This window comes from Loxodonta africana, chromosome 11 (genome assembly GCF_030014295.1).
Source record: "Loxodonta africana isolate mLoxAfr1 chromosome 11, mLoxAfr1.hap2, whole genome shotgun sequence".
In the NCBI taxonomy this organism is placed as follows: Eukaryota; Metazoa; Chordata; class Mammalia; order Proboscidea; family Elephantidae; genus Loxodonta; species Loxodonta africana.
Window position 1 is genome coordinate 26,023,630 of NC_087352.1, and position 72,089 is coordinate 26,095,718.

Genomic DNA, 72,089 nt, shown 5'->3' on the forward strand with positions numbered 1-72,089 from the left:
CCCCAGGCAGCTTCATTAATATCCGAATAGCCTGAGCCAGAGGGAGAACTCTGACAGGGGTCTGACTGCATTTTTTTTTAGCGGATTTTCTGGAAAAACTAGTTTCCCAGTGATGGCTCGGAGACAACAATCCATATCAAACCACTTAAAGAAGCAGACCATGACAGCTTCTCCAACCCCCCCAAACAAAAGAATCCAAATCTTTCCCAAATGAAGATACAATCCTGGAATTATCAGATACAGAATATAAAAAACGAATTTACAGAATGCTTAAAGATATCACAAATGAAATTAGGATAACTGCAGAAAAAGCCAAGGAACACACTGATAAAACTGTTGGAGAACTCAAAACGATTATTCAAGAACATAGTGGAAAAATTAATAAGTTGCAAGAATCCATAGAGAGACAACATGTAGAAATCCAAAAGATTAACAATAAAATTACAGAATTAGACAACGCAATAGGAAGTCAGAGGAGCAGACTCGAGCAATTAGAATGCAGACGGGGACATCTGGAGGACCAGGGAATCAACACGAACATAGCTGAAAAAAAAATCAGATAAAAGAATTTAAAAAAGTGAAGAAACCCTAAGAATTATGTGGGACTCTATCAAGAAGGATAACCTGCGGATGATTGGAGTCCCAGAACAGGGAGGGGGGACAGAAAACACAGAGAAAATAGTTGAAGAACTCCTGACAGAAAACTTCCCTGACATCATGAAAGACGAAAGGATATCTATCCAAGATGCTCATCGAACCCCATTTAAGATTGATCCAAAAAGAAAAACTCCAAGACATATTATCATCAAACTCACCAAAACCAAAGATAAACAGAAAATTTTAAAAGCAGCCAGGGAGAAAAGAAAGGTTTCCTTCAAGGGAGAATCAATAAGTTCAGACTACTCAGCAGAAACCATGCAGGCAAGAAGGGAATGGGACGACATATACAGAACACTGAAGGAGAAGAACTGCCAGCCAAGAATCATATATCCAGCAAAACTCTCTCTGAAATATGAAGGTGAAATTAAGATATTTACAGACAAACACAAGTTTAGAGAATTTGCAAAAACCAAACCAAAGCTACAAGAAATACTAAAGGATATTGTTTGGTCAGAGAACCAATAATATCAGATATCAGCACAACACAAGGTCACAAAACAGAACGTCCTGATATCAACTCAAATAGGGAAATCACAAAAACAAATTAAGATTAAATAAAAAAAAAATACACATAACAGGGAATCATGGAAGTCAATAGGTAAAAGATCACAATAATCAAAAAGAGGGAGTAAATACAGGAGGCATTGAACTGCCATATGGAGAGTGATACAAGGCGATATAGAACAATACAAGTCAGGTTTTTACTTACAAAAATAGGGGTAAATAATAAGGTAACCACAAAAAGGTATAACAACTCTATAACTCAAGATAAAAGCCAAGAAAAACGTAACGACTCAACTAACATAAAGTCAAACACTATGAAAATGAGGATCTCACAATTTACTAAGAAACACGCCTCAGCACAAAAAAGTATGCGGAAAAATGAAATTGTCAACAACACACATAAAAAGGCATCAAAATGACAGCACTAAAAACTTATTTATCTATAGTTACCCTGAATGTAAATGGACTAAATGCACCAATAAAGAGACAGAGAGTCACAGACTGGATAAAGAAACACAATCCGTCTATATGCTGCCTACAAGAGACACACCTCAGACTTAGAGACACAAACAAACTAAAACTCAAAGGATGGAAAAAAATATATCAAGCAAACAATAAGCAAAAAAGAAGAGGAGTAGCAATATGAATTTCTGACAAAATAGACTTTAGACTTAAATCCACCACAAAGGATAAAGAAGGACACTATATAATGATAAAAGGGACAATTGATCAGGAAGACATAACCATATTAAATATATATGCACCCAATGACAGGGCTGGAAGATACATAAATCAAATTTTAACAGAATTGAAAAGTGAGATAGATACCTCCACAATTATAGTAGGAGACTTCAACACACCACTTTCGGAGAAGGACAGGACATCCAGTAAGAAGCTCAATAGAGACAAGGAAGATCTAATTACAACAATCAACCAACTTGACCTCATTGACTTATACAGAACTCTCCACCCAACTGCTGCAAAATATACTTTTTTTTCTAGCGCACATGGAACATTCTCTAGAATAGACCACATATTAGGTCATAAAACAAACCTTTGCAGAGTCCAAAACATCAAAATATTACAAAGCATCTTCTCAGACCACAAGGCAATAAAACTAGAGATCAATAACAGAAAAACTAGGGAAAAGAAATCAAATACTTGGAAAATAAACAATACCCTCCTGAAAAAAGACTGGGTTATAGAAGACATCAAGGAGGGAATAAGGAAATTCTTAGAAAGCAACGAGAATGAAAATACTTCCTATCAAAACCTCTGGGACACAGCAAAACCAGTGCTCAGAGGCCAATTTATATCAATAAATGCACACATACAAAATGAAGAAAGAGCCAAAATCAGAGAACTGTCCCTACAACTTGAACAAATAGAAAGTGAGCAACAAAAGAATCCATCGGGCACCAGAAGAAAACAAATAATAAAAATGAGAGCTGAACTAAATGAATTAGAGAACAGAAAAACAATTGAAAGAATTAACAAAGCCAAAAGCTGGTTCTTTGAAAAAATTAACAAAATTGATAAACCATTGGCTAGACTGACTAAAGAAATACAGGAAAGGAAACAAATAACCCAAATAAGAAACGAGAAGGACCACATCACAACAGAACCAAATGAAATTAAAAGAATCATTTCAGATTATTATGAAAAATTGTACTCTAACAAATTTGAAAACCTAGAAGAAATGGATGAATTCCTGGAAAAACCTAAACTAACACATTCAGAAGTAGAACAACTAAATAGACCCATAACAAAAAAAGAGATTGAAACAGTAATCAAAAAACTCCCAACAAAAAAAAGCCCTGGCCCGGACGGCTTCACTGCAGAGTTCTACCAAACTTTCAGAGAAGAGTTAACACCACTACTTCTGAAGGTATTCCAAAGCATAGAAAATGACGGAATACTACCCAACTCATTCTATGAAGCCACCATCTCCCTGATACCAAAACCAGGTAAAGACATTACAAAAAAAGAAAATTATAGACCTATATCCCTTATGAACATAGATGCAAAAATCCTCAACAAAATTCTAGCCAATAGAATCCAACAACACATCAAAAAAATAATTCACCATGATCAAGTGGGATTTATACCAGGTATGCAAGGCTGGTTTAATATCAGAAAAACCATTAATGTAATCCATCACATAACTAAAACAAAAGACAAAAACCACATGATCTTATCAATTGATGCAGAAAAGGCATTTGACAAAGTCCAACACCCATTTATGATAAAAACTCTTACCAAAATAGGAATTGAAGGAAAATTCCTCAACATAATAAAGGGCATCTATGCAAAGCCAACAGCCAATATCACTCTAAATGGAGAGAACCTGAAAGCATTTCCCTTGAGAACGGGAACCAGACAAGGATGCCCTTTATCACCGCTCTTATTCAACATCGTGCTAGAAGTCCTAGCCAGGGCAATTAGGCTAGACAAAGAAATAAAAGGTATCCGGATTGGCAAGGAAGAAGTAAAGTTATCACTATTTGCAGATGACATGATCTTATACACAGAAAACCCTAAGGAATCCTCCAGAAAACTACTGAAACTAATAGAAGAGTTTTGCAGAGTCTCAGGTTATAAAATAAACGTACAAAAATCACTTGGATTCCTCTACATCAACAAAAAGAACACCGAAGAGGAAATAACCAAATCAATACCATTCACAGTAGCCCCCAAGAAGATAAGATACTTAGGAATAAATCTTACCAAGGATGTAAAAGACCTATACAAAGAAAACTACAAAGCTCTACTACAAGAAATTCAAAAGGACATACTTAAGTGGAAAAACATACCTTGCTCATGGATAGGAAGACTTAACATAGTAAAAATGTCTATTCTACCAAAAGCCATCTATACATTTAACGCACTTCCGATCCAAATTCCAATGTCATATTTTAAGGGGATAGAGAAACAAATCACCAATTTCATATGGAAGGGAAAGAAGCCCCGGATAAGCAAAGCACTACTGAAAAAGAATAAGAAAGTGGGAGCCTCACTTTACCTGATTTCAGAACCTATTATACAGCCACAGTAGTCAAAACAGCCTGGTACTGGTACAACAACAGGCACATAGACCCATGGAACAGAATTGAGAACCCAGACATAGATCCATCCACGTATGAGCAGCTGATATTTGACAAAGGACCAGTGTCAATTAATTGGGGAAAAGATAGCCTTTTTAACAAATGGTGCTGGCATAACTGGATATCCATTTGCAAAAAAATGAAACAGGACCCATACCTCACACCATGCACAAAAACTAACTCCAAGTGGATCAAAGACCTAAACATAAAGACTAAAACGATAAAGATCATGGAAGAAAAAATTGGGACAACCCTAGGAGCCCTAATACAAGGTATAAACAGAATACAAAACATTACCAAAAATGATGAAGAGAAACCCGATAACTGGGAGCTCCTAAAAATCAAACACCTATGCTCATCTAAAGACTTCTCCAAAAGAGTAAAAAGACCACCTACAGATTGGGAAAGAATTTTCAGCTATGACATCTCCGACCAGCGCCTGATCTCTAAAATCTACATGATTCTGTCAAAACTCAACCACAAAAAGACAAACAACCCAATCAAGAAGTGGGCAAAGGATATAAACACACATTTCACTAAAGAAGATATTCAGGCAGCCAACAGATACATGAGAAAATGCTCTCGATCATTAGCCATTAGAGAAATGCAAATTAAAACTACGATGAGATTCCATCTCACACCAGCAAGGCTGGCATTAATCCAAAAAACACAAAATAATAAATGTTGGAGAGGCTGCGGAGAGATTGGAACTCTCATACACTGCTGGTGGGAATGTAAAATGGTACAACCACTTTGGAAATCTATCTGGCGTTATCTTAAACAGTTAGAAATAGAACTACCATACAACCCAGAAACCCCACTCCTCGGAATATACCCTAGAGATACAAGAGCCTTCATACAAACAGATATATGCACACCCATGTTTATTGCAGCTCTGTTTACAATAGCAAAAAGTTGGAAGCAACCAAGGTGTCCATCAACGGATGAATGGGTAAATAAATTGTGGTATGTTCACACAATGGAATACTACGCATCGATAAAGAACAGTGACGAATCTGTGAAATATTTCATAACATGGAGGAACCTGGAAGGCATTATGCTGAGCGAAATTAGTCAGAGGCAAAAGGACAAATATTGTATAAGACCACTATTATAAGATCTTGAGAAATAGTAAACCTGAGAAGAACACATACTTTTGTGGTTACGAGGGGGGGAGGGAGGGAGGGTGGGAGAGGGTTTTTTTATTGATTAATCAGTAGATAAGAAATGCTTTAGGTGAAGGGAAAGACAACACTCAATACATGGAAGGTCAGCTCAATTGGACTGGACCAAAAGCAAAGAAGTTTCCGGGATAAAATGAATGCTTCAAAGGGCAGCGGAGCAAGCGCGGGTGTCTGGGGAACATGGTTTGCGGGGACTTCTAAGTCAATTGGCAAAATAATTCTATTATGAAAACATTCTGCATCCCACTTTGAAATGTGGCGTCTGGGGTCTTAAATGCTAATAAGCGGCCATCTAAGATGCATCAATTGGTCTCAACCCACCTGGAGCAAAGGAAAATGAAGAACACCAAGGCCACACGACAACTAAGAGCCCAAGAGACAGAAAGGGCCACATGAACCAGAGACCTACATCATCCTGAGACCAGAAGAACTAGTTGGTGCCCGGCCACAATCGATGACTGCCCTGACAGGGAGCACAGCAGAGGACCCCTGAGGGAGCAGGAGATCAGTGGGATACAGACCCCAAATTCTCATAAAAAGACCAAACTTAATGGTCTGACTGAGACTGGAGGAATCCCGGCGGCCATGCTCCCCAGACCTTCTGTTGGCACAGGACAGGAACCATCCCCGAAGACAACTCATCAGACATGAAAGGGACTGGTCAGCGGGTGGGAGAGAGACGCTGATGAAGAGTGAGCTAATTATGTCAGGTGGACACTTGAGATTGTGTTGGCAACTCTTGTCTGGAGAGGGGATGGGAGGATAGAGAGAGAGGGAAGCTGGCAAAATTGTGAAGAAAGGAGAGACTGAAAGGGCTGGCTCAAGACGGGGAGAGCAAGTGGGAGTAGGGAGTGAGATGTATGTAAACTTATATGTGACAGACTGATTGGATTTGTAAACGTTCACTTGAAGCTTAATAAAAGTTATTAAAAAAAATAGTATTTGACACAAATTCAAAAAGGATGAAGGGGTATATGATGAAAAGCAAGTGTCTCCTACATCTTCCAACACCTAGTTCTCTTCCCCCTGGCAGCCACTAGTATCAGTTTCTCTTGAAGCTTTCAAGGGGTGTTTTATCCATTTTACACACACACACACACACACACACACACACACACACCCCTCATCTGACCCTAAGAGAGCCAGCAAGCAAAGAAATCAAATGGCAGGGCCTGTCTTTCCTATCGTAGGTGGTCTGGATCCGCCCCGTGTGTTTCCATAGCAACTAACCCCCTCTCCCTCTCTTTTTTTCTCAGATAGAAAGAAAAAGCGTTGGCCATTCAAAAGGATGGCTATTCTCTCCTGGAAGAGGGTTACTGCAGAGACCCAGGGCAAAGGACTTTGACACTGACATCCCCCAGCTCCCCTCCCTGGGGAATGTACAAGCCGGTAGGGAGCAGAGGTGGTGAGGCTAGGGAGAGAAGGGGTGTCTCTCCTGGTGTTGGAAAAGCCTTCAGAAGAAGGCTGCCCCGTAGGAGCACAGGTTTGAAGCTCAACTCTGCTATTTCCTGGCCTCATGAGCTAGGGAAGCTGGTTTAATAAATATTAGAAGGATGCGTGCCCTCTGCCAGACATTGGAAATCAGGCGTGAGCAGGACCATTCCCATCCCCAGTGCTCAGAGAGGGAATTTCCTTCTCTGAATCCTTTTAAAAAATTTATTATTCTTTTATTTTACTTCCTGACAATTTGTCAGTAAACATGTTTTCTTTGTCAAAGGTCAAAAAATATTAGTAAAGCAGGAGCTCCCACTGACAACGCTTCCTCCACCACAGGCTCTGGTTCAGAGGCGAGTGATCGCTGCCGTGGGTTGTTGCTGTTGTTATGTGCTGTCAAGTCGGTTCCAACTCATAGTGACCCTATTGCCCCATAGGGTTTCCAAGGAGCGCCTGATGGATTCAAACTGCTGACCTTTTTGTTAGTAGCCAAGCTCTTAACCATTTCCTTTACATTTGTATATATGTCTGTTTCTGTACAAATATATGTAATTTATGTATCTGTATATGGTAGTGCATTAATTCTGAGTGTCACTTTCCTTACAGGATAGGGCTGCCTAATTTTTTGTTGTTGTTGTGTGCCATCAAATTGGTTCAGACTCATAGTGATCCTACAGGACAGAGTAGAACTGCCCCATAGGGTTGTAATCTCTACGGCAGCAGCCAGCCACATCTTTCTCCTGCGGAATAGCTGGTGGGTTCGAACTGCTGACCCTTCGGTTAATAGCTGAACGCTGAACCATTGCACTACAAGGGCTCCTTTGGGAAATACTACCCAACCCATAATATATAATCACAGCTTACTCAATGACCATAGCACCTATCTCAGAGTAAGCAGTTGATACCCATTTCAGCATTGCTAATATACTCCCCAACTGTCTTAGTCATCTAGTGCCGCTGTAACAGAAATACCACAAGTGGATGGCTTTAACAAAGAGAAATTTGTTCTCTCACAGTCTAAGAAGCTGGAAGTCCAAATTCAGGATAGCGGCTCCAGGCTTTCTCTCTCTTTTGGCTCTGGAGGAAGTCCTTGTCATCAATCTGCCCCTGCTCTAGGAGCTTCTCAGTGCAGGGACCTTGGGTCCAAAGGACGCATGCTCCTGGCTCTACTTTCTTGGTGATATGAGGTCCCCCTGTCTCTCTGCTCGCTTCTGTCTTTTATATCAAAACAGATTGCCTTACGATACAACATAATCTTGTAGATTGAGTCCTGCCTCATTAACATAACTGCCTCCAATTCTGCCTCATTAACATCATAGTGGTAGGATTTACAACATGTAGGATAATCACATCAGATGACAAAATTGTGGACCATCACACAATACTGAGAATCAAGGCCTGCAAAAGTTGACACCCATTTTGAGGGGACACAATTCAATCCATAACACCAACCCATAATAATGCTGAAGTGTATCAACTGTGCACCCTGAGACAGGCAATATGGTCATTGAATAAGTTGTCATAATTAAATTTATATATCACATTTCAGTGGTGCTAAGGTACACCTTTTTTTTCCTTCGGCTCTTTAGCATTTCTGACATGGAGATGTCTTAAAATTGCCAATATCTTTGATTTGATGAAATACAGTAAAATTGAACCCTTTGCATTTTTTCTGCTTTTTTCTTTTTAAGCACTTGAACTTTAGTTTTATAAGCAATATGTGTAGAAGCCAAATTGTCAAGTTTGTGGCTCTCCATAGTCAGGAAGAAAAATTATGTTACATCCTGAGATGAACCAAAAGTGTCAGTGTCAGGGCCACCCTGCCTAGTCATGTGGTTAGACTGGAGCAAAATAATAAAATATTGTGCATTTCCTGTAAGCCCAGGCTTCTTTGCTAAAACCACTTTACCCCCGAGTTTTGTCATGCTGATATTTGAAGATATGTCACAAACTTTCTGGATGTAAAAGGAGTCCTGGGTGATGCAAACGGTTAATGCGTTCCGCTGCTAACCGAGTAAAATTACAGTTTTTTTTTTCATCATGAATGAGCAAATGCAAACTTGATAATTTTGGCAAACTTCTGAGCGTTTTTTCCTTTAAATAACTGCTGTGCTTTTAATTTGGCAAGCCTTGACATACATATCTATACACCCGTATAAAATGTCTGGCTGGTTTTATGCATTGTTAGGTTTTCATATAAGTGAGGTCAGACTATATTTGTAGTCTTGGAATCTGTTTCTTTTCCAAGCAACAGTGTGTCCTGGAAATCTTTCCATATCCATTCACAAAGATCTATTTCATTCTGCAAAATGAGGATAATAATATTATTCAACTGAAAGGGGCATTGTGAGTACACAACACACTATCAGTAAACGTTACTCAATTTTTAATGATTCCGTATTTAAAATATTGATCCCATTCTAGTCCTGGGAGCTGGAGTAGGGAGGAGAGCACTTATTTTTTTAAGCAGATTTGACAACTCACTGCCCCCAATGATTGGATGCTTGAAGATTTTAAACAATCAGTTAGTGTTCCTACTTCAGTCATCCTTCTTTATCTCTTTCCTAGTAAATGGAAGAGTTTTCAGTGGTAGTGAAACAAGAAAGTCTTTGGGGACAGACTACTCTGGGTTTAAATCTTGGCTGTGTTATTTACAAGTTGAGTTTGGGTCCTGTCTTAGTTATCTAGTGCTTCTATAACAGAAATACCACAAGTGTATGACTTTAACAAAGAGAAATTAATTCTCTTATAGTCTAGGAGGCTGGGAGTTCAAATTCAGGGTGCCAGCTCCAGAGGAAGACTTTCTGTCTCTGTTAGCTCTGTGGAAAAGTCCTTGTCATCAATCTTCCCCTGGTCTAGGAGCTTCTCAACATAGGGACCCCCAGGTCCAAAGGACGTGCTCTCCTCCTGGTTCTTCATTCTTTGTGGCATGAAGTCCCCTGTCTCTCTGCTCACTTCTCTCTTTTATATCTCAGAAGAGATTGACTCAAGATACAACATAATCTTGTAGATTGAGTCCTACCTCATTGACATAGCTGCCTCTAATCCTGCCTCATTGACATCATAGAGGTAGGATGTATGACACATAGGAAAATCACATCAGATGACAAAATGGTGGACAGTCACACAGCACTGGGAATCATGGCCTTGCGAAGTTGACACACATTTTTTGGGGACACAATTCAATCCATAACAGGTTGCTTCCAAGCTGTCTGATGCTCCCAAACAATCACTGTTTGGAAATAACATTTAGTTTCCCTTTGGGGAATGGCCACATAAATGATATGCATCAACGCAGTGTGATGGATTCATTGCAGCTGCTAATAAGAATGATGTAGATAATCCTTACCAACCTGGACCCTGCTTGGTGCCATGGAACCCTTCCTTATGGGCCACAGCTGATGAACCAGAGGAGGGCACAGCCTATCACCTGCCCATGAAGTGGTCTGATAGTGCAATGCTGCCCAACAGGGGTCCCATGACTTAGGATGTCCCAAGTGGGCTACACCCAGCCAACAAACGTGTTTGATTCAATTCACTCACTTTCTTTTTAACTTAATGAGTTGCCAGCACTAAGAAATTGGAATAGTTTACAATTTAAAAAAATCACCATTCATTCATTCATTCACTCATTTCTCAAAAAAAAAAAAGTATTCATAGAACATCTCTGATATGTGGCAAGAAGTGTTCCAGGTACAGGCACCACAGGAATGAATTAGATACACATAGTCCCGACTATTGGGAGTCCCTGGGTGATGCAAACAGTTAAGCACTCAGCTGCTAATGGAAAGGTTGGAGGTTCAAATCCACCTAAAGGCATCTCAGAAAAAAGGCTTGGTGACATACTTCTGAAAAAATCAGCCATTGAAAACCCTATGGAGCACAGTTCTACTCTGACACACATGGGCCACCAAGAGTCAGAATTGACTCAAAGTCAACTGGGTTTTTTTGTTTGTTGTTAGTTGCCATTGCGTCAATTTGGACTCATGGTGCTCCATGTGTGGAGAACAGAGCAGCTCCATAACGTTTCCAAGGCTGTGACCTTTTGAAAGTAGAGATTGCCAGACCTGTCTTCTGAGCTGCCTCTGGGTGGGTTCAAACTGCCAGCATTTTGGCTAGTAGTCTAGTGCTTAACTGTTTGTGCCACCTACCATTATGGAGCCTAAATTTTAGTAGGCAAGAGAGACAACAAACGGAAAAAATATGTAAGTAAGTAATGACCTCCAGTAATATTAAGACCCACTGGGCCAGCAGCCTCATGAAAGGATGCAAAAGTAAATAGGGGCCAGATCACAGTGACTGTAGCTGGGTAGAGAACTCAAAGTTAAAGACTCAGAGCTTCACGTCCCTTGAAGTGGTGTGGATGTCATCACCTTAAGGGCAGAAGACGTCTCAGCCATCATAGATGTTCTTGTAATGTCCAGCGTATAATAGGTGTTCTATGAATGTTTATCCTTTGGGTGATGAAAGTAACTGTGACTTTGCTGTTGACCAAATGTTTGAGCAGAATAAATTTGTTCTTTTGTTTATTCATTCATTCCTTCAACAATCCCAGGGTTGTTGGATTTTATGTCAGGGACTCATTCTTGAAGACCTTGCACAACTCAAGACTAATGCTGACAAAAGATATTTGGTTGGTATTTCTATTCACCAACCAAATTGATGGTAAAATAACACAGTTTATGTTAAGCCAAGGTCCAAATTCAACCAGAAAGACATGACTCACACACAGGTATTGGGTGGAACAACGTTTTACTCACATGGATAAGAGATGGAGTAAGGTCAGTTTCAATAATGGGCGTCAGTTCCCCATGGTCAGTGGGTCACTTCCTGCACCCAACTTAGGGCTGGTGGTCTGCATGCACCCCTCTTGTCTGCAGATGAAAGACCTCATTCCGTCCTCACCAGGAACAAATATAGAAGTGGGGTTGGCTGGGTGCTGTATAATGCACACACTTAGCTAGGTAGTTCCTGCAACTGTTGATGTGTGGTCAGGACAAGAGGGGGGGGGGGAGGTGCTGATAGGCCACTAGCTGCTCTATAGGATGTGTTTTGGGTCAAGACATCCCAGAAAGAGACCCAGCCCACATTCTCATCCCATCCCAGATGCCAGGCCGACACATCTGGTTTTGAGCACAAGGTTCATTTGTGAGTCAAGGCAGCAGGCTGCGCTCAGACCATTCCCTTCTATAGTTCACCATGTACACAATTGGACATATTCAAAAGTATGAATTTTGAGGAATTTCTAAATTGCCCTTTCTCATCATTTCAAAAATGCCACCCAAAGCTCACAACTTGAACTTTTTATAATTCAACTAAGCATAAAATATAGATATTCTGTATTTGTATAAATCTTACGGTAATATTCTCCTTGCCACCCCCACCTCACAACATAAAAACTAGGACTTTATGAATAGCTCACACACACCTATATATCCTGGCTGGTGCGAATGGTAAATGCACTCGGCAGCTAACCAAAAATTTGGAGGTTCAAGTCCATCCAGAGGTGCCTTGGAAGAAAGGCCTGGCGATCTACTTCTTAAAATATCAGCTATTGAAAACCCTGTGGAACAACAATAACAAAATTAAAAACAAAAAACCTATGGAGACATAGTTCTACTCTGACACATACGGGGTGCCCAAGAGTCAGAATGGACTTTTCCCAACCCAAGATAACCAGAGTCCTGAATTCTGACAGCCTCTTTTTCTTGCTTTCATGTTTATAAATCCCTCCCCCCCCCCCGCCCCACCCCTCAGAACTGTTTGGGGAACTCTCTGTTAATAATTTGAGTCGCAGCCAGGCCCTGCTGTCCCAAAAGCCAAGGCTACCGCTGGAGTGACACTGCAGTTTTTCCCCTCATCTGCTTTCATCTCACGCGCCCCACGGTTCAGAGAGCGTTGTTTCCAGGCAGCAGCCCGGCTCTTCCCAGGCGAATAGATTCTTGGGTGGCAGAGGGCGGAAAGGAGTCCTCTCCAGCTGTTCTGTTTAGCTATTCAGTGTTCAGCACCGCGGACAGTACCAGAGCCTGCTACTGCCTCACGCATTCCTTTGAGCTGGTTCCGGGTCCCCGGATGGCGCAAGCGGTTTGTACGTGGCTATTAATCCTGGTGGCGCAACGGTTAAGCATTCGGCTGCGAACCAGACCCACCCGCAGCTCAGCCAGGGTTGAGAGTGGGCGATCTGTTCCAACAAAGATTGTCTGTTGTATGCCTTCGAGTCGACTACGACTCATAGCGACCCTATATAAGAAAAAAAAATTAAAACCCACTGCCTTCGAGTGGATTCCAACTCATAGGACAGAGTAGAACTGCCTGTATCCTGGGCTGTAATCTTCATGGGAGCAGACAGCCAGGTCTTTCCTCCTGCGGAGCGACTGCTGGGTTTGAACAGCTGACTTTTCAGTTAGCATCCCAGCGCTTAACCATTGTGCCATCAGGGCTCCTTCTTGTAAAGATTTCAGCCTTGAAAACTCTATGGGGCAGTTCTACTCTGTCACATGGGGTCACTATGAATCAGATTGGAAGCCATGGCACCTAACAATAACAGTGCAGTTTGAACCCACCCAGCAGCACCATGGAAAAAAGTCCTTGCAATGTGCTTCGGTAAAGATTATAGCCAAGAAGACCCTTCCAACCCATAGCGACCCTAGAGGGCAGAGTAGAACTGCCCTATAGGGTTTCCAAGGAGCAGCTGGTGAATTTGAACTGCTGACCTTTGGTTAACAACTGTATCACTTAACCACTCTGCCACCAGGGCTCGCTATGGACTTGCCATAAAAAAAGAAGAAAAAAAAGTTAGGCAGAGAGGCTGGTTGTGACTATAAAAGTACAACCTGAGGGATTCTTGTGGTGATGGTATGTTATTTGTTTTGACTGGGTTAACGTCAGTGTCCTGGTTGGGGTATGGGGAAACTGTGTGGGTATACAGCATCTCTGTGGTATTTTTTTACAACTGCATGCCAATCTCTAATTATCTCCATAAAATATTTTTTAAAAGCCCAGGGAACAGTTCTACTCCTAACACATGGGGTTGCCATGAGTCGGAACTGACTTGATGGCAAGTTTTTTTTTTTTTTTTTTTTGAGCTGGTTCCTGAGCCCACCCACCCCTCAGGATCTCCAGATGATGATGCTTGAGTAACTCAGGCTCACCTGGCCTTAGCCTCAGAATGGAGGTGCTGAGCATTTAATGTGTGCTTCGATAATGTGTGTTGGTCCCCCAAGGCCAGCAAGTCACTCCCCACAGCCAACACAGGGCAGGTGGTCTGCATGTACCCCACTTGAATTGACGCCATGGCAACTGGTTGGTTATTGTATTGTAAAATTTGAATAATACTACTGATAATTATGATAGCAGCTACTAGGCACTTTGTTGTTAGTTACCATCCAGTCAATTCTGATTCATGGCAACTCCATGTGTGCACAGTAGAACAGCTCCATAGGGCTTTTGAGACTAGGGAGAAAGGCCTGGCGATTTACTTCGAAAATATCAACCATTGAAAACCCTACGGAGCACAGTTCTTCCCTGACACACATGGGGTCACCGTGGGTCTGAATCAACTCCGTGGCAACTTGTTGGTAATGTGTTGCAAAAGTTGAATACTACTACTACTAATAATAATAGCAGCTACTAGGCACTTTGTTGTTGTTAGTTTGCCATCCAGTCGATTCAGACTCATAACGACTCCATGTGTGCAGAGTAAAACTGCTTCATGGGGGTTTTCAAGGCTGTGACCTTTCAGAAGCAGATCACCAGGTCTGTCTTCTGAGGCATCTCTGGGTGGATTCCAACGGCCAAGCTTTCAGTTAGTAGTAAAGCACTTAATCTTTTGTGACATGTGGGGACTCCCCATTGGGCACTTTACAAGCACTAATTATTTTTTTTACCTTCTACCGGGCAGTGGGTAGTAACCTGGGAATTGGTAACCATGATTCCCATCTTACAGATTGGGAAACTGAGGCCCGGAGATGATAAATGACCCACCCGAAGGCATACTGGTAGCGAACGACAAAGCCAGACTCTCACCTCAGGCAGTTTGGCCTCAGGGACCCTGGGGGCAGCCACACCCCTGCCCAGCCACCTCCCTTCCCACCTCCCCCAAGTTTGTAGACTAGAGAACCACGAAGGGACATTTGCAAGACTGCTGGCCTTTGCTGTGTCTGCTGTAGGGAACGTGGGACTTAATCTATGTGCCCATCAGTGGGGGATGGATGGCACATCCCACTTGAGGCCACGCTCAGGGCAGGACGGTAGGAAGTACTTATGCATTCTCCCCCTCCCGCCCCTCAGTCACGCTGAGGACACATCCTTACCGTAGTTTCTCGGTTCCCCTCTCCCATCCCTGCAGGTGCAGGGTCATCAGGGCTGGAAAAGCGGAGCGGGGTGGCCCACCCTCTTTACCCTCGCTTTCCACCTCCTACCTGCCCACCCCCCACCCCCCCATGCTCGCAGCCTCCGCGTCTGCGCAGCCGCTCTCGGTGCGGTTTCTGCTCTGCAGTGCCTGGCGGGTCTGGCTGGGGAGGGTGAGTCCTTGGAAGGACCCTTGCGGGGGGAGGGACCCCTGTGGGGGGAAGGACCCCTGCGGGGGGAGGGACCCCTGTGGGGGGAAGGGCCCCTGGGGGGGATGGACCCCTGAGGGGGGATGGACCACTGCGGGGGGAGGGACGAGGAGGAGGAGAGGCTGAGGGCACAGCGGGAAGGGGGGAGCACACAAGAGTGTGTGAGTGCGCGTGTGTGTTTATGGGGGGCAGAGCAGCTCTAAGGATGGGATCTGGGGAGGTGCTCCCCAAGCCCATCCGGTGGAAGAAAGCCAGGGTCGGCCGGGCTGGGACGGTTCTCAGCCACCTGCGGTTTCCACGGGTCTGTGGATTACAGCTGAATTTCTTCAAGGAGGCGAGAAGGGGTCCTGTATTGAGCATCTGTGTGCGTGCCCGTGCGCCCTCGTGGGTCTCTGTGTGTGTGTCTGCATTGCCACTCTCCTGTCTACCAGCCCACAAACCTGTCACCTGCGCAGGTGTGTGCCCTGTATCTGTCTGGCACATGTGCCGACAGGAAATAGGAGCCCAGGTCCTGAAGTGAGACAGGTGGAGAGTACCCTCCCCACGTCTAAGCCATGTGACTTTAATCAAGGGGCTTACTTGCCTGTAAAAGGGAACAATAAGGATATCTGCAGGGAGAATGGTGTGGAGAATGAGATAAGGGAGGCAAGTGCTCAGTGGTGCCTGGCAGACAGGAAGTGTTCCTGGAAATGGTAGCTGCCAATATTGCTAGTGCTACATGATGAAGAGACTTCCTCTTATGTACTTTGGACATGTTATCTGGAAGAACCAGTCCTTGGAGAAGGACATGATGCTTGGTAAGGTAGAGGGTCAACAAAAAAGAGGAAGACCCTAGATGAAATGAGATGGATTGACACAGTGGCTGCAACAATGGGCTCAAACAAAGCAATGATTGTGAGGATGGCACAGGACCAGGCAGTGTGTCATTGTGGTTGCTGTGACTCAACGGCACCTGACAAAACAACATTATCGTTGGTGGTGGCTGTCCTGGTTGTTAGGGGGTTCTTTAGTGGCACCAACAGTTTGCATTTGGCTATTAACTGTGAAAGGTTGGCAGCACTGTGGAAGAAAGGCCTGAAAACCTGCTTCCATAAAGGTTATTGTTGGTATGTACCCTTGATTTAATTCCAACTCATAGTGACCTCATGTGACAGAGTAGAACTGCCCCACAGGGTTTTCTAGGCTGTAATCTTTATGAAGGGAGCCCTGAGGGTGCAGTGATTAGGAGCTTGGCTGCTAACCGAAAGGTCATGAATTGAACCCACCAGCTACTATGCTGGAGAAAGATGTTGCAGCCTGCTTCCATAAAAATAACAGCCTTGGAAACCCTATGGAGCTCAGTTATACTCTGTCCTATACGGTCGCTATGAGTTCAAATCAACTCCGCGGCAATGGGTTTGAGTTTTTTGAATCTTTAAGGGAGCAGATTGCCAGGTCTTTCTCCTGTGGAGCCACTGGGTAGGTTTGAACTGCCAACCTTTCAGTTAGCAGCTAAGTGCTTAACCAATACTCCACCAGGGCTCCTTTCCATAAAGTTTACAGCCAAGAAAACCCTATAGAGCACAGTTCTACTCTGTAACACGTGGAGTCACCATGAGACTTCTTTAAATCAAACCATGAGTCTTCTTTAAACCAAATAATAAGAACTAGACATGGAGGCAACTGCCTGGTGTGAATGTGGGCATATCACTTTAACCTCTCTGAGCTTCAGTGTGCTTATCTGTAAAATGGGGTTATAATAACAGAGGCTACTTCATAGAGTTGTTGTAAGCATTCTACCAAGACAAAACCTGATTTAATAATAATAAGTATGAGCTCGGCTGCTAACTGAAGGTTGGTGGATCGAACCCACCAGCCCCTTCTCAGGTGAAAAGACCTGGCGATCTTCTCCCATAATTACCACAGTCTAGGAAACCCTATGGGACAGTTCTACACTGTCACATGGGGTCACTATAAGTTGGAATCAACTCAATGGCACACAACAAAAACAACAACAAGAAAATATCCAATGGAGTCCCCTGAGGGGTACAAACAGTTAATGTGCCAGGCTGTTAACCATAAGGTTAGAGGTTTGAGTCTACCCAGAGGTGCCTTGGAAGAAAGGCCTGGCAACCTACGTCTAAAAAAATCAGCTACTGAAAACCCTATGGAGCACAGTTTACTCTGACACACATAGGGTTGGCCATGAGTCAAAATCAACTCAACAGCAACTGGGGTTGTTTGTTTGTTTTAGGGTATGTGTACTTTTGGCTTTAGTAGATGCTGCCAAATATTTCTCCAAAGTGGTTGAGCCAATATACACTCCCACCAGCACACAGGAGTAACATCTGCTCTTAAAATCTGTCTTAGTCAATTTAAAAGGGAAATTTTATATCACTGTTACAAATGGAAAGTCAGTATCACTTTGTACTTAGATTTTTTTTTCAGCTATTGAGGGTGACAATAAAAATAAATATGGTGAGAATAAAACAATGTCATTACATTCTAACTTTGAGTAGAAAAATTTGTTTGAAAGGAAACTGAGCAATATTAAGGCATATTAGCACCAATCATACTTTCTCCTTAAGGTGATCAGAAGAATCAAAAGGTTATTGTTGTTAGTTGCTGTTGAGTCGACTCCAACTCATGGCGACCCTGTGCATGCAGAGTAGAACCGCTCCATAGAGTTTTCAAGACTGTGACCTTACAGAAGTGGATTGCCAGGCCTTTTTTCCAAGTGCTGCTGGGTGCGTTCGAACCGCCGACCTTTTGGCTAGTAGTCAAGTGCTTAACCATTTGCACCTTTCGGGGGCTCCTATAACCAGTTGCCATTTAGTTGATTTGTGTTTCAGAGTAGAACTGCACTCTATAGGGTTTTCAATGACTGTGACCTTTTGGAAGTAGATTGCCAGGCCTGTCTTCCAAGGCACCTCTGGGTGCATTCTAACTGCCCACCTTTTGGCTAGTAGTTGAGCCTTTAACCATTTACCACACCCAGGGACTCCTCAAGGGTGCTGAGTAATATTCCATTGTATGCATATACCACGTTTTGTTTATCCATTCATCTGTTAGTGGGCACTTGGGTTTTTTCCACTTCTTGGCTATTGTGAACGAAGATGCAATGAACTTGAGTGTGCAAGTATTTCTTTAAGTCCTTGTACTTTATTTATTCACTGTCTGTCTCTCTCCTCCCCCTAGAATGGAAGCCCCACAAGAGCAGGCATCTTTGTTCTGATCAAGGCTGCTTCTCTGGTGCCTAAAACAGTGCTCAGCACATAGCTGCCACTCTGTAAATGTTGAATGACTAAGTGTCTGTCAGCCCTCAGGTCTAAATCCTGTGCCCTGGAAAGTAGTCAGGACCCTGGAACTGGAGGAGAAGGAGACGGTGAGAGGCTTTGTCCTGCCTCTAAAGCCTGTCTCAGAAGCTCTACCTCTTGGGGAAATGCAGAGTCTTGGGCCTGAGCAGCTGCGGGGGCTGCTGGAGCCTGAGAAGGCCAAAACACTTCTGCCTTGTGAGAGCCGAACCTGGGAGAAGCCGCCCCATTCTACCTTCACCAGAGAATGGGAGGCTGTGGATGTTGGGGCCACCAGCTGTGACAGTGATGAGAAAGGTGAGGCGACAGGGTCCTGCTGGAGCAGGGTAAAAGGCGTCAGTGGAGCCTAGGGAAAGACTCAATGTTCATTCCTTCAGTCATTCATTCAACAAATATTTATGAAGCACAGAAGGAGCCCTGGTGGTTCAGTAATGTTTATGTGCAATGTATGTAATTAATATATGTATATATATAATTAATATATGTAATGTTTTCAACCCCCGAAACAAATGAAGATTGGATCTATAAAGATGCTGATAATAAAAGGCAATAATAATGAAAATAAAAATATTTAAAAAATGAAGTATTCAACTTATATCAGAATGAATTTACAATGGAGTCATTGGAACAGAATCTCGTCTAAGTCGGGGACTACCTGTATTTTTTTATTTATTTTTTTAAGAAGCACAGTACTCATGGGTGATGTTGTTTATTTTATGAGCCTATCTGTTATTTAGCTGAAAGGTGACCTCTGGGAGTGGTCTCAGTTCAAAGTTTAAAGGGTATCTCAGGGCTATTCTCAGGGGTTCCCCTAGTCTCTGCCAGTCCAGTAAGTCTGGCTTTTTTTTTTTTTAAGAATTTGAGTTTTGTTCTGCTTTTTTCTTCCATTATATCCAGGGCCATCTATTGTGTCACTGGTGAGAATGGAGCTAGGCACCATCCAGTTCATATGGCCTCAGGATAGATGAGGCCATGGTTTGTGTAGGCTATTAGTCTTATGGACTAGTTTCTTCTTTGAGCCCTTGGTTTCCTTCTTTCTCTTTTGCTCCAGATAAGTAGAGACCAATACTTGTACCTTACGTATCTGCTCACAAGCTTCTAAGACCCCCAGGCACAACTCACCAAACTAGGATATAGAACATAAACTTTATGGACTGTGTTGTGCCAATTGACCAAGTTGTCCCACAATGCTATGGTCCTGAGCCTTCAAATCCCATAAACCAATCCTGTGAGCTGCTTGGTTATGTCTGGGAAGTATCTGTGACTGTGCCCTCTAGAGAAGGAACTATTTTACCCATGTGACAGGTGAAGAAACTGAGGGTCAGATGGCAGGGCACATCAGGTGGTCCATTGTAAATCTTGCAGGCAGTTAGAGAAATGGAACCAGACTTCAGGCCTGTCATTCTCTCAGCTTCACCTGAACCATATGGTCCAGAGTTGGGTGGGGTAGGATAGGATGCTAGCAAAAAAGGGATAAGATACCAGGTGGGAAGAGAAAGAGATGCCCCCCCCCCCAGTTGGCCTGGATACTCATGGCTCTTTTTCTCCTCCACTCCCATCACAACTCAGACCTGTCTTCTCAAGAGACTGCACTTTCCCAGGAGTGGAGCTCAATGGATGACGAGGATGAGTCAGAAGACTCTCAGGTAGGTTGGGGTTTTATTCCTCTTTTGTCAAATATTCCACCTTGCAGATCTCAGTGGGTTGTCACATTTCCTTCCTCAGCTTGGAATTTCTTGCCCCACAAAGGCCTGATCAGGGATATGAGTCCCAAGTGGTCTTCCCTGCGGAACAGGACAAATTCCTATTGTAGTCAGACATGGAGGAGAGGGTCTCCATGTGGTGTGTGTAATTCTAACCTTGGATGTGGGTGCCGAGAGAAAGAGGGGGTCAAAGATGTTGCAGTTAGAGGTGTGGAAGAGTGAGGAGAAGTGATGTGGGGAAAACTGTAGGAGGAGCAGGAGTATTAGGATATCAAGGAGCCCTTGTGGTGCAACGTTTAAGTTCGTGGCTGCTGACTGAAAGGTTGGCAGTTCAAACCCGCCAACCGCTCTGTGGGAGAAAAGACCTGGTGGTCTGCTTCTGTAAAGATTACAGCCTAGGAAATCCTATGGGGCGGTTTTACTGTGTCATATAGGGTCCCTATGAGTCTAAATTGACTTGATGGCATACAACAACAATTAGGATATCTGTATGGGACATGTAAAGTTTAAGATGACCATTAGATATCCAAGTAGAGGTGGCAAGGAGACAGGTAAGTACATCGGGAGCTCAAGAGAGATATTGGATCAAGAAGCACACACACGTGTGTTTGTGCATTTGGGGGTCATTAGAGTATAGAAGGTATCAGTCTGTTTCCATAAAGGTTTATGGCCTTGAAAACACTATGGAGTGGTTCTACTCTGTCCTATAGGGTGACTATGAGTTGGAATTAACTCAATGACAATTTTTGTTTGTTTGTTTTAGTCCATAGGAATGTTATTTACTTTCGTGTATTTATCTTATATCTAGTTACTTCGTTGTATAGTTTTTAATTCAAACAGCTTTTCAGTTGATAAGCTAATTCCCAATTATATCATTCCATTTTCCTGCAAATAACAATGGTGGCTCCTTTCTTTCCAATAGTTATACTTTTTTTCTCCTTCTATTTCAGGGCTTTGTAGAGTGGTCAAAAGCTCCACAGCAAACGACCATAGTCTTGGTAGTGTGTGTGCTGTTTTTGTTCCTAGTTTTAACGGGGATGCCTATGATGTTTCACATTTAACTAAGATGGTAGTTATTGTTTTGAAATAGATGCCCTGTGTCATGTTGAGGAAGTATCCTGATTAGAAATCAGGAATGAGTATTGAGTTTTATCAAATGCCTTTCAAACATTCATTGAGATTATTATTATTATTTTTTTTTTTTGGTGTAAGGTTTTACATTACTGTATTTCATCTAACTTAAGACATTATTGGTTGAGAATGGTATTTTATTATTTTATATACTCCCGAGAAAGAAAAATGCTAATTGTAAGATGCCACAAACTGGAAGATGGGTCTGACTTCAGAGAAGGTGAGAACAATGTGCAAATTAGGATCAATGAAATTTAGTAGTAGATTTCTTAACATCAAATCATCTTTACATTCTTAGAATAAAACTTGATTGTAGTACACCAATCTTTTCATAAGCTGAATTCTATTCCTTGATATTTTATGTATTCTTACCTCTATCTACATACGTAGATTCTTGTCTCTATGTTCATACGTGAGATTGGTGCTATCTTTGTCAAATTTTGGTATTATGGATAAGCTTGTATCATGGAAGGACTTGAGTAGTTTTCACCACTTTCTCTCTTTTGAATAGTTTCTGTAGCTTGACAAGTATCAATTTCTTGACATTTTTAAAGAATTCACCAGAGCCATGGAGGGAAAGTTTCGGCTAATTCTTGGGCAGCTTTCTCACTTTCTTCCCATATTATAAGTCTTTCTACTTATAAGACTTTCTACTTCTTGAGTTAACTTTTATCACTTATAGTTTTTTATCCCTTAGAAATTTTTTCATTCTATTGAGCTTTTCAGATTATCAGCTTATAAATTATACATGTTATTTTATAATTAAACAAAAATTTCTCTATTTGTTCTATCCTCTTTCTCTTTTCAACTATTGTTTGTGGTTTACACATTATTAGATTTGTCAAAGGTTTATGCAGGTTACTTTTTTTTTTCCCAAAGAACCAGTGCTGGAGTTTACGTATATCCATTATTTCTCTCATTTGTAATTCATTTGTTTTCCTTGAATATGTATTGGATTTATTTGTGATTGCTTTTATTCCTTGTCTCAGTTTTTTTCCCCTTGTCTCAGTTTTTAAGCTGAGTACTTAATTTACTTATATTTTTATTTAAAAAAATATTTGGTATAATGGTATACTTAATGATATAAATGTACTTCTGGTTATAGCCTTGGTCACATCTTAAAGCTTGATAATTAGTGTTCTTGTTTATGTTGTTGTCTAAATATTGTATTGAATTGTTTTTAAAGAGCGCTTCAAAACTCAGTGATTGGGTTTTTTGTTTAAAAATAGTTTTATTTTCTTGTTTTACTGCACTGTGAACAGAGAATGTGGCCTATAATATGTCTGCTTTCAAAACCCTTCAAAAAGCTTTTATTGTGGCCTAGAACATCCAATTTTTGTAAATGTTTCCTGAATATTTAAGATGAATGTGTATTCTGTCTGTAGAATTCAAAACTCTATATGCCTTTAACTATGTCTTATCAATTATATTGTTGAGATTCAAGTGTTATTTAATTGTGACCTACTCTATCTGTCAAAAAACAGTAGGGCTATGAGAAAAATCTGTTACTATGCTTGTGTTTGCCAATATATTTTTATAATCTTCGCTTTATGTGTTTAACAGCTGTGTAATTTGTTACATGTAAGTACAGCATTGCTGTGTCTTTGCAAATTAAATACACGTAAAAACACGAAGCACAGTGCCAGGCATATACTAGGCACTCAATAAATGTTAGTTAAAACCTGATCCTGAGTCCTTTGTCAAATATAAAATCATTGTCTTTAATCAATTTAATCCTTTGGCTTCAATTTAATTTTGTCTAGTATTGATTGATATTACCATTCTGCTCTTTAATTCATATTTGAATATATATGTCTCCCTCTCCATAGATCTAAATGTTGATATTGGTAGACAGGCCCCTAGATGGTGCAAATGGTTTGCACATGACTACTGACTTAGAGGTTGGAGGTTTGAACCCACCTAGCAGTCCTGTGGAAGAAAGGCCTGGTGATCTGCTTCTGTAAAGATTAAAACCAAGAAAACCCTATGGAGCAGTTCTACTCTGTAACACTTGCGGTTTCCCATCCCATTCACAACTTCAAAAACCAGCTCTCTTGTTGAAATTATGGATTAATGTGGTTTGTATCTGGCATCTACCCTGCAGTGTAAGCTTCAGGAGGACAGGGAGCTCTCTGTCCTTCTAGTTTATAATTGCAGACATTTGAGAAATATATATTGAATGAATGAAGGAAGGAAAGGGATGAAGCACCCACATTAGGGCTACGGGGTAGAAAACTTAAGGCTCAGGGTCCTGAATGGGGCACACATCAGGTAGAGAAAATCCCATAGAAAAAGAGATAGGAGCCCACATTCTTGAGAGTGAGAGATGGACTTCATCCTTGACCCAATGAAGAAGCACACTGGGAAAAAATCAGGAAATCCCAACTCACTAGGGACATGGCTAGCAGGAGCTCAGCAGCCATTTCTCCTCCTTCGGTGGCACTTCCTAGACAAACTGAATTCCGGGAAGGTTGGGCTGGGGGAGGATGGGGCTGAGGCATGCCAACTGGCCAGTCCTGTGCCTCTCAGGAGTACCCCTCCTCCCCAAGCCAGCTTGTTGGATCCTACACTTCCCAACACCCTCCTCCTCAGCATGTAAAACTGTCTGTCCCCTCCTCACACAGGACATATTGGACCCTGGGACTTTGTTGTCAGTTATCTTAGAGTTGGCTCTGACTCATGGTGACCCCCACGTACAAAATTTTGCCCGGTCTTGTGCCATCTTTACAATTATTGATGTGTTCCAGTCCATTGTTTCTGCCACTGCGTGTATATTTTGAGTGCCTTCCAACCTAGGAAGATGCAAGGTAGTATCTGGATATAGTATCTGGGGAAATGCAGCCAGAGGAAAATATGTTGAATAAGCTGCCAAATATGGCAAATCTAAAATCAAAGGGACATAACCGGGACGCCCCTCTGACCAGGATGTGGCCTGTGGCTTTTATATGTGATCATGAAGCTGCTTCCACGGAGGATAGTTAATCCCTCTTGTGGCAATGGTTTTGGGGTCGATGGGTTGTTGCATGTTGCCACCAGGGGGCGTCTTCAGCACCCTTCGTCTTAGGATGCACGGAATGCCGACGATGCATGCTTTGTGCTTTTGTTTTTCCTTTGCAAATCCTCTTTCCCTTATCTGCAACCTCTAAACTCCCAATGCTCTGAAACCAGCATGTTTTTTTTGATAACTCCTCTACCAGAGGTTCATTCCTTTTACATCTGTAGAGACTCAGGGCAGACTCTAACTCAAGTCCTCCACTCTCTGTACAGCAGGAGGGACTCCACTTCACTTCTTCTGGGCCTCCTGACTACAGCAGGTGGCAGATTCTCTCTTCCCCCAGGGTCTCAGCTTCTCCTGTAGCAGGAGGGACTCAGGGCAGACTCCCGGCTCCCTCCAGCCCTTCCTCTATCCTCGAATCGCCGCAAGGATAGGAGTTCACGTCAGGCCAATCTCCCCTCGCCCAGACAGTGGCTGAGCAGGGTCTCCAACACGAGACGTAACTCAGTGTGGAACCCACTCCCCGCTGGTACAGCCACCCGTGCCTGTACACTCCCACCAGGCAGGCTGCCCTAGAAGTCTTGATGAACAGCTCCATAGACTGAAGCCCGCCTGCCTAACTTCTCCCGCCAGTTCCAAAGGAGTCTGATCAGCAGCTCTCTGCTTCTAGGGGCTTGTTTTTTCTGCTCTCTTGGATGATTGAACTCAGCCCTTTGTGGACATTTCCTGAGGACCTACTGTGTGCCAAGGCCTGGAACACAGAGAGGTACCAATTGTGTCATCCCTGATCCTGAAGGGGTCCAGGGCCAGTCAGAGGCGTTTCAGTTATTCATTGACATTTCCTGAGGACCTACTGTGTGCCGTGCCTGATTAAGGTGAAGTTTGAGGTACAGAAGGGCTCAGAATGGGTGGTCTCTGACCCTGAGGATCTCCGGGGGTGGGGTTGGGAATATTCACACCTTCATTCATTCACCTGACATTTCCTGAGGACCTACTATATGCTGAGCCCTAAGCTGGGCAAAATTTAGGGTATAGAATGACTCAGACATTTTGGCCCCTGATGCTGAATGGCTCCAGGGCTGTTCACTTATTCATTTACCTAACATTTCCTGAGGGCCTACTGTGTGCCAAGGCCTGGGGCAGAGGGAGGAACCAACTGTGTCATTCCTGACCCTGAAGGGGTCCAGGACCAGTCAGGGGGGTTTCACTTGTTCATTTATTCATTCCTTTGACATTTCCTGAGGACCTACTGTGTGCCAAGGCCTGTGTGGAAATGCCAGAACTAGGGTAAAAAGGCAGACAGATGCTGCCCCACCCCACCCCCGATCCCTTACCAACTTCCTTGATGGGGCTAAGAGTTGAGGGGTCTGATGGATGGGGAGTCAGATGTGTCCGTACCTGTGTTTGTGTCCCCACATGCTTTCATCTGTGTCCATGTGTCTGTGTCTCTATGAATCTTGTTTATATCTGTGTTGTCCCCTAAACGCAATGTGCCTCACCCCCTCCACTCCCACTCCCAGTTAGGTTATACACATTAAAGACCTTTTATATTTGAATTATTTTCAAGGCTTGAAACATTTTCTGACAGACTACATCACTTCTTCAAAAAAATTTTTTTGGGGGGCAAGGGAATTTGCACATGGATTCGACACTAGATGATAAACCAAAAAAACCCAAACGTGTTGCCATTAAGTAGATTCTGACTCATAGCAACCCTATAGGACACAGTAGAACTCCCCATGGAGTTTCCAGGGGTATAATCTTTATGGGAGCAGACTGCTACCAGACTGCAGAGCCCCTGGTGGATTCCAACTGCCAACCTTTCAGTTAGCAGCTGAGTGTTTAACCACTGTCCTACCAGGACTCTTTTACACTGGATGATAAAAAAAAAACATAAATCAAACCCACTGCCTTCGAGTTGATTCTGCCTTATAGCGGCTCTGTAAGACAGAGTAGAGATGCCCACAGAGTTTCCAAGGAGCACCTCGTGGATTCAAACTGCCCACCTTTTGGTTAGTAGCTGTAGCTCTTAACCACTACACCACCAGGGTTTCCACACTGGATGATTCTAAGGAATTATTAATTTGGTTAGGTGTGATAATGGTATTGAGCTAGTGTAGAAGATTCTTTTTCTTTTTTTTTTAAAGAGATGTAAGCTAAAATATTTAGGGTGAAGTGAGATCATGTTTGTAATTTAAAGTAGGTCAGGAAAATATACCTACAGATATACATTTTCATGACCTATTTCAAAGTAAATATATGCTACAAAATATGATAAATACTAAAATATATTGAATCTGGGTGGGCACATGGTTGTTTACTGTACTTTATGGAGTCCCTGGGTGGTGCAAACAGTTAAGCATTTGGCTACTCACTAAAAAATTGGAGGTTTGTGTCCACTCAGAGATGCCTCAGAAGAAAGGTCTGGCAATTTACTTCCAAAACATCGGCCATACAAAACCCTATGGAGAATGGAACAACCAAAACGCAATTAAAGAGAACACTGATGCACTGTGAAAAATAAAACTAATGTCACTGAACAATTTGTATAGAAATTGTCAAATGGGAACCTAATTTAGTGTGTAAACTTTCACCAAAAACACAATAAAATATTACTTAAAAAAAAAAACCAAAATCCTTGTGGAGCAGTTTTACTCTGACACACATGGAGTTGTCACGAGTCAGAGATGACTCTGTGGCAGCTGGAATTGAACACCACACATTCTCTCTGAGCTGATCCAAATTTTTTAGACCCTGTCCTCTCAGTAAATGTGCCGACTTGACCGAAGGAGCCAAACTATCTATTCAATTAAGTTTGCTGAGCAAATGCCCACTCTATCATAAAATCAACTCCTAGAGTGCTAGCCAGAGACCTATGGATATGTCTTTGGGTCTACTTGTGTTTGTCACATTAATAATTTTGTGCCAAGAAGGCTGTGGAGGGAGTACAGAGTGGGGTCAGGCAGAACTGGGGCCCATCCTGGCCCTGTGACCCCCCTTGCTGTGTGACCCTGGGCAAGTTACTAAGCTTCTCTGAGCCTCAGTTTCCTCACTGGTAACATGGGGATGATATAGTATGTCTGTTGTGGATTGAACTATGTTCCTCCCAAAAGATGTATTGAATCCTAACCCCTGTACCTGTGAATGTGACCTTGTTTGGGGAAGTAGGGTTTCTCTTTGCAGATGTGATCAGTCAATGGCTTCATACTGGGGTAGAGTTCAACCAAATCCTTTCTGAGTGGTGTCTTATAAAATGGGGGTCACACACAGGGGAAGACAGATGCCATGTAATGACAGAGGCAGATACATCTATCAGCAGCCAAGGACTGCTGGCAGCCACCAGAAACTAGGAGAAAGGCATGGAACACTTGTCTCTCAGGGCTCAATCCCCAGATGGAATCGACATGGCCCAGACCCTGATTTTGGGCTTCTAGCCTTTAGCACTGTGAGACAATACATTTCTGTTTAATGCCACTCACTTTGTGGTATTTTGTTACAGCAACCCTGAAAGACTAAGGGAGTTGCTGGGTGGTACAAACTGCTAACATGCCTGGCTACTAACTAAAAGGTTGGAGGTTTCAGTTCACCCAGAGGTGGCTTGGAAGAAAGGCCTGGCAATGTACATCCAAAAAAATTGGCCATTGGAAACCCTATGGAGCACAGTTCTACTCTGACACAGATGGGGTTGCCATGAGTCAGAATATACTAGATAGCAACTGGTTTTGGTTTAGGAGACTAAGACAGCTCCTCATGGTGTTGTGAGGATGAAAAGGAGGCATACACAATGCTGAGCAGAGTGCCTGGTGTACAGGTTTTTGTTGTTGTTAGGTGCCGTCCAGTTGATTCCAACTCATAGCAACCCCCTGTGTGTCAGAGTAGAAATACTCCATAGCGTTTCATTGTCTGTAATCTTAATGGTTAGGAGTCTGGTGGTGCAGCAGTTAAGCACTCAGCTGCTAACCAAAAGGTCACAATAATAATCTTAATGAAAGCAGATCTCCAGGCCTTTCTTCCATGGCACCTGAGTGGGTTTGAACTTCCAGCCTTTAGGTTAGTTGCTGAGCACAAGCCATTTGCACCACAACAAACTAAATGGAAGCAGATCGCCAGGCCTTTCTTCTGTAGTACTGCTGGGTGGGTTCAAACTGCCAACCTTTAGGTTAGCAGTTGAGCACAAACTGTTCGTACCACCTAAGGTCCTAGGCATACAGATGGTCTCCTTAAATGTTAGCTTTCATTCTTCTGCTGGTCTGCAGCGGTTTCCACGTGGCCCGTAACGGGCTTCTCCGGCCTCTGTGTGCTCAGTTGCTCGGTCAGGAGCGGCTGCTGTGCAAACAAGTCCCCACATTGGCCGCGTGTATGGGGCTTCTCCTCCATGTGCGTCCTCTGGTGGCGGGTGAGCGCCGAGGAGAAGCTGAAGGCCTTGCCGCAGCGGCCGCACTCGTAGGGCTTCTCGCCCGTGTGCACGATGTGGTGCTGGATCAGGTAGGAGCGGTTGCTGAAGGCCTTGCCACACTCGGGGCAGGTGTAGGGCCTCTCCCCGGTGTGCATGCGCTGGTGCCGCGTTAGGGAGGAGCCCTGGCTGAAGCCCTTGCCGCACTCGGAGCACCTGTAAGGCTTCTCACCTGTGTGGATTTTTTGGTGCTCGATGAGCGAGGACACATGGCTGAAGGCGGCCCCACACTCGCCACACCGGTAGGGTTTCTCGCCCGTGTGTACCAGGTGGTGCTGCAGAAGGTGGGTGCGGTTACTGAAGCCCTTGCCGCAGTCTGCGCAGCTGTACGGCCGCTCGCCGGTGTGCGTGCGCTGGTGCTGGCTGAGGTGCGAGACCTGTGTAAAGGACTTGCCGCAGTCGGCACACTTGTAGGGTTTCTCACCCGTGTGGATGCGACGGTGCTCCGCCAGTGAGGCGCTCTGGCTGAAGGGCGCTCCGCACTCGGAGCACCTGTAGGGCTTCTCGCCAGTGTGCGTGCGCTGGTGCTGCGTGAGGTGTGCGGTCTGCGTGAAGGCCCTGGGGCACTGGGCACACCTGTAGGGCTTCTCCTCAGTGTGGATGCGCTGATGGCGGATGAGCGCCGAGGAGAAGCGGAAGGACTTGGCACACTGGGAGCACTCATAGGGCTTCTCACCCGTGTGGATACGCTGGTGCTCCAGGAGGGATGCGCGATTACGGAAGGTCTTGGCGCACCGCCCGCAGGCATAGGGCTTCTCACCAGTGTGCACGCGCTGGTGCTGGCTCAGGTGCGCGAGGCGCGCGAAGGCTTTGCCGCACTCAGTGCACCTGTGGGGCTTCTCACCCGTGTGTGTGCGCCAGTGCGACGCCAGGTAGGAGCCCTGGCTGAAGGCCTTGCCGCACTCGGGGCAGGCGTGCGGCTTCTCGCCTGTGTGCGTGCGCCGGTGCAGCGTCAGGTGCACGCTCTGGCTGAAGGCCCGGCCGCAGTCGGGGCAGGTGAATGGCTTCTCCCCGGTGTGGACCCGCTGGTGCAGGAGGAAGGCTGAACAGTAGCTGAAGGCTTTCCCACAATCCATGCACTTCCACAGCTTCCTAGGGCCGTGGGCTTTCTCCTCCTTGTTGAGATCTGTGTTCTTCTGCTTGAAACTCTTTCGTGGCGTTGTGCTGCACCTCTGCGTCCTGTTTGCGATGGGGATGATGGGAAGACTTAAGCTGGTTTTCAGGGGATGGCCGAATTCATCGTGTTCTGGAATGCTGTCACCAGCAGGGCCTTCCTGGTGGCCCGCAGCCTCTTGCTTCCAGCTGCTTTCCTGGGCTTGCTGGTGGTGCCGTAATGGACCTGCACGTTTCCAGGGTTCTCCCAGCTCACCATTCTGGAGACTGTTGCTCAAGAGTCCTTCCATCTGTTTCCTGCGCTGCCTGCACCGTGACCTTCCCACTTGTCTCCTGATCTGGAAGAAAGGAAAAAAACACAATCAGGTTTGTCATTTGTCTTGGGTGGGAGAAGGCTGGGAGTCCCTTGGTGGCACAAACGGTTAAGCACTGAAAGGTTGGAGGTTGGTACCCACCCAGAGATGCCTCGGAAGAAAGGCCTGGCGATCTGCTTCTGAAAGGGCACAGCCATTGGAAACCCTATGGAGCACACTTCTACTGTGCACACATGGGGTCACCATGAGTCAGAGTTGACTGGACAGCAGCTGGTCTGGTTTAGAAAAGGTTAACAGCTAAACTGGAAGGAATTAGCACAGAGATTCTTACCCTCGGCAGGTGCTATGGATTGAATTAAGTCCCCCAAAGATGTGTGTTGTAAATCCTAACCCGTATACCTGAGGTTATGATCCCATTTGGGAATTGATTTTCTTTGTTATGTTAATAAGGTAATATTAATGCTGGGTGTTTTTTTTTCTTTCTTTCTTTTTTTAAAATTGTGCTTTAGGTGAAAGTTTACACCTCAAGTTAATTTCTCATACAAAAACTTACATATTGTTACGTGACATTAGTTGAAATCACTACCATGTGACAGCACACTCCTCCTTTCCACCCCGGGTTTCTTGTGTCCATCCAACCAGTTCCTGTCCCTTTCTGCCTTCTCATCCTGCCTCTGGACAGGAGCCACACATTTGGTCTCTTGTTTCTAACTGAACTAAGAAGCACACTCTTACGAGCATTATTTTATGTTTTATAGTCCAGTCTAATCTTTGTTTGAAGAATGGGCTTCGGGAATGGTCTTAGTTCTGGGTAACAGAGCGTCTGGGGGCCATAGTTTTGGGGGCTTCTGCAGTCTCTGTCAGACCATTAAGTCTGGTCTTTTTATGTGAATTTGAGTTCTCCTCTGCACTTTACTCCCACTCTGTCCAGTACTCTCTGTTGTGTTCCCTGTCAGGGCAATCATTGGTGGTGTAGGTCAGTACCATCTAGTTCTTCTGGTTTCAGGCTGATGGAGTCTTTGGTTTATGTGAATCTTTTGTCTCTTGGGCTTATAGTTTGTGTCTTTGGTGTTCTTCATTCTCCTTTGTTCCAAGTGGGTTGGGACTAATTGATGCATCTTAGATGGCCACTTGTAACCTTTTAAGGCCCCAGACACCACTCACCAAAATGGGATGCAGAACATTTTCTTAATAAACTTGGTTATGCCAATTGACCTAGATGTCCCCCAAATGTAGGGTGTGTTTTGAGTCAATCTCTTTTGAGATATAAAAAGAGATTAGGCAAAGAGAAAGGGGAAGATAGATGCCATGTCATATGAAGATCACCCAGGAGCTGACAGAGGGATAATGCCTTCCCCTAGAGCCAGGTCCCTGAATTTGGACTTCTGGCCTCCTAACCTGTGAGAAAATAAATTTGTTTGTTAAAGCCATCCATGTATGGTATTTCTGTTACAGCAGCACTAGATAACTAAGGCAGCATGGTTGACATCTTGGGGACAGCTCATTCTTTCCTGTAGGGCCATCCTGTGCACTGTAGGATGTTTAGCAGCATCCCTGGCCTCCACCCACTAGATGCCAGGAGCACACCTCCGCTCAAGTCACGACAACCAAAAATGTCTCCAGACATTGCCAAATGTCTCCTGGGGGACAGAACCACCCCTGACTGGGAGTCACTAGCTTAGTGGAACGGAAAACAATTTGAAAAGTTTCAGTGTGGCCATATGGATTAATTTCCTAGGGCTGTTGTTAAAATTTTTGAGGCTATGTGGTGCAAATGGTTGTGCTCAGCTGCTAACTTAGTGGTTGGCAGTTCAAACTCACCCAGTGGTGTCACGGAAGAAAGGCCTGGCAATCTGCTTCTATAAAGATCACAGCCAAGAAAACCCTATGGAGCAGTTCTACTCTGTAACACATGGGGGTTTTCAAGACTGTGACCTTTTGGGAGCAGATCACCAGGCCTGTCTTCTGAGGTGCCTCTGGGCAGATTTGAACCACCAGCCTTTTGGCTAGTAGTCAGTGCTTAACCATTTGCACCACCCAGGGACTACTGTAAAGACAGTTATTGTTGTTGGGTGCCATCGAGTCAATTTTTGACTCATAGTGACCCCATGTGACAGAGTAGAACTGCCCCATAGGGTTTTTTTGGCTAAAATCTTTACGGAAATAGATGGCTGGGTCTTGCTCCCAAGCCACTGGGTAGTTTAAACTGCCACCTTTTCAGTTAGCAGCCGAGTGCTTAACTATTGCACCACTGGGTTCCTGTAAAAACAGTACAACGATTCAATAATCAAGCCCATTTACTGAGCGTTTTCTATGTGTCAGGCCCGATTCTGAGCTCCTAATAGGAATTTACTCATTCCCAGCCAGGCCGACACCTTGATTGCAGCCTTATGAGACCCTAGGCAGAGAGCCTAGACAAGCTTGCAGAATTCCTGATCTATAGAACTATGAGATAATATAGGTATGAACAGGTACTTCACCGAAGAAGACATTCAGGCAGCTAACAGATACATGAGAAAATCCTCATGATCATTATCCATTAGAGAAATGCAAATCAAAACTACAATGAGATTCCATCTCACTCCAATAAGGTTAGCAGTAATCCAAAAAAAAAAAAAAAAACCAAAATAATAAATGTTGGAGAGATTGTGGAGAGACTGGAACACTTATACAGTGCTGGTGCGAATGTAAAATGGTACAACCACTTTGGAAATCCATTTGGCGCTTCCTTAAAAAGCTATAAACAGAACTACCATACAATCCAGCAATCCGACTCTTTGGAATATATCCAAGAAAAATAAGAGTGGTGCCACGAATAGATATATGCACACCCATGTTCACTGCAGCACTGTTCACAATAGCAAAAAGATGGAAACAACCTAGGTGCCCATTAACAGATGAACAGATGAACAAAGTATGGTATATTCACACAATGGAATACAAATGCCACGATAAAGAACAAGGATGAATCTGCGAAACATACTGTGGATCAATCTGGAAGGCATTATGCTGAGTGAAATTAGTCAGTCACAAAAGGACAAATACTGTATGAGACCACAATTTTAAGAACTCAAGAAAAGGTTTAAATATGGAAGAAAACATTCTTTGATGGTTAGGAGGGTTGGGAGGGAGGGAGAGGGGTATTCACTAACTAGATAAAAAAGTAGACAAGAATTATTTTAGGTGAAGGGAAGGACAACCAGACTAAACCAAGCCTAGAAGTTTCCTGAATACAACCAAACACTTCAAGGAACAGAGTAGCAGGGGTGGGGATTTGGGGACCATGGTTTCAGGGGACATCTAGGTCAACTGGCATAACAAAGTTTATTAAAGTGGGATGTTCTGCATCCCATTTTGATGAGTGGCATCTGGGGTCTTAAAAGCTAGCCAGGGGGGCTTGGGGACTATGGCTTCAGGGGATGTCTAAGTCAACTGGCAAAATAAATTCTATTAAGAAAACATTCTGCATCCCACTTTGAAGTGTGGCCTCTGGGGTCTTAAACGCTAGCAAGCGGCCATCTAAGGTGCATCAATGAGTCTCAACCCACCTGGATCAAAGGAGAATGAAGAACACCGAGGTCACAAGGTAATTATAAGCCCAAGAAACAGAAAGGGCTACATGAACAGAGACTACATCATCCTGAGACCAGAAGAACTAGACAGTGCCCGGCCACAACTGATGACTGCCCTGACAGGGAGCACAACAGAGAACCCCTGAGGGAGCAGGAGAACAGTGGGATGCAGACCCCAAATTCTCATAAAAAGACCAGATTTAATGGTCTAAGACTAGAAGAATCCCGGCGGTCATGGTCCCCAAACCTTCTGTTGGCCCAGGACAGGAACCATTCCCAAAGCCAACTCATCAGACATAGATTGGATTGGACAATGGGTTGGTGAGAGATGCTGATGAGGAGTGAGCTACTTGCATCAGGTGGACGCTTGAGACTATGTTGGCATCTCCTGTCTGGAGGGGAGATGGGAGGGTAGAGGCGGTTAGAAATTGGCAAAACAGTCACAAAAGGAGAGACTGGAAGGAGGGAGCGGGCTGACTCATTAGGGGGAGAGTAAGTGGGAGTATGTAGTAAGGTGTATATAAGTTTATATGTTAAGAGACTGACTTGATTTGTAAACTTTCACTTAAAGCACAATAAAAACTATTAAAAAAAAAAAAAAGCTAGCCAGTGGCCATCTAAGATATATCAATTGGTCCCAACCTACCTGGAGCAAAGGAGAATGAAGAACACCAAAGACACAAGGAAAATATTAGCCCAAGAGACAGAAAGGGCCACATAAACCAGAGACTCCAACAGCCTGAGACCAGAAGAACGACATGGTGCCCGACTACCACCAATGACCACCCTAACGGGGAACACAACAGAGAGTCCCTGATGGAGCAGGAGAAAAGTGGGGTGCAGAACTCAAATTTTAGTAAAAAGACCAGACTTAGTGGTCTGACTGAGACAGGAGGGACCCTGGAACACATGGCCTCCAGACTCTCTACTGGCCCAAAATTAAAACCATTCCCAAATCTGACTCTTCCGACAAAGATTAGTCTGGACTATAAGACATAAAATCATACTTGTGAAGAGTGTGCTTCTCAGCTGAAGCAGATACATGAGACTAACAGGCAGCTCCTGCCCGAGGCGGGATGAGAAGGGAGAAAGGGAGCTGATTGAATGGACACAGGAAACCTGGGGTGGAAAGGAGGAGTGTGCTGTCACATTATAGGCGTGGCAACTAGGGTCACATAACAATGTGTATATAAATTTTTGTAGGAGAAACTAACTTGAACTATAAGCTTTCACTTGAGGCACAATTAAAAAAAAAAGAATAAAGGGATGCAATTTAAGCTGATACTTTTGGGGTCATTTGTCATGCAGCATGGGAAATGAATACAACTGTCACAACACTCTTACGAGGTGGGTGATACTGTGAGCTTCATTGCGCAGATGAGGCAACTGAGGTACTAACTCGTCCAAGTCCACACAGGTAGTATATGGTGAGTGCAAAGGGCCTGGGGCAGGAATATGACAAGTAAACTGAAACCAAATTTGTTGCCATTGAGTCTTTTCCAACTCATAGCAACCCTATAGGACAGAGGAGAACTGCCGCATAGAGTTTCCAAGGCTGTAATCTTTACGGAAGCAAACTGCCCTATCTTTCTCCCACAGAGCGGCTGGTGGGTTTAAAGCATCGACCTTTCAGTTAGAGTTTAGCACTTAACCACTGTGCCACCAGGGCTCCTTGTGATGAGTAATAGAGGCAAAGAAAGTAAAGGGACCAAGAGCAGAGTGACTGAGGCAGAGAGCAGGGGATTAAGGTATTGGGGGAGCGAGGGTCATGCCGTTCAGGACTTCATGGGGAGGACGGTGTTGGTGGAAACCATGCTGGTGCCACCTCCACAGATAGCCCTCAGGCCACCACCAGGCCCCAGAGCAATCAGCTATACACACCTCGTGGTCTTGAGAGGTCAGGTGCTGCGTCACTCAGGCTATGGCCATGGGGCCTCAACAATCCTATTCAGCGTCTGTGGGAGAAAGGAACAAGGACTCGTGAAGGAAGATGCTGGGGCAAACACAGGCAGGCGGAGCAGAAACGCAGGGTGCGGGCGGTGGACCCCTCTACCCCGTAAAGCTGGCGCTACATGTAGGGTGTCTTGGGGGACAGGGTGAGGAAGTGGTTTGCAGGGCTGAGTAAACCTGGGATGATTACATACACAAACAAGCAATCGAAGGATAATTGATTTCTGTTGTTGTTGTGTGCCTTTGCGCTGATTCTGACTCACAGTAATCCCATGTGACGTTAGTAGAACTGCTCTATAGGGTTTCTTAGGCTGTAATCTTTAGAGGAGCATTTTGCCAGGTCTTTCTCCTGCAGAGCCGCTGGGTGAGTTTGAACCTCCAACCTTCTGGTTAACAGCTGAGTGCTTAACTGTTTGTGCCACCAGGGCTCTTAAATGGTTTCTAGGGCTGGGTAATGGGGACATTACTGGTTCAACGGTAGAATTGTCACCTTCCATGTGGGAGTCCTGGGTTTGGTTCCTGGCCAGTGCACCTCATGCACAGCCACCATCTGTCTGTCAGTGCAGGCTTGTGTGTTGCTATGATGCTGAACTGGTTTCGGCAGAGCTTCCAGACTAAGACAGGCTAGGAAGAAAGGCCTGGCAATTGACTTCTGAAAATCAGCCAGTGAAAACCCTATGGGTCACAATGGTCTGATTTTCAACTGATCATAGTGATGACGCAGGACCAAGCAGTGTTTTGTTCTGTTCTGCATGGGGTCGTCAGGAGGCAGGGGCCAACTCTACAGCAGCTGACAACAACTGAAGGAAAAAAAAAAAAAACCATTGCTGTCCAGTCGATTCCGACTCATAGTGACCTTACAGGACAGAGTAGAACTGCCCCATAGGGTTTCCAAGGAGCAGATGGTGGACTCAAACTGCTGACCTTTTAGTTAGCAGCCGAGTTCTTAATCACTGCGCCAGCAGGGCGCTGACAACAACATGGCTGGATAAACCCAGGAGAGTGACCTACATGAACAGGCAACCAAAGGGAGACGCAGACATACTTGGGTCAGACGTACAGAGCATGCCACACACTAAGACACACACACATGGGTCGCACACAACATACCCCAGCTTCATGCTGGCTGACACAAACACTCTGAACAGGTGCACCCTCAGACACATGTGGAGTCAGACCCCTCACACCCAGTGACACACGGGGACACACCTGCACAGGTGAATGCTTGTGCAAACATACAGTGATACATGGAACACACCTGCACACATACACAAACACTAACAAAGAAGTCCTCCCCAAATACAAGCAAGTAGTCATGTATCTGCACAGCTCCAGGTGCTCCATGATGATGATCACGCAAGCACACAGGGTCTGGGGCACGCAGAGTTATACACATACCAAGTAAACACACAGCATGCCTCGAGTGAAGAGGTACACAGAGGGACAGGTTCACACACACAGCACCCGGCTCCATGCACTGAGATACACCTGGTACACACACAGGTACACCTGGACACACAAAGGTATATCTGGACACACCTGGCCATGAAAAGTACGCCTGGACACACCTGGCACACACAGGTACACCTGGACACACATATAGGTACACCTGGATGGGAAGAGCCTCATATATATGCAAAGCCACACATGTGCAGGTTCTGCCACATGTAGATGCACACACCTAGTGACCCCATGATACACAGTGTTTCACACACACATCTTACACACCTGCATGTCCCTCTCCTTGCAGCCACACCCATGCACACCAAGTCACAGCCACCCCTTGGCCTCCTGACTTCAAGCTGGCTGGCACACGCAACCCACACAGCTGCACACTCAGACACACATGTGGAGTCAGATCCCTCACATCCAGGAGAACAAGTTCCATACGCGCCCAAAGTCACACGTATGTGCAGATACCCAACTGCACACAGACACACAATCTGTGCACACAGACACACACTCTGTGCACACAGCTTCACCTTCACGGGCACGTGCTGCAGGAGTCAGCTTGTGCAAACACAGTGACATACAGTTGGACTCATGCAGAGTCAAACACAGTGACACCTGCACAGGTTAACACTGCTGGAGTCACATACGTGCAGGCAGACACACACGCACACACTACACACGGACACACAGAAACACTCGCGCATGCCCACACTGTACACCCGCACCTGCCCCTGCGTCCCGGGACCAGCTCCGAAGGTTGTGGGCGGCTCCCGCTGAACCCAGATGATTCGGGTCAGATTCTCCTGGGTCCCCGGCCCAGCCAAGCCTGCGTGGAACCCCCTGTGACCCCTTGTCCTGCCGTGGCGCGGACACTCAGGGCCCACTGGTCAATGCACAGCCCCAAGTGCCAGGCGCTTGCGCGCCAGGAGAGAGCTTGTCTGCCCAGGGCCCAGAAAAACTACAACTCCCAGAAAGCACCGGGCTGTGCCTGCGCAGTAAGTAGCCTGGGTCACGGAAACTACAATTCCTAGAGGCCTTGTATGCTCTAGTGGGTTTGGGTTTCAGTGGGTTTGGGACTATGGGTCCCAACGGCCTTGGGCACCCAAGGCGGGCAAGGCGGCTGGGGGCGGGGCTTGGGCATGTCTGCCTATAGCCACGCCCACAACAGGTTGAGGGCGGGATGGTGGGCGTGGTCCGTCAATACGGGGGCGGTGCCCCTCAAGGGAGGGACAGAAAAAAATATATAAAATAACCTGATTCTGAGGACCAGAGAGGCTGTCACTTGCCCTAGGCCACACAACCCAGAAAGGGCTGGGGTTGGCACCCTACAGTTAACCTTTAAGCCATGCAGAAACCCTTTTTTTCTAGAAGCCATTTATCTCAGGGAGTTGATATTATTCCAGCACAAAGCAAAGAAGATAACAAATTCATCAACATGAATTAATAATAATAATAAACAGGTATCTCGGTGGTGAAAACAATTTGTGGCTAACCAAAAGGCTGGCGGTTCAAGCCTATCCAGCAGTGCCATGGAAGAAAGTCCTGGCAACCTGCTTCTGTTACGATTGTTGTTGTTGGATGCTGTGGAATCGATTCCTATTCATAGGAATCTTGTAGGACAGAGTAGAACTGCCTCATAAGGTTTTCTAGGCTATAATTTTTATGGAAGCAGATGGCTAGATCTTTCTCCTGCAGAACTGCTGGGTGGGTTTGAATCTCCACCCTTTCCATTAGCAGCTGATTGCTTAACTGTTGTGCCACCCGGGCTCCTTTCCATTAAGATTACAGCCAAGAAAACTCTGTGGACCAGTTCTACTCTGTAACACATGGGGTTGCCATGAGTCAGAATCAACTCGACAGTAATGAGTTTTTTTTTTTTTTTTATGTAGGATTTACTGTTGGCCAAACAAAAAACCAAACCCATTGCCGTTGAGTAGATTCTGACTCATAGTGACTGTATAGGACAGAGTAGAACTGTCCCATAGGGTTTCCAAGGAGCAGCTGGTGGATTTGAACTGCCAACTTTTTGATCTTACTTCTAGAAATATATCCTAGAGAAATAAGAGCCATCACACGAATAGACATACGCATACCCGTGTTCATTGCAGCCTTGTTCACAATAGTGAAAAGATGGAGACAACCTAGATGCCCATCAACAGATGAATGGATGAACAAACTGTGATTCATGCACACAATAGAGCACTACACAACAATAAAGAACAATGATGAATCTGCAAAGCATCTCATAACATGGATGAATCTGGAAGGCATTATGCTGAGTGAAATAAGTCAATCACAAAGGGACAAATACTGTATGAGACCACTACTATAAAAACTCATGAAAAGGTTTACACACAAAAAGAAACAATCTTTGATGATTATGAGGGGTAGCAGGGGTGGGGATGGAAAAACACTAAATAAACCCATTGCTGTCAAGTCAATTCTGACTCATGGGGACTCTATAGGGCAGAGTAGAACTGCCCCAAAAGTTTCTAGGGAACGCCTGGTGGATTTGAACTGCTGACATTTTGGTTAGCAGCTGTAGCACTTAACCACTACGCAACCAGGGTTTCCAAACACTAAATAGACAATAGATAAGTTGTAACATTCGTGAAGGGTAAGACAGTACACAATACTGGGGAAGTCAGCACAGCTCATCCAAGGAAAGATCATGAAAGCTCCACAGACACATCCAAACTCCCTGAGGGACCGAATTACTGGGCTGAGGGCTGTGGGGACCATAATATCAGGAAACATTTAGCTCAATTACCATAACATAGTTTATAAAGAAAACGTTCTACATTCTACTTTGGTGAGTAGTGTCTGGGGTCTAAAAAGCTTGTGAGTGGCCATCTAAGAGATTCCACTGGTCTCACCTTTTCGGGAGCAAGGGAGAATGAGGAAAACCAAAGACACACAAGGAAAAGATTAGTCCAAAGGACTAATGACCACAAGTACCATAACCTCCACCAGACTGAGTCCAGCACAAGTAGATGGTGTCCAGCTACCCCCACTGACTGCTCTGACAGGGATCACAATAGAGGGTCCCAGACAAATGTAGAACAAAATTCTAACTCACAAAAAAAGATCAGACTTATTGGCCTGACAGAAACTGGAGAAATACTGAGTATGGCCCCTGGACACTATTTTGCCTCATTAATGAAGTCACTCCTGAGGTTCACCCTTCAGCCAAAGAGTAGACAGGCCCATAAAACAAAATGAGCCTAAAGGGGCACACCAGCCCAGGGGCAAGGACTAGAAGGCTAGAGAGGGCAGGAAAGCTGGTAATAGGGAACCCAAGGTCAAGAAGGGGAGAGTGTTGACATGTTGTGGGGTTGGTAACCAATGTCACAACAGTATATGTACTAATTGTTTAATGAGAGGCTAGCTTGTTCTGTAAACCTTCATCTAAAGTATAATAAATAAATAAAGAGGATTAGGGTGGGATGTAACACCCTTACTCAGATCACAGCCCTGATCTGTCGTAAGAAGAGTGTCCCTGGGGTATGGCCTTCATTACCTTTTCTCTTATAAAAGATAAAAGGAGAGAGATGTGAGCAGAGAGATAGGGACCTCAACCACCAAGAAAGATGCACCAGAAGTGGAGCATGTCCTTTGGACCCAGAGTCTCTGTGCTGAAAAGCTCTTAGACACGGGGAAGATTGATGATAAGGACCTTCCCCCAGAGTTGACAGAGAGAGAAAGCCTTCCACCGGAGCTAGCACCCTGAATTTGGATTTCTGGCCTCCTAGACTGTGAGAGAATAAATTTCTGTTTGTTAAAGCCCTCAACTTGTGGTATTTCTGTTATAGCAGTACTAGATAACTAAGACACTACCTAAGCTAATACAAACCTGAGGTAGAAAATCTGAACATACCCGTAACAAGAGAAGAGATTGAACAGGTAAAAAAAAAATCCCTGGCCCTGATGGCTTCACTGGAGAATTCTACCAAACATTCAGAGAAGAGCTCATATCAGTACTTCTCAAACTATATCAGAACATATAAAAGGAAAGGATACTTCCCAACTCATTCTATGAAGCCAGCATAACCCTGATACCAAAACCAGGCAAAGACATCACATACACAAAAAAGGAAAGTTACAGACCAATACCACTCATGTATGTAGATGCAAAAGTTCTCAACAAAATTCTAGCCAATAGAGTTCAGCATCATATTAAAAAAATACACCGGAGGAGGCGAGGCCAAGATGGCGGACTAGGTAGATGCTACCTCGGATCCCTCTTGCAACAAAGACTCAGAAAAACAAGTGAATCGATCACATACATAACAATCTACAAACCCTGAACAACAAACACAGATTTAGAGACGGAAAATGAACAAATATGGGGAAGCAGCGACTGTTCTCGGAGCCTGGAGCCAGCGTCCCAGTCAGGTAACCTTGGCGCCGAGATTAGGTCTGGGCCCAGGGGAGCTGAACTCATAAATCTTGTGACAGCGCAAACAAGGGGTGCAGCCCTACCCCCCTGAACTGAACCCGGGAGGGGGCCCAGCCGGTCCGCGCTGGCGGCGTGGCGATGCGGCTGGTGGGAGAAGTCTCCAGGAGGCAGTGACTGGTTTTGGAGCCGGGAGTGCAGCGTCCCAGCCGGGGAACCTTGGCGCCAGGCTTTTGACTGGGCGCTGTCATGGCCCAAGCACGGTGCCCAGCTCTACTCCCCTGAACTAACCCTGGGAGGGGGCCCAGCCGGTCTGCGGAGGCGGCGCAGCCACGCGACTGACGGGACGAGAAGTCCCCGGGAGGCAGCGACTGATTTTGGAACCGGGAGTACAGCGTCCCAGCAGGGGAACCTTGACGCTGGGCTCTGGACTGGCAGCGGAGGATCTGACCGCGGCTTCAGCGGGCTAGACCCCCGGGGGCCCCACACAGCCAGCACACATAGGCGACACGCCCCTTGGGAATCTCAGATAAAATAGTCATTCCAAGCAAGACAAGCAACTCTGGCTATATTCCAAGGTGCTACTCTCCTATCTCTCTGATCCCTCCCCACCCTCCCCACGCAGCTTCATTTACATTGGAATTTCCTGAGCCAGAGGGAGAACAGCTCCGGCTCCGTGGCGGCTTTGCTTGCCCCCCCCCTTTTTTGTTCTTTTGGTCTTTTCCTAACCCACTCTTCCGGCCTGAGAGAAGGAACCACAAAAAACCCAGGGACCAAAAATCCATTCCTAATTAGACTAAAAACACAGAACCAGCTACAGCCAAGCGTATATGATCCAAATCTCGGACTTTCATCCTTACAGGGAACAAGGCAGCAGTTATAATCCAAAGGCAGTTCTGATAGGGATCTGACTGCTTTTTTTTTTATCAGATTTTGTGGAAAAACAAGTTTCCCAGTGATGGCTCGGAGACAGCAGTCCATATCAAACCACATAAAGAAGCAGACCATGACAGCTTCTACAACCCCTCAAACAAAAGAATCAAAATCTTTCCCAAATGAAGATACAATCCTGGAATTATCAGATACAGAATATAAAAAACTAATTTACAGAATGCTTCAAGACATCACAAACGAAATAAGGGAAACTGCAGAAAAAGCCAAGGAACACACCGATGAAACAGTTGAAGAACTCAAAAAGATTATTCAAGAACATAGTGGAAAAATGAATAAGTTGCAAGAATCCACAGAGAGACAGCATTCAGAAATCCAAAAGATTAACAATAAAATTACAGAATTAGACAATGCAATAGGAAGTCAGAGGAGCAGACTCGAGCAATTAGACTGCAGACTGGGACATCTGGAGGACCAGGGAATCAACACCAACATAGCTGAAAAAAAATCAGATAAAAGAATTTAAAAAAATGAAGAAACCCTAAGAATCATGTGGGACTCTATCAAGAAGGATAACTTGCATGTGATTGGAGTCCCAGAACAGGGAGGGAGGACACAAAACACAGAGAAAATAGTTGAAGATCTCCTGACAGAAAACTTCCCTGACATCATGAAAGACGAAGGGATATCTATCCAAGATGCTCATCGAACCCCATTTAAGATTGATCCAAAAAGAAAAACACCAAGACATATTATCATCAAACTTGCCAAAACCAAAGATAAAGAGAAAATTTTAAAAGCAACCAGGGAGAAAAGAAAGGTTTCCTTCAAGGGAGAATCAATAAGAATAAGTTCAGACTACTCAGCAGAAACCATGCAGGCAAGAAAGGAATGGGACGACATATACAGAGCACTGAAGGAGAAAAACTGCCAGCCAAGGGTCATATATCCAGCAAAACTCTCTCTCAAATATGAAGGCGAAGTTAAGATATTTACAGATAAACACAAGTTTAGAGAATTTGCAAAAACCAAACCAAAGCTACAAGAAATACTAAAGGATGTTGTTGGGTCAGAAAACCAATAATATCAGATACCAGCACAACACAAGGTCACAAAACAGAACATCCTGATATCAACTCAAATAGGGAAATCTAAAAACAAATTAGGATTAATTGAAAAAAATGCTCATAACAGGGAATCACTGAAGTCAATATGTAAAAGATCACAAAAACAAAAAGAGGGACTAAATACAGGTGGCATAGAACTGCCATATGGAGAGTGACAGAAGGCGATATAGAACAATACAAGTTAGGTTTTTACTTAGAAAAATAGGGGTGAATATTAAGGTAACCACAAAGAGGTATAACAACCCCATAACTCAAGATAGAAGCCAAGAAAAACGTAACGACTCAACAAACAAAGTCAAACACTACGAAAATGAGGATCTCACAATTTACTAAGAAAAACGTCTCAGCACAAAAAAGTATGTGGAAAAATGAAATTGTCAACAACACACATAAAAAGGCATCAAAATGACAACACTAAACACTTATTTATCTATAATTACGCTGAATGTAAATGGACTAAATGCACCAATAAAGAGACAGAGAGTCTCAGACTGGATAAAGAAACACGATCCGTCTATATGCTGCCTACAAGAGACACACCTTAGATTTAGAGACACAAACAAACTAAACCTCAAAGGATGGAAAAAAATATATGAAGCAAACAATAAGCAAAAAAGAAGAGGAGTAGCAATATTAATTTCTGACAAAATAGACTTTAGACTTAAATCCACCACAAAGGATAAAGAAGGACACTACTTAATGATAAAAGGGACAATCGATCAGGAAGACATAACCATATTAAATATTTATGCACCCAATGACAGGGCTGCAAGATACATAAATCAAATTTTAACAGAACTGAAAAATGAGATAGATACCTCCACAATTATAGTAGGAGACTTCAACACACCACTTTCGGAGAAGGACAGGACATCCAGTAAGAAGCTCAATAGAGACACGGAAGATCTAATTACAACAATCAACCAACTTGACCTCATTGACTTATACAGAACTCTCCACCCAACTGCTGCAAAATATACTCTTTTTTCTAGCGCACATGGAACATTCTCTAGAATAGACCACATATTAGGTCATAAAACAAACCTTTGCAGAGTCCAAAACATCAAAATATTACAAAGCATCTTCTCAGACCACAAGGCAATAAAACTAGAAATCAATAACAGAAAAACTAGGGAAAAGAAAACAAATACTTGGAAACTGAACAATAATACCCTCCTGAAAAAAGACTGGGTTATAGAAGACATCAAGGAGGGAATAAGGAAATTCATAGAATGCAACGAGAATGAAAATACTTCCTATCAAAACCTCTGGGACACAGCAAAAGCAGTGCTCAGAGGCCAATTTATATCGATAAATGCACACATACAAAAAGAAGAAAGAGCCTAAATCAGAGAACTGTCCCTACAACTTGAACAAATAGAAAGTGAGCAACAAAAGAATCCATCAGGCACCAGAAGAAAACAAAGAATAAAAATTAGAGCTGAACTAAATGAATTAGAGAACAGAAAAACAATTGAAAGAATTAACAAAGCCAAAAGCTGGTTCTTTGAAAAAATTAACAAAATTGATAAACCATTGGCTAGACTGACTAAAGAAATACAGGAAAGGAAACAAATAACCCAAATAAGAAACGAGAAGGGCCACATCACAACAGACCCAACTGAAGTTAAAAGAATCATATCAGATTATTACAAAAAATTGTACTCTAACAAATTTGCAAACCTAGAAGAAATGGATGAATTCCTGGAAAAACACTACCTACGTAAACTAACACATTCAGAAGTAGAACAACTAAATAGACCCATAACAAAAAAAGAGATTGAAACAGTAATCAAAAAACTCCCAACAAAAAAAAGCCCTGGCCCGGACGGCTTCACTGCAGAGTTCTACCAAACTTTCAGAGAAGAGTTAACACCACTACTACTAAAGGTATTTCAAAGCATAGAAAATGATGGAATACTACCCAACTCATTCTATGAAGCCACCATCTCCCTGATACCAAAACCAGGTAAAGACATTACAAAAAAAGAAAATTACAGACTTATATCCCTCATGAACATAGATGCAAAAATCCTCAACAAAATTCTAGCGAACAGAATTCAACAACATATCAAAAAAATAATTCACCATGATCAAGTGGGATTTATACCAGGTATGCAAGGCTGGTTTAATATCAGAAAAATCATTAATGTAATCCACCACATAAATAAAACAAAAGACAAAAACCACATGATCTTATCAATTGATGCAGAAAAGGCATTTGACAAGTCCAACACCCTTTTATGACAAAAACTCTCACCAAAATAGGAATTGAAGGAATATTCCTCAACATAATAAAGGGCATCTATGCAAAGCCAACAGCCAGCATCACTCTAAATGGAGAGAACCTGAAAGCATTTCTCTTGAGAACGGGAGCCAGACAAGGATGCCCTTTATCACCGCTCTTATTCAACATCGTGCTAGAAGTCCTAGCCAGAGCAATTAGGCTAGTCAAAGAAATAAAGGGCATCCGGATTGGCAAGGAGGAAGTAAAATTATCTCTATTTTCAGATGACATGATCTTATACACAGAAACCCTACGGAATCCTCCAGAAAACTATTGAAACTAATAGAAGAGTTTGGCAGAGTCTCAGGTTATAAGATAAACATACAAAAGTCACTTGGATTCCTCTACATCAACAAAAAGAACATCGAAGAGGAAATCACCAAATCAATACCATTCACAGTAGCCCCCAAGAAGATAAAATACTTAGGAATAAATCTTACCAAGGATGTAAAAGACCTATACAAAGAAAACTACAAAGCTCTACTACAAGAAATTCAAAAGGACATACTTAAGTGGAAAAACATACCTTGCTCATGGATAGGAAGACTTAACATAGTAAAAATGTCTATTCTACCAAAAGCCATCTATACATTTAACGCACTTCCGATCCAAATTCCAATGTCATATTTTAAGGGGATAGAGAAACAAATCACCAATTTCATATGGAAGGGAAAGAAGCCTCGGATAAGCAAAGCATTACTGAGAAAGAAGAAGAAAGTGGGAGGCCTCACTCTACCTGATTTCAGAACCTATTATACAGCCACAGTAGTCAAAACAGCCTGGTATTGGTACAACAACAGGCACATAGACCAATGGAACAGAATTGAGATAAATCCATCCACATATGAGCAGCTGATATTTGACAAAGGCCCAGTGGCAGTTAATTGGGGAAAAGATAGTCTTTTTAACAAATGGTGCTGGCATAACTGGATATCCATTTGCAAAAAAATGAAACAGGACCCATGCCTCACACCATGCACAAAAACTAACTCCAAGTGAATCAAAGGCCTAAACATAAAGACTAAAACGATAAAGAGCATGGAAGAAAAAAATAGGGACAACCCTAGGAGCCCTAATACAAGGAATAAACAGAATACAAAACATTACCAAAAATGACGAAGAGAAACCAGATAACTGGGAGCTCCTAAAAATCAAACACCTATGCTCATCTAAAGACTTCACCAAAAGAGTAAAAAGACCACCTACAGTCTGGGAAAGAATTTTCAGCTATGACATCTCCGACCAGCGCCTGATCTCTAAAATCTATATGATTCTGTCAAAACTCAACCACAAAAAGACAAACAACCCAATCAAGAAGTGGGCAAAGGATATGAACACACACTTCACTAAAGAAGATATTCAGGCAGCTAACAGATACATGAGAAAATGCTCTCGATCATTAGCCATTAGAGAGATGCAAATTAAAACTACGATGAGATTCCATCTCACTCCAACAAGGCTGGCATTAATCCAAAAAACACAAAATAATAAATGTTGGAGAGGCTGCGGAGAGATTGGAACTCTTATACACTGCTGGTGGGAATGTAAAATGGTACAACCACTTTGGAAATCTTTCTGGCGTTATCTTAAACAGTTAGAAATAGAACTACCATACAACCCAGAAACCCCACTCCTCGGAATATACCCTAGAGAAACAAGAGCCTTCACACAAACAGATATATGCACACCCATGTTTATTGCAGCTCTGTCTACAATAGCAAAAAGCTGGAAGCAACCAAGATGTCCATCAATGGATGAATGGGTAAATAAATTGTGGTATATTCACACAATGGAATACTACGCATCGATAAAGAACAGTGACGAATCTGTGAAACATTTCATAACATGGAGGAACCTGGGAGGCATTATGCTGAGCGAAATCAGTCAGAGGCAAAAGGACAAATATTGTATAAGACCACTATTATAAGATCTTGAGAAATAGTATAAACTGAGAAGAACACATACTTTTGTGGTTACGAGGGGGGGAGGGAGGGAGGGAGAGGGTTTTTTATTGATTAATTAGTAGACAAGAACTGCTTTAGGTGAAGGGAAGGACAACACTCAATACATGGAAGGTCAGCTCAATTGGACTGGACCAAAAGCAAAGAAGCATAAAATGAATGCTTCAAAGGTCAGCGGAGCAAGAGCGGGGGTTTGGGAACCATGGTTTAAGGGGACTTCTAAGTCAATTGGCAAAATAATTCTATTATGAAAACATTCTGCATCCCACTTTGAAATGTGGCGTCTGGGGTCTTAAATGCTAACAAGCAGCCATCTAAGATACATCAATTGGTCTCAACCCACCTGGAGCAAAGGAGAATGAACACCAAGGTCACACGACAACTAAGAGCCCAAGAGACAGAAAGGGCCACAGGAACCAAAGACCTACATCATCCTGAGACCAGAAGAACTAGTTAGTGCCCGGCCACAGTCGATGACTGCCCTGACAGGGAGCACAATAGGGAACCCCTGAGGGAGCAGGAGATCAGTGGGATGCAGACTCCAAATTCTCATAAAAAGACCGTACTTAATGGTCTGACTGTGACTAGAGGAATCCCGGCGGTCATGGTCCCCAAACCTTCTGTTGGCACAGGACAGGAACCATCCCCGACGACAACTCATCAGACATGAAAGGGACTGGACAGAGGGTAGGAGAGAGATGCTGATGAAGAGTGAGCTAATTATATCAGGTGGACACTTGAGACTGTGTTGGCATCTCCTGTCTGGAGGGGGGATGGGAGGGTAGAGAGAGTTGGAAGCTGGCAAAATTGTCAGGAAAGGAGAGAGTGGAAGGGCTGACTCATTAGGGGGAGAGCAAGTGGGAGTAAGGAGTAAGATGTATATAAACTTATATGTGACAGACTGACTTGATGTGTAAACGCTCACTTGAAGCTCAATAAAAGTTAATTAAAAAAAATACACCATGAGCAAGTGGGATTCATACCGAGTATTCTAGGATGTTTCAATTTTAGAAAATCAATCAACATTATCCACCACATAAATAAAAGAATCACATGATCATCTCAGTCGATGCAGAAAAGGCATTTGATAAAGTCCAACACCCATTCCTGATAAACCTTGCAATAAAATAGGAATAGAAGGGAAATTTTTCAACATAATAAAGGTCATCAATACAATCAACATCATTATCAATGGAAAGAGGCTGAAAACATTCCCCCTCAGAACAGGAACAAGACAAAGATGCCCTTTATCACCACTCTTATTTAACATTGTTCTGGAAATACTAGCTAGAGGAATAAGGCAAGAAAAAGAAATAAATGGCATCCAAACTGGTAAGGAAGAAGTAAAACTATCCCTATTTGCAGATGATATGTTACTATACATAGAGAACCCGAAAGACTCTGTTAAGAAAACTACTGGAACTAATAGAAAGATTCAGCAGAGTATCAGGATACAAGATTAATATACAAAAATCAACTGGATTCCTATACACCAATAAAGAAATCTTCAAAAAGGAAAACAGGAAAGCAATACCATTCATAACAGCCCCTAAAAAACAACAAAAACAAAATACTTAGGAATAAAGCTAACCAGGAATGTAAAAGACCTATGCAAAGAAAACTACAAAACCCTGCTGCAAGAAACCAAAGGATACCTACCTCAGTGGAAAAATTTACCATGCTCATGGATCAGTATACTCAACTTGTGAAAATGTGAATCCTACCCAAAGCGATCTACGAATATAATGCAATCCCTATCCAAATACCAACAGCATTCTTTGACAAGAAGGAAAAATTAATTATTAACTTTATATGGAAAGGAAAGAGGCTCTGGGTAAGTAAAGCATTATTGAAGAAGAAGAACCAAGTAGGAGGCCTCACACTACCTGACCTCAGAACCTACTATACAGCCACAGTAGTACGAACAGCCTGGTACTGGTACAACAACAGATACATTGACCAATGGAACAGAATTGAGAACCCAGGCGTAAATCCATCAACCTACAGTCACCTGATCTTTGACAAAGACCTAAAGTCCATTAAAAAAAAAAGTCCATTAAATGGGGGAAAAAACAGTCTTTTTTAACAAATGGTGTGGCAAAACTGGGTGCCCATCTGTAAAAAAAAATGAAACAGGACCCATACCTCGCACCAAACACAAAAACTAATTCAAAATATATAAAACTAAAACTAAATATAAAACCCAAACTGTAAAAATCATGGAAGAAAAAATAGGGTCAATGCTAGGATCCCTAATATATGGCATAAATAGCATACAAACCATAACTAACAATATACAAACACTGGAAGATAAACTAGATAACTGGGATCTTCTAAAAATTAAACACTTACGCTCCTCGAAAGACTTCATCAAAAGAGCAAAAAGAGAACCAGCAGACTGGGAAAATGTTTTTGGCTATAACATATCCGAAAAGGTCTAATCTCTTAGATCTATGAGAAAATACGACACCTCTACAACAAAAAGACAAATAATCCATTTTAAAAAATGGGTAAAGGATATGAACAGATATTTCACCAAAGAAGACAGACACGTGAGGAAATGCTCTTGATCACTAGCTATTAGAGAAATACAAATCAAAACTACAGTGCTATACAATCTCACCCTGACACTACGGCACTCATAGAAAAGAAAATAACAAATGTTTGAGAGGCTGGGGGGAGATTGGAACTCTTATGCACTGCTGGTGGGAACATAAAATGGTAAAACCACTTTGGAAAATGATATGGCACTTCCTTAAAAAGCTAGAAATAGAAATATACAATTCAGCAATCCTACTCCTAGGAATATATCCTAGAGAAATAAAAAATGTCACACGAATAGACATATGCACACTCATGTTCATTGTAGCATTATGCACAATAGCAAAAGGATGGAAACAACGTAAGTGCCCACCAATAGACAAATGAATAAACGAACTTGATACGTACAATGGAGTACTATGCAATGATAATGAACAATGATGAATCTGAGAAACATCTCACAACATGGATGAATCTGGAGAGCATTATGCTGAGTGAAATAGGTCAATCACAGAAGAACAAATACTTTATGAGACCACTATTATAAAAACTCAAGAAAAGGTTTATGCACAGGATAAAATAACATTTGATGGTTATGAGGGAGGGGAGGCGTGGGGAGGGAAAAACACTAACTAGATAATAGATAAGTGGTAACTTTGGTGAAGGGTAAGACAGCACACAATACTGGGCAAGTCAGCACAGCTTGACCAAGGCAAAGTCATAGACACATCCAAACTCCCTGAGGAACTGAGTTACTGGGCTCAGGGCTGGGGACCATGGTAAAAAAAAAAAATTTTTTTTTGGTAGTGGGGAATATCTAGCTTAATTGGCATAGCATAGTTTATAAAGAAAATGTTCTACATCTGACTATGCTGAGTCTTAAAAGCCTGTGAGTGGCCTTCTGAGATACATCTACATTGCTCCCCATCTGGGGCAAAGGAGAAAGAAGAAAACCAAAGAAATAAGGGAAATATTAGTCCAAAGAAATAACGGATCACAGCAACCACAGCCTCTACCAGACTGAGCCCAGAATAACTAGATGGTGCCTGGCTACCACCACTGACTGCTCTGACAGGCATCACAATAGTCCCAGACAGAGCTGGAGAAAAATGTAGAACAAAATTCAAATTCACAAAAAAATACCAGACTTAGTGGTCTGACAGAGACTGGAGAAACCCTGAGAGTACGGCCCCCAGACACCGTTTTAACTCAGTACTGAAGTCACTCCTGAGGTTCACACTTCAAAGATTAGACAGGTCTATAAAACAAATAATAACACATGTGAGAAATGTGCTTTGTATTTTATTCATGTATATGAGACCAAATGGTCACACCTTCCCAAAAGCAAAGATGAGGAGGCAGGACGGGACAGGAAACAGGAAACCCGGGTTCAGAAAGGGAGAATGTTGACACATCGCAGGGTTGGCAACCAATGTCACAAAACAATGTGTGTGTTAACTGTTTAACGAGAAACTAATTTGCTCTGTAAACTTTCATCTAAAGCATGCGGGCACACGCACACACACACACACACACACACCCCAGTACAGCCCCATCCTTTGACTGTACCTGTCCCTGGTGCTGAAGGGTACCTTGAGACTATGGACTCACTGACAGCTAAGGAAGGCAGTTGATGCTAACTAACTTGTGCAAAGATGATCCTGAGGCATATTTATGGGATAAAGTAAGACCAAGCTTCATCATTTTACAAACAAGATGAAGAGGCTACAATTGGGAACATGACATGCCCACAGCCCTACATGTTACTGGTGTTAGCTGTGGTTTAGTTGGCTCCAAGCCCAATGAAACAAAGCACTACCTGATCCCATACCAGCCCCATGGTTAGTTGCAGATCAAACCATTGTGATCCATAGGGTTTTCTTTGACACTGATTTTTAGAAGAAGATCGTTATGCCTTTATCCCTAGTCCGTCTTGGTTTGGAAGTTCCACTGAAACCCATCCAGAATCCTAGCAACATGCAAGCCTCCACTGACAGATGGGTGGTAGCTGTGTATGAGGTACATTGGCTGGGAATCGAACCCAGGTCTCCTGCATAGAAAGCAAAAATTCTACCACTGAACCAACAATGCCTCATCAGTCACACATAAAGACTGGTTATGCATTTATTCCATCTCTCAAGAATGACTTAGCATATGCCACGTGTTAGGCACAAGGCCAGGGAAAGAAAAAGCAGAGCAGAGATAGTTCATATCTAAACTGTGCATTTTAAAGACCTTATAGTCTATGAGGAGCCCTGGTGGTGCAGTGGTTAAGAGCTATGGCAGCTAACCAAAAGTTGGCAGTACTAATCCACAAGCTGTTCCTTGAAAACCCTATAGGGCAGTTCTACTCTGTCCTACAGGGTCACTGTGGGTTCGAATCAGCTCAAAGGCAATAAGTTTTATAGGCTATGGGGCATCTGAAGGTACAAAGCTGATTACTCCATTGTTCATAATATGCTTGTTTCTTCTGGAGCTGGACCTGCATATTAAGTGTGTTGGTTGGTAAATAAATGAGCTTTCTGGGGATCCTGACAAAAATCATACTGTGTTGAAGACTGCATAAGAATAAAACAATAAGACATGAAAGGAAGAGAGAGAAAATGGGGACGCAGAGAAAGGCAAAGAGAGAGAACAACGGATTCAGACAGAAAGAGATCCTACGAGAGAAACAAAGGCAAACAGAGAAAGTCACAGAGAGATAGGGAGAAGGCGAAACCTAGAGAGATGCAGAGACTGACCAAGCTGAAGAAAACACAAGGAGAGGCAGGAATGTGGCGACAAAACCAAAACCCTGTTGCCATCGAGTCAAGTTGAGTGAATTCCAACTCATGGCAAATCCATGTGTTACAGAGTAGAACTGCCCCATAGGGTTTTCTTGGCTGTAATCTTTATGGAAGGAGATCACCAGGCCCTTCTTCCATAGTGCCACTTGGTGGGTCTGAACTACTGGAAGAGATTACAGTGGAGTGATTAAGCATTCAGCTACTAACCAAAATGTCAGAGGTTCAAGCATACCCAGCAGCTCCAAGGGAGAAAGACCTGGTGATCAACCCCCATAAAGATTACAGCCAAGAAAACCCTATGGGGCAGCTCTATTCTGTCCTGCAGGGTCGCTATGAGTTGGAATGGATTCAACAGCAATGAGTTTTCAATGGGTAGTCTTTACAGAAGCAGGTCACCAGGCCTTTCTTCTATGGTGCCACTGGGTGGGTTTGAATTACTGGAGAAATTACAGCAGAGGAAGACTGGGAAGGAAGGGCAGAGATGTTGTTGTTGTTAGGTGCTGTCGAGTTGGTTCTGACTCATAGCGACCCTATGCACAACAGAATGTAACACTGCCTGCTCCTGTGCCATCCTTAAAATCATTGTTATGCTTGAGGCCATTGTTGCAGCCACTGTGTCAATCCACCTCGTTGAGGATCTTCCTCTTTTCTGCTGACCCTGTACTTTGGCAAGCATGATATACTTCTCCAGAGACTGATCCCTCCTGACAACATGTCCAAAGTATGTAAGACACAGTCTCGCCATCCTTGCTTCTAAGGAGCATTCTGGTTGTATTTCTTCCAAGACAGATTTATTCGTTCTTCTGGCAGTCCATGGTATATTCAATATTCTTCGCCAACACCACAATTCAAAGGCATCAATTCTTCTTCAGTCTTCCTTATTCACTGTCCAGCTTTCAGGTGCATATGATGAGATTGAAAACACTATGACTTGGGTCACGCGTACCTTAGTCTTCAAGGTGACATCTTTGCTCTTCAACACTTTAAAGAGGTCCTTTGCAGCAGATTTACCCAATACAACACATCTTTTGATTTCCTGACTGCTGCTTCCATGGCTGTTGATTGTGGATCCAAGTAAAATGAAATCCTTGACAACTTCAATCTTTTCTCCATTTATCATGGTGTTGCTCATTGGTCCAGTTGTGAGGATTTTTGTTTTCTTTGTGTTGAGGTGCAATCTTTGATCTTCATTCGTAAGTGCTTCAAGTCCTCTTCACTTGCAGCAAGCAAGGTTGTGTCATCTGCATATCACAGGTTGTTAATTAGTCTTCCTTCGATCCTGATGCCCCATTCTTCTTCATATAGTCCAGCTTCTCGGCTTATTTGCTCAGCATACAAATTGAATAAGAATGGTGAAAGAATACAACCCTGGTGCACACCTTTCCTGACTTTAAACGAATCAGTATCCCCTTGTTCTGTCCAAACAACTGCCTCTTGATCTATAAAGGTTCCTCATGAGCACAATTAAGTGTTCTGGAATTCCCATTCTTCGCCATGTTATCCATAGTTTGTTATGATCCACACAGTCGAATGCCTTTGCATAGTCAATAAAACACAGGTAAACATCCTTCTGGTATTCTCTGCTTTCAGCCAGGATCCATCTAACATCAGCAATGATATCCCTGGTTCCACGTTCTCTTCTGAAACCAGCCTGAATTTCTGGCAGTTCCCTGTTGATATACTGCTGCAGCCATTTTTGAATGATCTTCAGCAAAATTTTGCTTGCGTGTGATATTAATGATATTGTTCTATAATTTCAACGTTAGGTTGGATCACCTTTCTTGGGAATAGGCATAAATATGGATCTTTTCCAGTCAGTTGGCCAGGAACCTGTCTTCCATATTTCTTAGCATAGATGAGTGAACACCTCCAGCACTGCATCCATTTGTTGAAACATCTCAATTGATATTCCATCAATTCCTGGAGCCTTGTTTTTCACCAATGCCTTCAGAGCAGCTTGGACTTCTTCCTTCAGTACCATCGGTTCCTGATCATATGCTACCTCTTGAAATGGTTGAACATCGACTAATTCTTTTTGGTATAATCACTCTGTGTATTCCTTCCATCTTCTTTTGATGCTTCCTGCGTCATTGCATATTTTCCCCCATAGAGCCCTTCACTATTGCAACTCGAGGCTTGAATTTTTTCTTCAGTTCTTTCAGCTTGAGAAACACAGAGCATGTTCTTCCCTTTTGGTTTTCCATTTAACTCTTTCCACATGTCGTTGTAATACTTTACTTTGTGTTCTTGAGCCACCCTTTGAAATGTTCCGTTCAGTTCTTTTACTTCCTCAATTCTTCTTTTGCTTTAGCTGCTAGACGTTTGAGAGCAAGTTTCAGAGTCTCCTCTGACATCCATCTTGGTCTTTTCTTTCTTTTCTGTCTTTTCAGTGGCCTCTTGCTTTCTTCATGTATGATGTCCTTGATTTCATTCCACAACTCGTCCGGTCTTCGGTCACCAGTGTTCAATGTGTCAAATCTATTCTTGAGATGGTCTCTAAATTCAGGTGGCACGTACTCAAGGTCATGTTTTGGCTCTTGTGGACTTGCTCTGATTTTCTTCAGTTTCAGCTTGAACTTGCATATGAGCAATTGATGGTCTGTTCCACAGTCGGCCCCTGGCCTTGTTCTGATTGGTGATATTGAGCTTTTCCATCGGCTCTTTCCACAGATGTAGTGAATTTGATTTCTGTATGTTCCATCTGGTGAGGTCCATGTGTATAAAAAAAAAAATGTGTATAGTCGCTGTTTATGTTGGTGAAAGAAGGTATTTGCAACGAAGAAGTTGTTGGTCTTGCGAAATTCTATCATTCTATCTCCGGCATTGTTTCTATCACCAAGGCCATATTTTCAACTACTGGTCCTTCTTCTTCGTTTCCAACTTTCTCATTAAAATCACCAGTAATTATCAATGCATCTTGATTGCATGTTCGATCAATTTCAGACTGCAGCAGCTGATAAAAATCATCTGTTTCCTCATCTTTGGCCCTAGTGGTTGGTGTGTATATTTGAATAATAGTCGTAATAACTAGTCTTCCTTGTAGGCGTATGGATATTATCCTATCACTGACAGCATTGTACTTCAGGACAGATCTTGAAATGTTCTTTTTGACGATGAATGCAATACCATTCCTCTTCAAGTTGTCATTCCCAGCATAGTAGACTATATGATTGTCCAATTCAAAATGACCAATACCAGCCCATTTCTGTTCACTAATGCCTAGGATATTGATGTTTATGCATTACATTTCATTTTTGATGATTTCTAATTTTCCTAGATTCATACTTCATACATTATACATTCCAGGTTCCGGTTATTAATAGATGTTTGCAGCTGTTTCTTCTCATTTTGAGTCGTGCCACATCAGCAAATGAAGGTCCCAAAAGCTTTATTCCATCCACATCGTTAAGGTTGACTCTACTTTGAGGAGGCAGCTCTTCCCCAGTCGTCTTTTCAGTGCCTTCCAACCTGAGGAGCTCATCTTCCAGCACTATATCAGACAACGTTCCGCTGCTAGTCATAAGGTTTTCACTCGCTAATACTTTTCAGAAGTAGACTGCCGGGTACTTCTTCCTAGTCTGTCTTAGTCTGGGGGCTCAGCTGAAACCTGTCCTCCATGGGTGACCCTGCTGGTATCTGAATACAGAGACAAAAAAGAAAGAGAAACAGAGAGGGAGGAACAGAGAGAAGAGAAATAGATGAAGAGATATTTAGAAATATTTGAGAATAATAATAAACAGGGAAGGAGGGAAGAAATTTGAAACTAGAGAAATTGGCTCAGCTTTCCTCCTGATCTGCCTTCAATTCTCACATTCAGAGGGGAAAGGCAGGAAATTCAAGGGAACTCAGGAGGGTCTGTGCTCTGGGGCCAAGTTCTCCCCACCAAAGTCTCATTAGTGGTGGCCAATTAGGGGTCCTTGTGGGAGCCAAGGATTGTGCCAACATCCCTGGCCTGGGGCCTCTTCGGAGGAGAAGTTGCTTATTCAGCCCTCTGTGACCCAGCTCTCCAAGGGACCAGTGAGAGGACTTGAACTTTTCCTGTGATGAGCCTGGTTCGACACCTCAGCTCCTGATTCCAGGCACCAGGAATTGGTCTTGGGGAAGCATTTGACTCTCCTCTTATGGGGATGTGGAGTTGAGAAGCTGCCTCATGGTGGAGGAAGATGAGGTGGGGAATTTCTCCAAGGAGGTGAGTTTGTGGCAGGGTACAGATTCCTGGGGAGACCCATATGTAGGCAGCCAGATGTACTGAGCTTCAGAGACCCCAGTGAGCCTAGTTTTTTGGTGTGAATGAGTGTACCTTGGCATTTTCTCTGGAAATAATTTTCCCCTTCCGCAAAGGTGCTCATGACCCAAAAGGCTACACACACTTCTGTAGTCCCTGGGTGGTGCAAATGGTAAACATACTCCACTGCTAACCAAAAGGTTGGAGGTTGCAGTCCACGCAGAGGTGCCTCAGAAGAAAGGCCTGGTGATCTAGTTCTGAAAAATCAGCCATTGAAAACTCTATGGAGCGCAGTTCTACTCTGACACATATGGGGTCATCATGAGTCAGAATCGACTAGATGGCAACAGATTTGTTTTTTGGTGGCCCTGGGACTGCCTTCATCTGTCCTGACCACACGTTCCTGGTAGCATTTCTGCAGGCTCCTGTACCCTCATAAAAGTCTGCATTTTGGTGGGAGGGAAGACTAAACTCACACCAAACTTTTTTGTTGTTTACTTCCGCATGCACCTCTCTTGCTTGACCTCACCCATACCTGTGACTTCAATTGGTGTTTAAATCTCAGTCTCCAGCCATAGTTGTTCCTCTCCTGAGCCTCAAACTCATGTATCCAACTGCCTCTTAGATATTTTATTCTGTGAGTTCCCCAGTGCCCTAAAAGGCAATTAAGTCCAAACAATCAAGTTCCCTTCCAAAATATGGGACCGTATGGAGAACAAGCATTTTGAACTTCAGGTTTATGAAATTCTTCACACGGTATTTGTATGATCTACCTGTATTCACCTGAGACTAGAATCCACAACCTCTCAGGTTTTCAAAGGGTTTGTAAACCAGGCCACATTGCCCCCTGATTGCCTCTCTATGGCCGTTACAACGACCTCTGGTGACCAGTGGTTAAGCTCTTGGCTATTAACCGAAAGGTCAGCAGTTCGAACCCACCACCTGGTCTGCATGAGAAAGACGTGGCAGTCTGCTCCCAGCCACGATGCTGCTTAGAAGCAAGAATGGTGAGATTTTGTTTTATTTATTTTGGGTATGTTATCAGAAGGTACTAGTTCCTGGAAAAGGACATCATGCTTGGTAAAGTAGAGGGTCAGCAAAAAAGAGGAAGACCCTCAAGGAGATGGACTGACACAGTGGTTCAACAATGGACTCAAATATAGCAATGATTGTGAGGACAGTTCAGGATAGGGCAGTGTTTTGTTCTGTTGTGCATAGGGTTGCTATGGATTGGAACCTACTCAATGGCACGTAACAACAATGGCTGTTATGGATTGAATTTTGTCACCGCCAAAATGTGTTATAATCCTAACCCCTATACCTGAGGTTATAGTCCCATTTGGGAATGGGTTTTCTTTGTTATGTTAATGAGGCAGTATTAGGGTAGGGTGTGTTTTAAGTCAATCTCTTTTGAGATATAAAAAGAGCAAATAAAGCAAGCAAGCAAATAGAGACGGGGAGGATAGATACCACGCCACATGAAGATTATCAAGGACCCAGGGAACAAAGGACTTTCCCCCAGAGCCCACAGAGAGAGAGCCTTCCCCTACGGCTAATGCCCTGAATTTGGACTTACAGACTCCTAAATTGTGAGAAAATAAAATTTTGTTCTTTAAGGCCACCCAATTGTGCTATTTCTGTTATAGAAGCACTAGATAACTAAGAAAATGGGTTAGGAACTAAAAGTTCCTATATGGCCAGGCCCCTGCTGGTCTCCCATGCTCATCCATATTGTCCTTCCCTTCATTCACAACACTCCAACTGATGCCTTACTTTTGGTTTGTTATACCACACACACATATCCATCGCTGTCAAGTGGATGCTAAATCATAGTGACTCGGTAGGATAGAGTAGAACTGCCTGGTAGGGTTTCCAAGGCTGTAATCCTTATGGAAGTATATCACCAGGTCGTTCTTCCATGGAGTCACTGGATGGGTTTAAACCACCCACCTTTTGGTTAGCAGCTGAGCGCGTAACCACTGTGCCACCAGGACTCCTTTTTGTTATACCAATGGATCAGAATTAAGCTTGTGGTTTCTTTAAGGTACCAATCAATCAGAAACAAAGTACAAACTCATTGTGTTTTTTTTTAAAGCTACTTATAATATAATATGTATGACTTTTACTGTAACTGTGTGACATATAGCTAATCAAGGTGTGATTATTACAATATTCCTTGATTTTCACATAACTGCCCTCCCCATGATTTAGTTCCTTTTTCAAGTGTATAATTTCTTGATACTTTCTCCCATTCCTTGGAACACCGATTTCACTCATGAGACTTGCTTTCACTGTGAGTTTGGTGCTTCCCCAATTTATAAATCGTGAGTTGTGTGTTTCAATAAAACCTCTAACATCATTTATTTGCAGATTAATTAGTTGCAGTTAAGTCGCTTTGACAACTTGAACCTCCAACCTTTTGGTTAGCAACTGAGTGCATTGCCTGTTTCCACCACCCAGGGACTCCTCTGAAAAGTTAGGATTAACTAATTATTAGTTTGCTTCTTGGTTCTCTTTCTCTTCACTGGTAGTCTGTGTTGCATGGGAGGAGGGACACCACCTATAAGTTTCTCCAGTGAATCCGAGTCCAGAACAGTGCTGAGAACTTGCTTTGCAGGCGCTCAATAAATGCTTGTTGGATGGGGTGTACATCTAAGAACTACGGTCTCTAGAGCCCAGAATGCGGGTAGGAAGGTGTTGTTGTAGTTGTTGGGTACTGTCAAGTCCGTTCTGACTCATAGCAACCCCGTGTGACAGAGTAAAACTGTCTCATAGGGTTTCCTAGGCTGTAATCTTTACGGGAGTAGATAACCAAGTCTTTCTCCTTTGGAGCAGTTGGCGAGTCTGAACTGCTAAACTTTTGGCTAGCAGATGAGGGCTTAACCATTGTGCCTCCAGGGCTCCTTGGGAAGGTGCTAGGGACCCAGAAAGACATTGCAGGTTATGAAGGGCCTTTTAGCAATTTTGCAGGGGAGCTGAGCTGAGCTAAGCTGCCAGGTGTCCAAATAGCCAATTAAGACAATAAGCCAAAATGAAAATGACAGTCGAGCCTTTAATCACTTATCCCTGGGTGGTACAAACATTTAACACACTTGACTGCTCACTGAAAGATTGGAGGTTCGAGTCCACCCAGAGGCACCTCGGAAGAAAGGCCTGGTGATCTGCTTCCAAAAAATTAGCCATTGGAAACCCTATGGAGTGCAGTTCTATTCCAAACACACATGAGGTTGCCATGAGTAGGAATCAGTTCCATGGCAACTGGTTTTTGTAATAGTATAAGCAAGAGAAACTTGGAGAGAAGACACCTAGCTCCTCCTGTTCCCCAGGAATAGCATTGGGGTGAGGGTCAGGACAGATGTGGGGGCCCATCAGGTTGGGGGGGAGGCCAGAACAAAAGGCTTCTCTCACATTTATCCACCCAGTCATTGCCTACTCTATGCTTGTCTGTTCCAAACGCTGGTGCTGAGGAAGAGGAGGAGTTGACTCCAGAGTTCCTAAGGCCAGCTTTTCCCCCAATTGGATTGACATCAGCCACTGGTACTGAGGCGGAAGAGAAGGGGAGAGAGAGGGAAAGGGAGAGCAGAAAGACAGAGAGACATGTGGGAAGGACAACAAGAGATAAACAGGAAGATGAGTGAGGGAGGGGGAGAGATAAGCAGGAAGAGGAAAGAATGATGAAACAGAAAGTTAGAGGATGAGGGGAGATGGAGAAAGAGACAATTCCAAACCCATTGCTGTGGAGTAGATTACACCTTATAGCGACCCTGTAGGACAGAGTAGAACTGCTCCATAGGGTTTCCAAGGCTGTACATTTTTATAGAAGCAGATTGCCACATCTTTTCCCTTGGAGCAGCTGGTAGGTTCAAACTGCCCACCTTCTGGTTGGCGGACAAGGCCTCTTACAGTGATATTACCTACTTTATAAAGTCAAATACTTAGAACAATGACTGGTGGTGTTATTGTGTGCCATCAAGTCAATTTCTATTCATAGGGACCCTATAGGACAGAGCAGAACTGTCCCATGGGGTTTCTAAGACTGTAATCTTTACTACAGCAGATTGCCACATCTTTCTCCCATGGAGCAGCTAGTGGGTTTGAACCACTGACCTTTCAGTTAGCAGACAAGCACTTAACCACTGCACGATGAGAAAACTCAAAACAAAAAACCAAACCCATTGCCAAAGAGTCGATTCTGACTCATAACGACTCTACGGGATAAAGTAGAAATGTCCCATAGGGTTTCCTAGGTTCTAATCTTTACAGAAGCAGACTGCCACATCTTTCTCCAGGGGAGCCACTGGGTGGGTTCCTACTGCTGATCTTCGGGTTAACAGCCGATTGCTTAACCACTGTACCACCAGGGCTTCTTAAGGGACAATTAGAGAAAGGGAAATCTAGAGTGACACTGAGAAATTGAGAACTTTAGGGAACAATGGTCACCATGAGTTAGAAGCCACTTGAAGACAACGAACAACAACAACAACAGGGGACAATGAGAGTGGTAAAGATGCAAGGAAGGAGAAGAGGGAAATGGCAAAAGATAAGAAAAAGGTTAGGCAGAGGGTTAGAAAGAGGTGGTAGAGACCAAGTTAGAAAGAAGGAAGAGAAAAGGGAAATAGACTAAGAAAGGAAAGAAGGGAAGATAGACTGAAAAAGGGGCAAGGAAAGACCCCAATGACAGGAACCATCAGGGAGAACATATAAAAATGCAGAGAAATTTATTTATTATTATTATTTTTTAAATAATATTTTGTTGTGTTTTGGTAAAGTTTTATATAGCAGGTTAGGTTCCCATTCAACAATTTCTACACAAGTTGTTCAGTGACATTGGTTACACTCTTCCTCTTCACAATGTGTGAACGTTCCCATCATTTCCGTTCTGGTTGTTTTGCTTCCATTAATCGATGCACAGAGAAATTTGTTAGACACAGGTATAGCAGAAATGAAAGGGAAAAATGGGAGACAGAAACAGAGATAGGGAGAGAGAAGGAAAGAGAGACGATATGAATGGGTTTTGAGAGACCAGAAGTAAATGGTGGTGGGGGGGGGAAGGGTGGAGAGGAGTTACAGTGACTGGAAAGGAGAGAGGGGTGAGAGATGAGAAGGCAGGGAGGGAGTTCTGATTCGTGGCTCTTATCCTTGTCTGGGTCGAGGAATTCATGGAGAAAATATCAGCCCTCCTTCCAGTGAGACAGACAAAAAGCACCTCAGTCTGCATTTAGTTTTGGGGATTCCTGGATGCCTGAAGCACAACCCTGCATTCCAGGTTAAGAGTGCTTGTTACAAAGAGCAGAAGAGCAGACAGTGGGTGGAGAGAGAGTTCACAAACCGGGAAGAAGATGAGGGAAGAGAGGAGAGAGAAGTAAAGTGGGAGTAAACAACAACAACAAAAAATCAAACCCGTTGCCGTCGAGTCAATTCCAACTCATAGCGACCCATATGTGGCACAGTAGAGCTGCCCCACAGGGTTTTCTTAAGTGTAATCTTTATGGAAGCTGATCGCTAGGCTTTTTTTCTGTGGTGCAACTGGATGGGCTCAAACTGCCAACCTTTCGGTTACCAGCTGAGCAGGGACCCCTAAAGGGGAGGAGGGAAAGATAAAAGGTGGCTAGAGTGGTATTGTTTGGTGTGTAAACCATCGCCAGGCTTATGGGTATGGGGTCATTAATCCCATTGGGGTAGTAGGATCTTGTGATCCCTATACACACACAAACACACACACACAGACACGCACACACACACGCCCTGTAATGTGGTATCCCCTACTGGGAGGGTGTGATGCCTTTCAAAGGATTGAATGGCAAGTGTGAGTAATTAAGGCCTCAGGGTCTCTTTCTGTCTTACGTAATACAAACAAACAAAAACTTGTTGCCACTGAGTAGATTCTGACTCAAAGTAAGCCTATAGGACAGTGTAGAACTTCCCCACAGGCCTTCCTAGGCTGTAATCTTTAGGAAAGGGAGCTCTGGTGGGGCAGTGGTTAAGCACTCAGCTGTTAATCAAAAGGTTGGTGGTTCAAACCCACCAGCTGCTCTGTGGGAGAGAGATGTGGCAATCTATTTCTGTAAAGATGTAAAGCCTTGGAAACCCTCTGGGGCAGCTCTACTCTGTCACTCATAGGGTTGCTGTGAGTTGGAATTGACTTGATGGCAATGGGTTTGGTTAGCATTTTTTTGAAAATATTACACACCATGAGCAAGCAGGGTTTATTCCAGGAATGCAAAGATAATTCAATAGTACAGGAATGGCATAAAGAGTAAGATTACTGGTTCTAGAGTGAGAATGTCTAGGTTTAAATCCTAACCTGAATGCTTAAATAGTTATATTAACTTGGGCAAATTAATTGACCACTGGGTTTATACCTCAGTTTTCTCGTGTGTAAAATGGCAATAACAATAATAGAATAAATTCTTATAATAATAAGAAAACATGCATCACTGTGTATTTGTGAGGATGAAATGTGTTAATCCATGTACGAGCACTTGAAACACTACTTAGAACATAGTAGGCATTCAAACAATGCTAAATATTATTATTAAAATGTATAGCAATGTCATTCGTTTTGACAGAATGAAGGAGAAAAATACATGGTAGTTACAATCAATGCCATCTACTTATGATTCCCCCCCAAAAAAACAATCCAAAAACTTGGTAAATTAGAAAAATAAGGGACTCCCGTATCCTGATAAAGAGTATTAAAAAAAAAAAGTAAACTTCACACTTAATGGCAAAACATTACAGGAATCCCAAAAAAACCAGGAGCAAGACAAGGCTGACCACTATCATTGCTACTGTCTAACACTGTATAGTTCCTAGCCAATGCAATAAGACAAGAGAAAGAAATAAGAAGAACATGGATTTGATAGGCAGAAAGAGAAAGGGAAAGAGGGTAAAGTTGGCTATAATGGTTAAAAGCGTGGGCTTTGTAGTCAGGGATTGCTGGGTGGTTTATTTTATTTTTTAACCCAAATTATCATTAACAGTGACTTTTTTAGACTTTGCTCACTAGTGTGTAAAATTGGAAAAATAATACCACTTTTCCTGGGAGTAAATGAGTTAATGCATACAAAGAGCTTAGCAGAGTGTTTGGCACATACACAGTGCTCAAAAAAAAAAAAATGTTGGCTGCTAGTGTTATCATTATGAAACACAAAGAGATATGTAGAGACTGAGAAATATGAGATGGGAGGCAGAGGAGAATGGGAATCAGGAACATTAAAAAGTGACAGAGAGAGCAGAGAAGGCTGAGGGGTAGGAAGACAGATGGAGAAAGGTGAGAGAGGAAAGGAAAAACCATAATAATATGCGTGAGGTGCTGTGCTGAGTGTATCAGTTCATTCAATTTCACAACCCTGTGAGCTGGCTTTTATAATCACGATTTCAAGAGGGAGAAAATTTAAGTTCAGAAAGGCCTTCCCAAGGCTACACAGAAATGAAGTGAGACAGAGGAAGGAAGTGCAAGAGGAAAAAGTTATTGCAGAAGGACAAGGAAAGAGCAAAGAAGGAAAAGAGAATGAAGAGTTAGAGAGGGCTGGAGAGAGAAAGGGAGAGGGAAAAAGAAGTAGGAGGAGGAAGAGGAAGAAGAAAAAGAAGAGAGGCAGAGAGAGAGAAGAGGAGAAGTAGAAATATGAGGAGGGGAAGGAAGAGGTAGAAACAGAAGGTAAAGGAGGAGGTGGAGGACAGAGGGAGAGAAGGAAGGAGGAGGAGAGGAAAAAGAAAAAGGAGACAGACAGAGAGAAAAGACAGAGGACAGAGAGAGACAGAGGGAAAGAGAGAAGAGAGGCAGACAGAGCAAGAGACAGACAACAAGACATTGAGAGAGAGACAACAGAGAGAAAGAGAGCAGAGAGAGAGAAAGAAAAAGGGGAGAGAGGGATAGGGCAAGGGACAGAGTGGGAAAGAGAAGAGAGAAGGATAGAGAGAAAACAGAAACAAAACAAAACAAAAAACAGTGAGAGAGAGACCAATACGGAGTCAGAGAGAGAAAAGGGTAGACCCAGACAAGGCTGGAAAGCAAGGAGAGAAGGGAAAAAGATCAAGCTAAAATGCTAAAACACCCCCCAGTCCCGGACGAGGGTACATTGACCCTCATGATTGCGTTTCTCCCCCAGGATGGGCCAAACCGCCTGGAATGGGACCGGTACCTTCGAGTTCATGCTGGTGGGGCTGTGGGCGCGGCCGCCCCTACGCCCCTTGCTGTGGACGACTTTCCTGGCGGCCTATCTGGCCACAGTCCTGGGCAATGGCGCGCTGGTGGGACTGATAGCACTGGACCAGCGGCTCCACCGGCCCATGTACCGCCTGCTGACCCACCTGGCGCTGCTGGACACTGCGTACGTGAGCACCACGCTGCCACAGGCGCTGGCGCACATGGTTGCACGCAGGTCCACCCTCTCCCTGGCGCGTTGCGGTGCGCAGCTGTACGTGGGTATCTCGCTGGGCAGCTGTGAGGCTATCCTCCTGGCCGCAATGGCCCTAGATCGCTGCCTGGCCGTGTGCCAGCCCCTGCGCTACGCGGCTATTATGACACCCAAGTGCTGCGCCACCTTGGCCAGTGCCGCGTGGGCGTTGGGTTTTCTGTTGTCCATGCCCAACGCCGTGGCTGCATTGCGTCTGCCCTTCTGCCCTGGGAGGCCCCCAGTGAACCACTTCTTCTGCGAGCTGCCTGCGGTGCTGAGGACAGCGTGCGCAGACACCACGGCCAACCAGATGCTGGTCTATGGCTTGGGCACTCCTATCCTTCTGGTGCCTTTGGCCTTCATCCTTGTGTCCTATGCCCTGATCCTGGGCCAGGTGGGCAAGCTTCCGTCAGCCAAGAGCCGCCTCAAGGCACTGACCACCTGCAGCTCACACCTGACCGTGGTGGGTCTCTTCTATGGCACCGTGACCGCCATGTACCTGGGCCGCCGGGGCTCCAGAGCCCTCCCCACCAAACATCACAAGCTGGTGGCTGTGTTCTACCTTGTGGTCACACCCGTCCTGAATCCACTCATCTACAGCCTCCGAAATCGCGAGGTCCATGCTGCAGCCCGATATGCGCTGGCCCGGCTCTCAGGATCGCGCATTGTGCTGGGCTGATTTAGAAGAGTTGGAAACACCTAGATCTAATACTTAGTTCAATGACCTTGGGCAAGTCACCTTAGCCACACCTCAATTTGAACTTCTAGCCTTCTGAACTGTGAGAAAATAAAATTCCGTTCTTTAAAACTACTGACTAATGGAAAAACCAGAATGGAAATAATGAGAATGCTCAGGCATTGTGAAGACTGTAACCATTAAGTCACTGAACACTTTTTGTAGAACTTGTTGAATGGGAACCTAAACTGCTGTGTAAACCCTTACCGAAAACACAATAAAATATTATTAAAAAACAAACAAACTTTAGAATGGTAAACAAAAACAAAATGGATTTTAAGGGAAAAAAATCCTACTCATTTGTGGTATTTTTTACTAAGCATGTGAAAGCTGAGCAATGAATAAGGAAGACTGAAGAACAGATGCATTTGAATTATGGTGTTGGTGAAGAATATTGAATATACCATGGACTGCCAGAAAAACAAACCTGTTTTGGAAGAAGTGCAGCCAGAATGTTCCTTAGAAAGGAGGATGGCAAGACTTTCTCTCACATACTTTGGACATGTTATCAGGAGCGAACAGTTCCTGGACACCATGCTAGGTAAAATAGAGGGTCAAAAAAAGACGAAGACCCTCAACAAGATGGATTGACATAGTGGCGGTAACAACGGGCTCAAACATAGCAAGGATTGGGAGGATGGGGCAGGACCAGGCAGGGTCACTATAGGTCAGAACCAACTTGATGGCACCTAACAAGAATGACAACAACATAAATTGGAACAGATTCAATGGAAATAGGTTTGGTTTTTGGTTTATGCCTGTGGTTATAATCCCGTTTGGGAACGAGTTGTCTTTATTATGTTAATTAGGCAGGATTTGTGTAGGGTGTATTTTTGGTCAGTCTTTTTTTTAAATTGTACTTTAGATGAATGCTTACAGAACAAACTAGCTTCTCATTAAACAGTACGCATATTGTTTTATGACATTGGTTAACAACCGCACGACATGTCAAACTCTCCCTTCTTGACTTTGGGTTCCCTATTACCACCTTTCCCGTCCCCTCCTGCCTTCTAGTCCTTGCCCCTGGGGTAGTGTGCCCCTTTAGTCTTGTTTTGCTCTATGGGCCTGTCTTAGTCATCTAGTGCTGATACAACAGAAATACCACACGTGGATGGCTTTAAAAAAGAGAAGTTTTTTCTTTCACAGTCCAGTAGGCTAGAAGTCTGAATTCAGGGCACCAGCTGCAGGGGAAGGCTTTCTCTCTCTGTCAGCTCCAGAGGAAGGTCCTTGTTATCAGTCTTCTGTTGCTCTGGGGGCATCTCAGCGCAGGAACCTTAGGTCCAAAGGACGTGCTCTGCTCCTGGCGCTGCTTTTGTGGTGGTATGAAGTCCCCATGTCTTTCTGCTTGCTTCTCTCTTTTGTATATCAAAACGGATTGGCTTAAGATACTACCTAATCTTGTAGACCTCATCAATATAACTGCTTCTAATCTATCCTATTCTGTCATAGTGATAGGATTTACAACATATAGTAAAATCACATAAAATGGTATGAAATCACATAAAATGGTGGACAGTCATACAATAGTGAGAATCATGGCCCAGTTAAGTTGACAGATATTTTGGGGGGACAGAATTCAATCCTGTATAATCTTTGGCTGAAGGGTGAACCTCAGGAATGACTTCATTACTCAGCTAAAAGGGTGTCCAGGGGCCATACTCCTGGGGTTTCTCCAGCCTCTGTCAGGGCAGTAAGTCTGGCCTATTTTTGTGAGTTAGAATTTTGTTTTACATTTTTCTCCAGGTCTGTCTGGGACCCTCTATTGTGATCCCTGTCAGAGCAGTCAGTGATGGTAGCTGGGCACCATCTAGTTGTACTGGACTCAGTCTGGTGGAGGCTGTGGTAGTCGTGGTCTATTAGTCTTTTGGACTAATCTTTCCCTTGTATCTTCAGTTTTCTTCATTCTCCCTTGCTCCCGAAGGGGTGAGACCAGTGGATGGCCACTCACAGCTTTTAAGACCCTAGATGCTACTCACCAAAGTTGAATGTAGAACATTTTCTTTATAAACTATGTTATTCCAGTTGAGCTAGATGTTCCCAGAGACCATGGTCCTCACAGCCCTTGGCCTAGTAATTTGGTCCCTCAAGGAGTTTGGATGTGCCTATGGAGCTTCTATGACGTTGCCTTGGATAAGTTGTGCTGGCTTCCCCAGCACTGTGTACTGTCTTACTCTTCACCAAAGTTACCACTTAACTATTGTCTATTTAGCGGTTTTTCTATTCCCACCCCTCCCCTCCCTTGTAACCATCAAAGATTATTTCTTTTTGTGTATAAACCTTTTCATGAGTTAATTTTTATAGTAGTAGTTCATACAATATTTGGCCTTTTGTGATTGACTTATTTCACTCAAAATAATGCCTTGCAGATTCGTCCATGTTATGAGATGCTTCACAGATTCATCATTATTCTTTATTGTTGCATAATAGTCCATTGTGTGTATGTACCATAGTTTGTTTATCCATTCGTCTATTGATGGGCATTTAGGTTGTTTCCATCTTTTTGCTGCTGTGAACAATGCTGCAGTGAACATGAGAGTGCATGTGCCTATTTGTGTGAGGACTCTTATTTCTCTAGGATATATTCCTAGGAGTAGGATTGCTGGATCCTATGGTATTTCTATTTCTAGCTTTCTAAGGAAGCACCATATCATTTTCCAAAATGGTTATATCATTTTGCATTCCCACCAGCAGTGCATAAGAGTTCCAATCTCCCTGCAGCCTCTCCAACATTTGTTGTTTCCTGTTTTTTTGATTCATGCCAGTAATGCCGGGGTGAGATGGTATCTCATTGTGGCTTTGATTTGTGTTGCTCATTTTTTTTAATGGCTAGTGATGAAGAGCATTTCCTCATGTGTCTCTAAGCAGCTTTAATGCCTTCTGTGGTGAAGCGTCTGTTCATTTCCTTTGTCCATTTTTTAATTGGGCTATTTGTCTTTTTGTTGTAGAGGTACTGGATTTTCCTGTAGATTTTAGAGATTGACCTTTGTCTGAATTGTAATAGCCAAAATTCCTTCCCAGTCTGTAAGTTCTCTTTTTACTGTTTTGGTGAAGTCTTTTGATGAGCATGAGTGTTTAATTTTTAGGAGATCCCAGTTATCTTCTGGAGTTTGTGTGTCATTGGTTATGGCTTGTATCCTATTATTGCTGTGCATTAGGGCCTGTAATGCTGAGCCTATTTTTTCTTCTATGAACTTTTTGTTTTTGGCTTTATATTTAGGTCTTCGATCCATTTTGAATTAGTTTTTGTGAATGGTTTGAAGTATGGGTCCTGTTTCATTTTTTTGCAGGTAAACATCCAGTTTTGCCAGCACCATTTGTTAAAAAGACTGTAGGTGCATGGATTTACATCTGGGTTCTCAATTCTGTTCCTTTGGTCAGTGTATCAATGTATCTGTCGTTGTACCAGCACCAGGCTGCTTTTTTTTTGTATTATGCTTTAAGTGAAAGTTTATACCTCAAGTTAGTTTTTCATACAAAAAATTATATGCACATTGTTATGTGACCCTAGTTGCTATCCCCATAATGTGACAACACACCTCCTTTCCACACCAGATTTCCCGTGTCCGTTCAACCAGCTCCTGTCTGTTTCTGCCTTCTCATCTTGCCTCCAGACAGGAGCTGCCCATTTAGTCTCGTATCTACTTGAACTAAGAAGCACACCCTTCACGAGTATCATTTTATCTTATGGTCCAGTCTAATCTTTGTCTGAAGAGTTGGCTTCAGGAATGGTTTTAATTCTGGGTTAACAGAGAGTCCGGAGGCCATGTCTTCTGGGGTTCCTCTAGTCTCAGTCAGACCATTAAGTCTGATCTTTTTACTAGAATTTGAGTTCTGTACCCTACTGTTCTACTGCTCCGTCAGGGTCTCTCTGTTGTGTTCCCTGTCAGGGCAGTCATTGGTGGTAGCCAGGCACCATCTATTTCTTCCGGTCTCAGGCTGATGGAGACTCTGGTTTACGTGGACCTTTTTGTCTCTGGGCTAATATTTCCCTTGTGTCTTTGGTGTTCTTCATTCTCCTTTGCTCCAGATGGGTTAGGACCAATTGATGTATCTTAGATTGCCGCTCGCTAGCTTTTAAGGCCCCAGATGCCAGTCACCAAAGTGGGTTGTAGAACATTTTCTTAATAAACTTTGTTATGCCAATTGACCTAGATGTCCTCTGACACCGCCCCCACCCCCCTGCACACTACTCCATCTCTTGAAGTGTTTGGCTGTGTCAGGAAACTTCTTAGTATTTGGTTTAGTCCAGTTGTGCTGACTTCCCCTGTATTGTGTGTTGTCCTTCCCTTCACCGAAGATAATTCTTGTCTATTATCTAGTTAGTGAATACCCCTCTCCCTCCCTCCCAACCCTCGTAACCATCAAAGAGTTTTCTTCTGTGTTTAAAACTTGATTTCTTATAATAGTTGCCTCATCCAATATTTGTCCTTTTGTGGCTGACTAATTTCACTCAGCATAATGCCTTCCAGATTCCTCCATGTTATGAGATGTTTCATGGATTCATCATTGTTCTTTATCATTGTGTAGTATTACATTGCATGAATATACCACAATTTGGTCATCCATTCGTTCGTTTATGGGCACCTAGGTTGTTTCCATCTTTTTGCTGTTGTGAACAGTGTTGAAATGAACATGGGCGTGCATGTATCTATTCGTGCGATGGCTCTTATTTCCCTAGGATATATTCCACGGAGTGGGATTGCTGGATTGAATGGTACTTCTATTTCTAGCTTTTTAAGGAAGCGCCAAATGGATTTCCAAAGTGGTTGTACCGTTTTACATTCCCACCGGCAGTGTATAAGTGTTTCATTCTCTCCACAACCTCTCCAACATTTATTATTATGTTGTTTGGATTAATGCTAGCCTTGTTGGGCTGAGATGATATCTCATTGTAGTTTTGATTTATATTTCTGTAATGGCTAATGATCATGAGCATTTCTCATGTATCTTTAGCCACCTGAATGCCTTCTTTAGTGAAGTGCCTGTTCATATTCTTTGTCCATTTTTTAATTGGGTTATTTGTCTTTTTGTTGTTGACCAGGCTGTTTTTACTATTGTAGCAGCGTAGTAGATTCTGAGGTCATGTAGTGTGAGTCCTCCTACTTTATTCTTCTTCAATAGTGCTTTACTTCTTCCCTTTCCATAAAAGTTAAGGATTAGTTTTTCTATCTCTTTAAAGAATATTGTTTGTATTTAGATCAGGATTGCATTGTATTTGTAAATTGCTTTGGGTAGAATGGAAACCCTGGTGCTGTAGTGGTTAAGAGCTACGGCTGTTAACCAAAGAGTTGGCAGTTCGAATCCACCAGGTATTCCTTGG

At 43.4% G+C, this 72,089-nt stretch overlaps 3 protein-coding genes and 1 non-coding gene across 6 annotated transcripts; 2 read left to right on the top strand and 2 right to left on the bottom strand.

Annotated features, from left to right (window-relative positions):
* Positions 1-18,259: 18,259 nt before the first annotated feature.
* On the top strand, positions 18,260-22,321 carry SMIM17 (small integral membrane protein 17). Of its 2 annotated transcripts, XM_003406877.3 has the most exons (3): positions 18,260-19,034; positions 20,307-20,383; positions 21,391-22,321. In XM_003406877.3, the coding sequence occupies exons 1-3, from the start codon at positions 18,866-18,868 to the stop codon at positions 21,499-21,501; spliced, it is 357 nt and encodes a 118-aa protein (XP_003406925.1). In that variant the 5' UTR covers positions 18,260-18,865; the 3' UTR covers positions 21,502-22,321. The 2 variants fall into 2 exon arrangements, with proteins under 2 accessions (XP_003406925.1, XP_064149507.1); XM_064293437.1 differs by lacking the exon at positions 21,391-22,321 and having other exon boundaries at positions 20,307-21,380.
* A 3,500-nt stretch (positions 22,322-25,821) lies between these two features.
* Positions 25,822-36,755, bottom strand: ZNF835 (zinc finger protein 835). Of its 2 annotated transcripts, XM_064293425.1 has the most exons (3): positions 36,459-36,755; positions 35,900-35,973; positions 25,822-30,470 (listed from the first exon to the last, which is right to left on the bottom strand). In XM_064293425.1, exon 3 carries the CDS (start codon positions 30,420-30,422, stop codon positions 28,794-28,796), a length of 1,629 nt encoding a protein of 542 aa, XP_064149495.1. In that variant the 5' UTR covers positions 30,423-30,470; positions 35,900-35,973; positions 36,459-36,755; the 3' UTR covers positions 25,822-28,793. The 2 variants fall into 2 exon arrangements, with proteins under 2 accessions (XP_064149495.1, XP_023399395.2); XM_023543627.2 differs by having other exon boundaries at positions 35,900-36,755.
* Positions 36,756-52,643: 15,888 nt separating this feature from the next.
* On the bottom strand, positions 52,644-52,714 carry TRNAR-UCU (transfer RNA arginine (anticodon UCU)). The gene has a single exon. It is a non-coding gene; the product is annotated as a tRNA-Arg (tRNA).
* A 13,032-nt stretch (positions 52,715-65,746) lies between these two features.
* LOC135232689 (olfactory receptor 2A1/2A42-like) lies at positions 65,747-66,712 on the top strand. Its single transcript, XM_064293198.1, has one exon. The coding sequence runs from the start codon at positions 65,747-65,749 to the stop codon at positions 66,710-66,712; it is 966 nt and encodes a 321-aa protein (XP_064149268.1).
* Positions 66,713-72,089: the final 5,377 nt, after the last annotated feature.

What these genes read in the sequence shown, in the direction of transcription:
- SMIM17 (XM_064293437.1), top strand. Translation starts at nt 18,866, where the DNA reads ATGCAGAGTCTTGGGCCTGAGCAGCTGCGGGGGCTGCTGGAGCCTGAG. An exon ending in CTGTGACAGTGATGAGAAAG is followed by an intron (nt 19,035 to 20,306) that starts GTGAGGCGACAG and finishes ATCACAACTCAG; the next exon opens with ACCTGTCTTCTCAAGAGACT.
- ZNF835 (XM_064293425.1), bottom strand. Translation starts at nt 30,422, where the DNA reads ATGGAAGGACTCTTGAGCAACAGTCTCCAGAATGGTGAGCTGGGAGAA.
- LOC135232689 (XM_064293198.1), top strand. Translation starts at nt 65,747, where the DNA reads ATGGGCCAAACCGCCTGGAATGGGACCGGTACCTTCGAGTTCATGCTG.